This window comes from Sciurus vulgaris (genome assembly GCF_902686455.1).
Source record: "Sciurus vulgaris genome assembly, chromosome: 13".
In the NCBI taxonomy this organism is placed as follows: domain Eukaryota; kingdom Metazoa; phylum Chordata; class Mammalia; order Rodentia; family Sciuridae; genus Sciurus; species Sciurus vulgaris.
The window spans coordinates 67659259-67731347 of NC_136474.1; positions in this window are offsets into that span (position 1 = coordinate 67659259).

Below are 72089 nucleotides of genomic sequence, written 5' to 3' on the forward strand. Positions count from 1 at the left end.
AGCATGTCTGCTTTCTCACATAGAAGTAGAAACATAAATTTATTATCCCATAAGTGTGGGGGTCACCCATTATTGGGGTGGTCCTGTACTAGACACTGAAGCTAGAAACATGAATGTAGGCCCCTGTCCCCTGGGCCTCACTTTTATGTATATATGTATGGGTGGGTGGGGAGGTGGTAGAGTACAGAGAAAGTTTGGGGAGGAAAAAAGGAGAAAAGATATATATGTAGGGTTAGAGAAATGATAAAATGAGAGTAGGGAAAATATATTGTGGACTACATGGACCATAGAAGCTTCCAGAAGAAATAAAGGGCTGAGATGACTTATGAACAGCGCCTTCCACATTTCCACACCATGCTGTGAGATGCAGTTTCAGGAAAAAGCACAGGCAAGAGAAGGAACTATATTCAGGGGCTGGCAACTGGTCCAGCTTGGCCATCAGTGTGCACACAATTTATTGGTTGAACATTTGGGAGGCACTCTTTCTAGTCCAATTCTAGCTTAACAAAAGAATGAGAATGCCCAGTGGGGTTCATTAAAATGGGTGTGAAATATGTTGCATGCAGAAATGTAAATGTGCAACACTATGGGTTGCAGTACATTTACATATATTTTTAAAAAATGCAAAGAAAATCCTGGTTGCTTGTGAGGAGCTACATCAGTCCTTCCCATTTAATGTGATTAAAGGCAACACTTATTAGTTCCATAGAGCTTTCTGTGCTGATCCATATCTCTTGGGGAGCAACTACTTCCTTTTATTCAACCTACTATAATATGAGACACAATAGCACTGCAATATCAGTTATAAAGAGAATCCGGGTGGCAAAGAAAACTATGCAGTTATGTGAGTCTTTGAATTCAGGACCATGAGCAAGTTTTACATGCGTGTTCCTCTTGTGTTTCTTTCTTTCTGTAAGAGGTCCTTGCATTTTCAGTTAAGGGAGAGAAATACTTGCCGCTTTTCATTGGCTCTGCTGTACTCTGTCTTCAAGTTCAAGGTTGGATGGTCTGCAGCAAAGCCAGGAGTTGGACCTTTCCCCTTCCCATTGTCTCTGTCTCTTTGGACAGCATAAATGAACTTTATGTGTGTGTGTGCATGTGTGCATGTGTGTGTGTGCATGTGTGCATGTGTGTGTGTGCATGTGCACAAGTGAGAGGAGGATGAGGAGGGCAGAGAATCCCAGAGGCTTACACCCAAATAAAACTGAAAAGAAGGTGTGTATGGGTTGAAATACCTGAGTAGAATGAGTAGGACAGCCTTAGATCTACGGGATGGGAAGAAAATAAAGTATCGGAGGTGGCATGTGGCGCGATGGGAATCACCAGAGAAGCACTTTAAAGGTGAACATAAAATAACATCTTCACAAATGAGGAAAAGGACCACTTAATGTGCAGCTATATCCATAATTTTAAAATGTGGTATTGATTTTCGTCCTATATATTTAGGAGTTTTCAGGAGAAAATAGTTTTCTGAAATACTTGCATATTGATTATGCATGTTCAGGTTTTCAATTCAACTTGATTAAGAATTCCAAGTGCTTATTAAATTTCTACTATGTGCCCTTCATTATGTGGATAGAGATGTGAGAGAAGGTAGAGAGCTCACAGTCTTGTCAGGGAACATAAGTATACATGTGGTCATGATTATATTCCATAATGTAGTTAGTAAATTCAGTTCAATCATTTACTAATAAATTAGTACTAAGTAGGCATTTGCTAAGTGTGAGGTCAGGTAATAGAGGTACAGTGAAAAAAGCTCAGACTTTGCCACTTTTTACCTGACTTTCTTGAGACTCATTGAGCCTATATTTCTTCATCTGCAAAATAAGTGTGATAAGCATTTTATCATGGTTTGATATGATGACAGTATAGCAACTGATTCAGCATGTGGCATCACTGACACTTAATAAATACCATATTTTTGCCTTTGCTCTGCGTGGAACCCTAGAATTCTGAGGGTTGAATTTCTTGATCTCATGTCCAGGCTTCTAAAGTGATGTATGACACCATTTCTTGAAATCTCTTATTAGTAGTGCTCCTGACCACTGACCAGCCCCATCATCCATTAGCAGTGACGTGCTGAATCTTAAGTCAGTCAAGAACTTCTGCTAAGTGTAAGGGACCAGTACTCTTATCATGCTTACCTCACCACTAATCTCCTGCTTTTAGATCAATGTCCACCCTCAAATCCTCTTTTGTACCTGTTATATAATCTACTTCCAGGCTGGCTCCCATGTCTTACCTTCCCCTGGATGGACTCCAATACTCCTGATCGAAGCTGCTTTTCCTCTGCCTGCCAAGTCCAGATGTTAGAAATACACCCAGCAAATGAATCATTTGGGCTTCCTCTCCTATCTGTGACAGGAATTTCAGGAGGAGAAGGGATTCGACTTCTCAGGGTCAGAGTCTGTCTCCAGTCCTTGACAGGTACATCTGGGAAGTCCTGATCTCTGTCATTCCACATGTTTTCTTTCAAGATACTTATTTCTGGGAGGGCTCCTGAATAACATTGTTTCATGTTGCTCATTCCCTCACCCTTACTGTTAGTCAGTCACTGACTTCACTTAAGATGAGTTTATTATAAATGTACACTCTGAATCCTGTGATGCTGTCCTTTATTATGAAATGCTTTGAAAATTTCAATATGTTCATGTCTTATGTCTCTCTCTCTCTCTCTCTCTCTCTCTCTCTCTCTCTCTCTCTCTCTGTTGTTTTGGTACCTGGGATTGAATTCAGGGGCACTTAACCAATGAGCCACATTCCTAGTCCTTTTTATTTTTAGTTTGGGTCAGGTCTCACTAGGTTGCTGAGGACCTCCGTAAATTGCTGAGACTGGTTTTGAACTTGTGATCCTCCTACTTCAGACTCCTGAGCCACTGGGATTACAGGTGTGCACCACCACACCAGGCTCTTTTGATTTTAAAATGCCTTTAAGAATTGAAAAATCAGGATCGTAATGAATTACTCATAAGGATGCAGCAGCTCAGACTGATGAAGTTATTCTGACAAGGTCACTAGGCAGCCACACTTAGGATTTGAATCAAAAATCTATTAATTCCAGATTAATGTCCCCCTCAATTTATTATTTCATTTAAAAAATTCTGATAGGTTTTAATAGTTAGAGATGGGTCAATGTTTTTGAGGATGTTCACATTTTAACAAAGATCTTGGATGCTTTAATTCAGAGTAGTTATTTCATAAATAAAGTGTTCCAGGTGAGTCTCAGACTGTTTTGTATTGCTACAACAGAATCCTGGACACTGGGTAATTTATAAAGAACAGAGATTTATTTCTTCCAGTTTTGAGATTAGGAAGTCCAAGACTGAGGCACCCACATTTGGTGAGGACATGGTGGTTGTGTCATTCTTCGGTAGAAGACAGAGGATTGAAAGAATGCAAGACTAAGTTTACAGCTCAAGCCCCTTTTATGATTAGCATGAATCCATTCATGAGGATGGAGAACTCATGATCTAAAATCCTCCCATCAGGTTCCATGTCCCAACACTATTGATTAGGGATTAAGTTCACAACATAGGCTTGTGGTGGGGGTTCAAAACCATAGCAAAATGCCATAGCAACCCTTAGATGGGGTGATGGTGACTGAAAGCTGTGTTCTCACTTATTGGGCTATTGCCTCTGCCTCTTCCTGACCTGTCTATGCTTGCAGCCAATTTATATCATTTTCATAAATAGTCCATAAAAAGAATCGATGGTATGCTATATTTATAGCATACATACATACATAAATAATTCATGTGTATGATTTTAACTAAATTAACTCTTTAAGGTCTGTTAGTATCTTTACTTTTAAGACAAGTCAACTGAGACTGATATCTAACTAACCAGAAATGGAGTACCTGGCAGAGTACCTGGCAGAGTAATCTTCACATCCAGGTCTGACTTTATCAATGCCAGGAAACCTGTTATACTTCCGACTAGTTCTGGCCTCGGTCATCCCTCAGAGGTCCAGAGCAAGGGTCCTTTTCCTGAAGCTGTCCGACAATCTCTGCTTGTGGTTGACATTCTCTTATGTCCTCCTGTGGTATTTCTCTGTAGTTACTTGGAGCAGCTACACTGGGGACATATAGCCCTGTGCTGGTAGCCCCTGACCATATCAGAAATGTGATATGAAGACCTTGTCTCATAGGGCTGACCCAGTGCACTCTCTGATGGTGGCACCACAAACCGCCACCCTATTTCATCAGCCCCAAAGCAGAACATTAGCACCTGGTACCTTTCAACAGCTGGTGCACCTTACTTCAATGTCTGACCATTAACTGCAGCTGGGTGGTTCTTTGACAGCAGTTACCGCAACTATCATCCTGCCTTCCCAACGCTCATGGCTTTTGTAGTGTTTAAAGTCATTTTTTTTTTTTTTTTTTTTTTTTTTTTTTATATAGAAGAGTGACATCCTCATGGCAGAGTCTGTCTGTGGCTCCAGTGAAGCATAACAACCTTTAGCTAGAGGACAAGACTTCCATGAATTGCTCAGCTGCAATGCTCAATTAGTCTTCCAATACATTTTCCCCCGTTTCCCCCTAACATTCTGTCAAACATGTCAAAAACAGAGCAGCTTTCTGATGTGGACATTGGATCATTAGGCCCCAGCTGAGATCATTAAATTTTGTTTCTTTAAGAAAGAACAGAAAGGGCAGATTTATACTTCCTTTGATAGAACTGGTCTTAAATTTCCTCCCCATTGTGAGATGGATAGTTGGTAATGAATCAGTGATATTTCAGACTCCACTGGGGGCAGACTGGCTGCTCACAGGAGTGAAATTTCTGGGATAGAACAGCAAACAAAGAGCCATTGGATGAACATATACACATTTCCTGTGTTGTCTCCTGCTATGGGCCCATCATAATGGCATTACTTTGTTCCTTTAAGACAGGATATCACAACCTGGGAGCAATTGACATTTTGGACCATGAAATCTTTGTTACAAGGACTGTCCTGAGCATCATAGAATGCCAGCAGAATGCCAGCCTCTATTTACTGTGTGCCAGTACTACGCTTTTCAAAATGTAGCAAACAACAATGTCCTCAGACATTGCCAAATGTCTCTTGGGGTCATATTCAATTATGAGAAATGATGCTTTATGTATTCTAAGTTTTTGGTTTTCTTAAGTCAATGCCGACAAAGAATAAGTCAGCAATCTAAGTTACAGGGTAGTGGGCATGAAGACATTAGTTACCATTAATATGACCATACAGGCCAGAACTCTGAATCAGGAAGAAGTGCATACAATGACTTCCAAATTGTTACTTTTTAACCTCTCCTATCACTGTTAATCCAGTTTCTACTCTACTTGCTGATATTTAGTGTTTGTCTGCTCTCTTGTAGTATACAGAAGTCCTTACTAAAGGCCTTCAAAAGTCGTATCTTCTGGTGACTCTGCACATTCTCCTGGCATTATGTTTCTTCCCATAATACCTATAAAACATTTTGTGTCTTGTGTTCTCCAAGAATACTCTGTCTAGAGAAGTGGAGAAGTGATGTACATACTCATATTATGTATGTACATACATACTCATAACACTTAGTGGTGTTAATAACCACTGAGCTATGAATGGGTATAGATGTAGACATATAGATATATAGATATAAATGTGATTCAAGTCTATAACAATTCTAGTGTCTTAAGGACCTAAGGAGACTCTTCTTTCATCCAGTCTATGATGGTGCTGTTTTAGGGATTCCATTGTTTGTGTATGCATGTATATGCACACGTATACACTAACACAATAGAGCAGTTATTTGTAAGCTAAATGAAATGAAGAACAGCATAAATACGAATATCTTTTTCCAGATACTGTCATTGTCAAATCACATGACCTGCAGCATAGAGCTCTTCTGCTTATCTCTGAGGTCTTTTGCTCATCTCAAATGTTTCAATCTCCATTCCCAGGTAGGAAGCTGCATTTGCTCTCATATCTGCTTCTTGCCAGGCTCAGGAAAATGGATGATGACACGTGACACCACGCCATCACTGCTGGGCTACACCTCACTGTGCTCAGAGAACTACCATGCATGGGACTGCTCCCTGCTTCCTGGACATTTTCTCCTTGGCCACGTCTAAGCCCATTGGGCAGTTTCCTCAGCCCATTTCCTGTCTAGAAATGTGTAGTTCACAAGTCTTTTTACATATAGTTTATTAAGAGAGAGGTGTATCTTGCAAATGATCTCTTTTGAAAGTATGGGATTTTTAAAATCACTTTTTATTTAATCCTAGCCATGTGCAGATAGACATATCTATAATTTGTTTTGAAAAATCTTTCTCTCTTTTTCTTCCATGTGTGCACACTCTCAAGCTTGAGATGCCACTTTGCCCACTCCCATGCTACTGGCTTATGCCTTGGTCAAAGTAAACGTTCGTGTGATATTAAATGACATTTGGATTATTTATATTATTTGACCCAGTAACCTGACAGGCCATGAATATTAAAGGCATGAGTAAGGATCCTAACGATCTGGTAGAAATTTGATTTGGAGGATCAATGATTTAATATTTCCCTCTGCAAAGTTTTTTTGTAAGCATAATAGGGTTTCTACATAGGAAATCACATGGACATTGAGTTTTAAAATGCGGGGGTGGAGAGGATATAATGTCTTACAGTATTTGATGTCGGTAGTGGGAAGATGCCTCTTCTGCTCCACTGCAGGTGTTCAGGTCTGCAGGCTGGACTTCCTGGAGGAACTGAGGGGAGGGCTCCAGTTTCTGAACTTCTCTGTCTCTGTCTTTGTCTCTTTGTCTCTGTCTCTCTGTCTCAGTCTCTCTGTCTCTGTCTCTGTTTCTCTCTCTCTCTCTCTCTCTTTCTCTCTGTCTCTCTGTGTGTGATAATATATTTTCATAAGTGAGGATTTTCTACTTAATGTACAAATATAGTCAATGGTATGAGGGCAAGCAAGAAAGCATCCTTATTCAACACCCAGAGTGAAAGAAACAGAATATTCTAACCAGATCTACCAAACTCCAAAACCTGTGCCCTTTTTGCTATACCACCCAGCTTGTAACTACTATCTTTTCACACTCTTCTGACTCAGGGTAATTCCCAGGGCAGGGAGCAAGTAAAGATTTTCCTCATTTAAAAAGTTCCGGATAGGGTCCTCCCTCCTCCACATGACAGAAAGAACAGCTTGTAGTTAAGACGAGCAGGAATTACTTCCATCTAAGGGAAAAATGCTCCCAAGTTGACTGTCCCACTTACAGCAGCCTGAGCATACCGCTGCCAATGTTTCATTACAAGGTTGGAGAAAAGCCTTTGACTTATGCAAGCGACTCAAGTTAATAAGGCATTAACATACAGATGGGGACTTTTGTTCCCAGGAAGCTGGTACATGTGCATAATTGTATATCCCTGAGAAAACTGCCCTCAACTGTTCAAGCAGATTTCACACTACCTTTCTTAATTTACAGAGTTTGAGAATTGCCACTCATGGCAATGTCACTCATGACTGTATAATCATTTGTAGCCTTCAGAAAACACTGGGGGCTGACTGGTAATAATTAAGTAAGTTTTTCTATGTTTAGAATTATATATCTTACTCAAATTTCAATTACTTAGCACACATGCACAGATACAGATATATCTTTATGGAGCATATTATACTTTTCAACTATTTTTACATAGATGACTTTATCATGTGGGTGGAATGGGGTTTATTCTACAATTCTTAAGTGAGGCCCAAATTTCTAGTGACTGGGCCCTGGTGATGCTGCTTCAGAATAGAGGATTAGAACAGAAACCTGTTTTCCAACTGTCTTGGCTGATGTTAATTTTATGAATATTGACTTCAGCATTTTTCAAGACCACAGTTTCTTAAAAGAAATAGAGAATTGTAATTGTACAGGCAAAGGCCACTCTGGATAGTTTCCCCTGCAAGAAGAGGAGAGAATCACCTTGACCAGGGTCTAAGACAAGAGAATGGAAAGGGCAGAGCCCCAGGTTGGCAAACAGCAGCCGTTTTTATGCTATGCGCCTAGAATAGGACCTGACATGAAGCAAATTGCACTTTTGTTTGTGCAAGCAAATGAACAGATACAGGATGAGTTTTCTCATCTGATTTTCTAATCTAAACTAGCCAATTTCCAAGCTAATCTTCTTTTGGTTACTATTACAAAAACTGAAGCTGCTCCCAATCTATGGAATGCACATGTAAGAATAATAAGATGCAATTTGAAATAGGATGAAGCACACTTTATAGAAACAAATGCTTCCAATGAATCTTCAGCTTCTCCACTTCCTCATCACCCTTCCCAGTGCCTAGTAAAGCAGTTTCCCTGCTGTATTTTCTGTGGTCATGACTTGTGGTCATCCTGACTTTCCTCTTTAGGATTCCTTGCACCTGCCTGCTTTTCTCCAGCCCTGTTGCCACTGCCTAAGTATGTTCCCTCATTAATACATATCTGGACCATAACTGTGGCGTAGCTTATCCAGGCAGACCACCAGAGTTTGGGAGCTACTTCTCGCAGGTGATAAAGTTTGCATTTTAGTCATTGTTATTCTTGGGGATATGGCAACATAACAATTGCCTGATTTGAACACATTGGCAAGATATTGTCTGATCTACAGATGAAGCCCTTCTGCATTTGCTGATCCTCCCTAGTGTTTCAGAGTGCCCCAGAGACAGAATGAATAGAAAGAAGAGAAAACCAGAATGTCCGGATACCTGTGCTGTTCTCACCATTTACAAGACCTCCATTTATGGACAGCTTACACAACTCCCAGACTCAGCTTCTTGAGCTCCCTGAAGATCAGGCTGAGGGTATAGAAGAAAGCATTTGAGCCCTTTCTAAAATGCAAAAATATTTAAATGTTAAATAAAAGTTTCTATGCTGAACATCTACATATACAGATGGCAATTCTGATTTTCAAAACTGCACACATTAAATCCTGAAATGACGCTTTTGCTTTACAGATAAGAAAACAGAACTTTCAGAGATGGCTTACTCAGCTCTGGAATATTTGACTACAGCCATCATATTCTTTCATTTTTTGAAAATATGACCAAACTCAGGAGCTTTAATATCTCCCCACTGAACAACTGATCCAAGCCAAGCTTCTTAGTTTGACAAGTCAGACCCTTATATCAACTGGCTAGAAGCTTCCATGCATGACATGACTCCTGAGTATTTCTGAGTTCCCTGGCTCTGTGACTGCAATTTCTTTATTATGCCTTCCCCATCCCAGTTAAATCCAAACATATTATAAGGCCCTGCCTGATAGCTACTATCTTCCTTAACACCTCACAGAATAACAACCTCCTCTCATCTCTTACTCCTAACAATAATTGCCAAGTCACACAAACATGTTTAAAAGTTTCTTAGACTTGCTCTTCGTTTGTTTTATGTATTTATTTGCATGCTGCCAGCTAACCTATAAACTCTAGAGAGCAGGGGAAATGGCTTATTTTTTAAAAGTTTTCTCCGTTTTTGGCAGGAACTCTCAAGTTTAGGCAGCTTTGTTCAATGAATTATTTATTTGAACCTATCTTGCAAGGCAGATTTTCCTCAGAAAGTTACCATCTTTGACTTTTCTCTGATGACACATACTTAATCCCTGAAGCTGTTTTTCTTTAAAAAAATAATAATAACAGGTCACATTTATTAACCACCACTATGTACTTGGCATTATCTAAGAAATTTTAAGGTATAATTTAATTTACTCCTCACTACATGTTGCTCAGCGAAATAAGCCAACTACATAAAAAGAAATATTGCAGGATTTCATTTACATCTAATATATGCATTTTCTCTCCCTCACTTTCCACCCACAACCTGTATATACATCAAATATGCATACATATATGCACACATGCAGGTGTATGCTTAAGCTTAATAATGTGAGCTTAACAATGAAACTATAGGTGGTTATGTGTGGAAGTGGGGGTGGGTGGGAGATACAAGTCAAAGCATAGAAAATAGATATGTAGAATGAACAAGTTTATGGATCTCTTATACAACATGAAGACTTTGGTTAATAAAATTGAATTACATTAGGAACTTTTCTTATATAAGTAGATTTTAGCTGCTGTTCTTGTCACAAGAAAGGAACTATGTGAGATGATAGATGGATTGCTCTGCTTCACCATAGCAACAATTTTATTGTCTATCTACTCCATGCCATTAGGTTATCAACCTCATATCTACACAATATGATTTATTAGGTAAAAATACCAGTACTTCTTTAAAGCTGTTTAGTAGTAACTTACTCTGTGTAAAAGAATCCACATGCAAAGCCCCTTTTGACTTAACTACTAGACTTCTGCTCCCCATCACTTCATGAGCCTACTCATCCCTGTTTTCTAGATGAAGAATCTGAAGTCCCATATCTAAATCAGGAGGCTGGGGGTTTGCAAAGAGTTAGTGAGAAAGTCAGAAATGGAACAGTGTCTGCTGACACCGAGGCCAGCACAGCTCTCTCCACCCCATGGCACCTTCCACTTTCCTGCACCCAGTATGGAGCCCTGTCCATTCGCACCTTGAATCCTCACGTTCTATAAGGATGGTAATAATTGCACGCACATTATCTTAATAAAAAGTGATGGCCAATGACTTGACAGACCTCATGAATTTCCTAGTGAGAAAGGGCTGTTGAGTTTGGAATATATAATTCTGATGAGTAAAGCCATTTTACTCTTCTGTGTGAACAAAACCGCAAGAGATGTTCCCTCACAAGCTTGGTGAGGCACAGTGGAGCCCTGACAGGGCTCATATGTCATCTGCCAATTATGATCGTGATCCAAAGCCATTCCTTTTGTGTTCCAGCCCCTACTTCTTTCCTTTTTTGAGGTGCAGCTCACCTGTGCAGATGCATTTTGCTTCCTTGAAGTCCATCTATCAACTCCCTGAACTGCAGACACAGCCCTTCACTCTCTCATACATACCTCTGCAGGACATCAGTGGAACCATGGGGAGTGACAGACCTCAATAAAACCCAGATTTCCCTGAATTCAGTCCATGCTCTGCGGTTTTCAATTTGTTTCCCCATTAGTTCTTACAGGTGTGCTCAGGGTTACGCAATTTTACCACATTATACATTTAAAAATTTCCCACCTATCCTACCCTTATCAGATCAGTCAGAGAAAAGTATTTTCAAGTGATATTTAAAACTAGAGGAATTCCGCAAGTAATAAGAAAAGTTATATGCTTATAAGTGTGTGTGTGTATTCAGCGTTTTTTTTTTTTTGTTGTTGTTGTTGTTTTGTAAAACGGAACACACCACAACACAATACTATTTTGGAATCTGGAACTTCATTTTCTGAATTATGCAGGCTGATTAAGAATTCAAGAATCTTGATTTTTACCATACGTTGACCACCAATGTAACTAAACAACTAATATATACCAATTATATATTATTTAAAATGTAAATATGTTTAAAAATATCTCCTTAAGTCAGTGCATACGACAAAAATATAACATGAGCCACATATAAAACTGGACATTTTCTAGTAGCCACATCTCAAAAACATAACAAGTAATAGTTCTAATTATTCAATTATTTCATTTAACCTGATATCTAAAATATTAACATTTCATCTTGTAATTAATATAAAGATATTGAGAGATTTTTGCATTTTATTGGTACTAACGCTTCAGAATAGAATATGTACTTTCCACTTAAATAATATCTCAATTTGGACCAGTCATCTCCATAGTATGATAGAGTCAGCTGTCATCTGTGTTGGAAGATTCATTTGTTAAATTTTCAGAATTACACGAGTTAGTTGATAGTTAGATTAAAAACAACTACTGTGGGAGTATTTATTCCAGAGAAATTATCAAATGCTGCTATTGTTTTTCTTTGGGAAGGGGATAGGGAGCTTATTTTTAAACATTTACTAGCACTTCACTGTTCAAAGGCTGCTGTGACTAGTGGCTACCATACTAGATGGTGCATCCCTAGATAATAAAAATAATTGTGCATGTTAGACCCTTTTCTGAAGGATGTTTAAAATTTTCTGTAAATTATTCTAAGGATGATGATAGAATGGTGCCTTACACAATAAGCATCATTTGGAAAAACACTATTAGAATGAAAGAACAGTGGGCAGTGACTGAGCATCTGTTAGTCTTGAGATTTCATAATCAAAGTAAAACTGCCACACATTACATGCAGTTCCACATGAGGTGGAACTTGGGGCATGTATTGCTTCTTCTGAAATTTAAAAATATACCTATAATATAATCTGATCCTAGTATGTCATATAAAATTATATGACACTTGACATATCAAATTATAAGATAATTTGATTAAATTGTGTATGTGCATGTACAAATATGGCATAATGAATCCCACCATTATGTATAATTACAATGCACCAAAAATTTAATGTGTCTAGCATTGGTGAGAAGAGAACCAGGAAAGAAGATCAGCATAAAAAGAGGAGCAAGATATGAACTCTCTTTTTATTTGAATTTGTGTGTGTGTGTGTGTGTGTGTGTGTGTGTGCATGTGTGTGCATGTGTGTGTGTGTGTGCTAGGGATTGAATTCAGGAACACCACACTACTGAATTATATTTCTAGGTCTTTTATGTTTTTATGTTGAGACATGGTCTCTCTCTAAGTTGCCTAGGATGAACTTGAACTTGTGATTCTTCTGGCTCAGTCTCCTGAGTTGGAATTGCAGGAGTGTACCCTTATGCCTAGCTCCCTAACTTCTTTATTAGATGTTATAAATAACAGGATTATTTTTGTTGCATTTTATGAGAAAATAGAGACATTGTGTTAAGATATTAGCTCCTATCTTTAAACCTCATTAAGATTTATTGAAAGTTATGCATTAAAGAGGATATAATTCATTAGTTTTCAAAATTACCTAATGCACTTCTAAAAAATAAAATTTAAATAATTGAATTTTATTTTTAGCGGTATACGATCACGAGGCAGGCATTTGAGAATGTTTTATCGTAAAAGTCTCTGATGTATGTAACAAATATATACTCTTTCCTAAAAACAATAATAGCTTGCTTTTATTGGATATGTAACTATGTGTCAGGTGAATTAAATGTTTATTTCATTTGATTTATACAATGATCCTAAGTGGCAGGTATTATACAGATGCTAAAAGTAGGGAACTGGAGCTCAAGAATGTCCATTTAGTCAGCACTTTGGTGAATGTTAGATCTGAACAGTGAACTACAATCATTCCTATTTCAATGAATGGGGGCTTCTCTCTAAGTCATACTCACTGTTGACCAGTTCAGCAACTACCAGCACTAGTACACTACAGGTACTAAATACACATATGCAGATCAAATGTGCACTTTGACAGAAAAGCAAAACAAAGCATCAAATAATAACATAAAAACAATGACTCTTATTCTTCAGGAAAGATAACCGAAAGGATCATTTCCTGGGCATGCACTCTGGGCTCTATTCTAGGTGCTTCCCTTGCATTGGCTCATTTGCTCCTCAAAAGTGTACAACATAAGTATCATTAATTTTACATTTAATTTGTATTTTGATTTTACAGATAAGAGAAGCACACATGGAAGATGAAAAACTCTTCTGTCACAAATAAATAAAAAAACAGAACTTGAATTTAAGCCTGAGCAACCTGGATCCACAATGCAAATTCTTCCTACTACAACATGTACTTACCTTATGGATTATATGACAGACAAGTTGCAGACACTTCAAATTTTAAACAATAAGTGATGAAAATATGAATTCAAATTGACTCTGAAAACAAGATGCATGGGATTTTGAAATTTGGAAATGTAAGAATGGTCAATAGGAATGGAAAGTTAGTTCCAGCTGAGCACAGGTTTATATCTATCTTGTGTGCAATGGAGAATTCCTAGTCATTGATCCTCCATCACCGACACCTCTAAGAAGCTGTTAATATTCTAGCATGCTATAGGACCCAAAACTATGATATAACATAGAGCAAAATCAGTAGTCCAACAAGCAAAGTGCCATGGAAGGAAAGGAGGGGAATATGGAGATTAAAGGACACAGATATGTCTTCTACTGGAGATTGTAGGGAAGGATTCACAGGTTATGCTGTATTTGGAGAACAGTACTTCATTTGTTAGTGCATCATAAGTTACGTGATGGTGACAATGGGAAATCAGACTAGAAAATTCAATTGAGATCATAGTGTAGATAATGTTGAATGCCAGGTGGTAGAAGTTTTTATTACATCCCTAACAGTTAAGTAGGTAGCCCTGAAGGATTTTGAGTTTCAGAGTCTAGAATTACATCTGCACTTTGGGAAAATAAATCTGACAATTAGAATGAGTTTAAGGGCAGTAGACAACTTATAGGCTGGAATTCATGTTGGTGGCTATTGCAGAAGGCTGAGCTAAGAAAAAATGATCTTCTGAGATGGTGTAGTGGCAGATGACATGAACAGGAGGATGTGTGGAAACACTTTGGCTTCTAAATTTCTTCTGAGTATAATGAAGAAAAACCCAAATTTGTGAACAGGGAAATGGCAAGACCAAAATTATACGACCTACCATATTTTCTCATTCCCACTTGCATCCATTAATATGTACTGATTCAGAAAATATAGAAATGGTGAAAATTTAACCAAGAGTTTAGGCATTTGCATTCTTTTATGTGGGTGGAAAGTCGATTACATTTGACATAGGAGTCAGGGCAGGGAAAGAAATTCTTCCAAGATATAGCATGAGAATAAATTAGACAATTTATTTTTAAAAGTTGCTATTACTGTATTTACTAGCAAAAATACTACTGAAGAAATTCAATTTTTTTTTTCTGATCTAGTTTGGTCATCTTAAGTATTTCTAAGTATAGCTTTCATGTGTAAATAACCTAGATATCTCAAATCATCAGTGGAAAAAATACATTCCTTTTAAAAAGTTTCCCTCTGTCACTGACCAATACTAGAAATTCCTTTAAAAAATGGATTAAAAAAATGCATGTCTCCATTTTTTAATCATTTTATTTAACAGACATAAAATTACTGTTAGATTATTATCTCTTGATTTTACCAAAGTGATTTTGTGCATTTTATAAGCAAATCATTACCAAAGCTGGTTGTCAAACAGTTAATGTCTATTCAAGTTTACTTAGATATCTTACCAGTTAATTTTATGTGTCTAGTTAAGTGAACTTAAGGATGCCCAGGTAACTGGTAAACATTTTTCCTGGGCATGTGTGATAGTGCTCCTGGAAAAGTTAGCATTTATATTGTTGATCTAAGGAAATATCACCCTCGCCAATGCAAGTGGGTAGCATCTAATCTCTTGAGAGCTAAAATAGGAAACAAAAAGTTCGTAGTTGGAATTGGAAGAAAGACATACTCTTTAGTTGGGATTTTGTCTGCTCCAGCTCTTGGGAATCAGGTCTCCTGGTTCACCAGCCTTTGGTCTCCAGAATTTATACTGGTGTCACATCCCCCTAACCTCATTCTTAGTCTTTAGTTTCAAATACAGATTTGGATGATGGGTTCCAGGGTTCTCAGGCCTTCAGGCTCAGTCTGAGTTACAACATCAGCTTTCCTGAATCTCAAGCTTACGCACATAGTCATACTTCTCAGACTTTATAATCACATGAGAGAATTCCTATAATAAATCTCTTTCATCTATCTATAGATATCTTATTGGTCTCATTTCTCCAGAAGATCCTATTACTCAAATATATTACATTAGTGCCCATGATTTCTTCTTTCATTGCAGATGTGCAATCACTATGTCCTTTTCTTTATCTTTCTTTTAAAACTTTTTCACTTAGGGACTAAAAACGGCAAATTTGACTTTGCATTTCACAAAATATTTGTATATTGCTCTCTTATAAAGTAGGTATGGGATTTTTAGGTGACACTTCTTTTTTTCTCCCCCTTTCATCACATTGAAGCTATTATTCCACTGTATTTAACTCACTCTTGCCAATACTATAGTGCTATAGTAACTGTCATTATGTTATCTCTTTGAAGGCAATTTCTTTTTATCTCAAAGCTGCTATGAGATCTTCTCTTCGTCTTTGTCACTTTGTATTTCACTCTTATGTTTATCATTTTTAGAATTCATTGGATGTGTAACAAATATATATTGGTAGTTTTCTTTAGTCTTGGAAAGTTCTCAGCCATTTTCTTTAAAATATTATCTCTGACACTTTCTTTTTTTTTCTTTTTTTTCTTCTTGAACAATGGGAAGTTTTCTTTATTCCATGTGAGTCTTAGCCTTCGTTCACAATTTCCATAATTTTACCTCCATTTGCAATATTTTAATACTTTCTCAGGTTTACGATCTCATATTAATTTTTCTTCTGCTATGTAAACTGCAGTGTTAATTTCTAATATCTAATAATGTATTTTTTTTCAATTTCTAGAAGTGCAATGCTCCAAAATAAGTTTGTCTACTTTTTTTTTTTTTTTTTTTTTTTTTCATTATTAGTTACTGAACCCAGGCCCTTAGTCATGCTAGGTAAGAGATCTGCCACTTAGCTATATATCCAGACCTTTATTTCCTTCCTTCCTAACTTGCTTTCTTCTTCCCTCCCTTCCTCCATCTCTCTCTTTCATTCATTTTGAGACAGCATTTCACTGTTTTCCCTACTGGTCTCAAACTTGTGATTCTCCTGCCGCGGCCTCCCAAGAAGCTGGGATTACAGGTGTGTCCCACTGAACCTAGCTGCTTGTTTATTGTTTGTATGTTCATTCTCTATGTGTATGCAAGCTCACATATTATTTTCTTTTAAAATCAAGGAGTTATTTTTCATTTTAACTACTGTTTAGTTATTTTCCATTTTGATTTAGTATGCCCATTTTGTTCTTCATGCTTCTGTTTCTGTATTGAGATTTCCTATTGAGTATTGGTCATACCTTTCTTTTCTTTTTTTCTTTTTTTGGTGGGGAAGAGTTACCACGGATTAAACTCAGGGGCACTTGACCACTGGAGTCACACCCTCAGCCCTATTAGGTATAGTATTTAGAGATAGGGTCTCACTGAGTTGCTTAGCACCTTGCTTTTCCTGAGGCTGGCTTTGAATTTGTGATCCTCCTTCCTTAGCCTCCTAAACTGCTGGGATTATAGGCATGGGCCACTGTGCCTGGCCCATACCTTTCTTTGAATTCTTTTAGCAAATTTATCATAGCTGCCTTAAGTATTTGCCTGCAAAATTATCTTCTGGATTCTCCTAGAACTCATTTATATTGGCTGATTTTTTTTCCCCTAAGTATTATCCTTTCTATATTTTTGCCTGACATTTTCCTCTATATTGAACATTTCTAATCAGAGAGAAATGTGTGAATAACTTACCACATATCTTCCGTGGCTCTCTCATTTCTAGTATCTCCCATTAAAATTTATGCCTGGCTTCAGTTCTCACTCTCACCAGGACTGTAACCTTTGATTAGCAGAGGTGTGGACTTCCCCACTCATTTCCTAGAGTTTATTACCTCTACCGACAATACTACCATGCTTTTCCACCTTCCACCTGAAATTCAGTCCACCCCAACTGGAAGCCACAACGCTGGCTTTGTTGGCTAACCTTAGACCAGCAACACTATTTTTCTTGACTGAGTTGGTAGAGGAGGATGGAAGCAGTCCCGCACAAATAGATGTAGATTCTGTTTTTCTTACCCAAAGTTCATGCATTTTTTTCATAAATATACACTTGTCAATTTGTTTTGTGCCTTTGATTAATTACCAGAGCTACCATATAGTGCTTTTTTTGTTTGTTTGTTTGTTTGTCTTACAAATTTTATACTTGTAGGCAGGTGTAAGAATTCACCAAAATCTTTACCGCAACATAATTCTATAGTTTGATATCTGTGCCATAAAAGTATCTATTTTATAGATTTTATGTAGTAGTCTCTGTATCTGAAAATTTTAATCTTTTTAGATTATTTGAAATTCTTTGCTGATTTCTGCTGGTTGTTGATCAGAGAATCATATATTAAATTTTCTTTGAAATATATTTGGTAGAGAACTTTTGAAGTCTGTGATGAAGGTTATTTCTTTCAGAGATTTGCTTTGCTGTTGCTGAATGTATAAGGCACTACATACCTAATGCCACAGAGGATTAAATTTTTGGCTTGAAATTTTATGACTCACAAGTGGATGAATCTAGGCTATAAATTTATGTAAAGCCAGGGTTGTGTGTCCGGTTTTCAGTGAGATTTTCCCCACTCTGATCGTCTGTAATATTGATGTCTATTTTTGTGAACAGAGGGTGGATGGGAAGAATGTATGATATAATACACTTACCTTGAAGTTGTGTTTGTTTAGGGTCCCAGCTTTAGTGGGTTTGTTGAGAACAGGGTGATATCTGTGCAGCTAACTGTCTTAATCACCAGGATGCAGGCAGTTGCGACTGCACCCTCAAGAGCCAATACAGCACAAACAGGACTGCTGGGCCCCCAAGCTTATTGAGGTTGTTAAGAGATATTTGTCTGAGGAATGTGCAGCTGCCTAGAAACCTTATCTATCAAGGACAGGGGGGCCTAACCCCGACTCATCTCCTTCATAGTTTACTCCTTCCCTCCTCCCTTCTTCCTCTAGGACCATTCAGTTCTGGTGGGACCCAATGAGAATCAAATAGATTGGCAGGACCCAACCAGAGGAGGACTAATGTTTAGCTGTTCAAATGTTAACCAATAATGTACAGGTCTTTGTGTGTGAATGCTTGGAAATCTCTTAAATAGAGGGCCTTTCTCCTCCCTCAGGCCGCTCCCTCCCCCCAGCCATTGTATCTGTCTGAGGGGCTGGTTGCGGTCCAGGCTCGAGCTTGCTTTAATAAAACCTCGTGTGATTTGCATTACCGTGTGTTCACTTTGACTCTCCGGGGATTAGTTGAATGGGACCCTAACAGGTTAAAATCAGATAAAAATCTCTCTTTATACTTCAAGCTGTGGCAGTTCCTGGACCTTGTTGTGGTTCTCTTCCTACCCACGTTTTAGGATCTGAAACACCAGTGCTAAAGTTCACGAAGGTTGGAAAATTCTATTAAGGTAAAAGCAGATGTTATGCTTTAGATATGAAGAGTTCCCAAAAAACTCACGTATGAGACAATGCAAGAAAGTTTAGAGGTGAAATGATTGGATTATGATAACCTTAAGCTAATCAATGCATTAGTCTACTAATAGAGATATCTAGGAGATAACTGTGGGCAGGCAGGGTTTGGCTGGAGGAGTTGGGTCACTAGAGTATACATTGGGGTATATATTTCATTTTTGATGAAAGAAGTCAGTCTCTCTCTCTCTCTCTCTCTCTCTCTCTCTCTCTCTCTCTCTCTCTCTCTCTCTCTCTCTGCTTCCTGAAGTGGTGTCCTGAGTTGCTTCCCTCCACCATACTGTTCCGCCTCACCATGGGACCAGAGCAATGGAATTGGGAGTCTATGGATTGAGGCTTCTGAAACTGTGAGTGCCAAATAAACTTCCTCCTCCACATTGTTGTGGTCAGATCTTTTGGTCACAGCAGTGAAAAGCTCACTAAAACACAGACTTTACCTTAATGCGAATCTTTTAATTCTTGGAGTTCCCTTTTCTTTCCTCTCTCTTTCTAAGAAATTCTTACTCTTATGATAACTTGAATATATTTAGTAAACTATATACATGAATTTATATTTGCATTTATAAGCCAGGGTTACTGTTATTTCAACAGTAAGATGAAAGCAAGTGTCTTGCCACCCCATTATTAGTGTCTTGCCCTTATCTAGGAAAAAAAAAAAAAAAACTCTCTAAATGAAAGAAACATACTTTTAACTGTTCCTCTATAATTCCTGAAATAAGGTCTTACATGAAATTAACATTCAGTTTATGTTTTTATAATAAGTTAACTCTTAAATTATTCTTCAATAGGAATGTGTTGGAACTTTCAGCTCACCCAATCCCACCTTCATATGGGGCTGGGTTGATACCTGTCATGCTAGTTTCATGTGATCTTAAAGTATTTGCTTCTGTTTGTCAATAGTTTCAATAATCTGTAACTCCTCCTCTCCCTTAAGCGCAATCCTATTTTTAGCTAGTTCTATTTATTGGGAAATTCTTGTTATGTTGAAATGAAAAAAACCAGGTGAGAAGATGAAACATATATAAATGTGTGTACTTCAAAGCAATGTGCAAATGTAGTTGGTGTGTGAAGAACCAAATGCAGAGGCCAGAGAAGTCCTGTTCTAGCTGTGATGACTGAGGAATGCGCAGTGAATGAAGTATGAAACTTGGTGTTAAAAGATGAAAAGAACGTCAATAGGGAAGAGAGGTAAAGAAAGGGCAGGTCAGTGAGTAAAAGTCACAAGGGTACTATGATAGAAAATGTGATTTATATTTGGAAAATTATAACCAATGTGAAAAATTTTCTAAAGGGACAATTTCAATCAACCTCATGGAAGATCTTGAAAATTTCAAATTATTTTTATCATATAGTACAGAGGGCTGATTTAGGAATGTTAATTACCTATGGATCTATAAAAGAGATTACATCTTCAAGAGTCTGAAAGCAGGAAAACATATTGAGAAACAGGTATGAATATCTGAAATTGAGATGATCAAGAACTGACTTGAAGCACTTGTAATGATAATGGAAGTAAAGGAATGGAATCATGTCTTGAGTCTTGACTAGATGTGTAAAGCATTCAGAGTAAAAGCAACAAAATTAAACAGTAGTATTTTTAGGATGAGTAGCTTTGAATATATTATTTCAGAATGAGAGAACATGAATTTGTAAATATTTGAAAGGCGGAGATGTGCATTAGGACTTTAGATATGTTGAGTTCATGGCTAAGAGTGTCTATTTCTTCTATAATTGGACATATGAGACTGGAATCCATGAGATAGAAAAGACTATGAGAAAATGCTTGAGAATCATCTACACGGGTATGATGGATAAAGCCAGAGAGACCAATAAGATATTTCATGCAGAGTTAGTTAACAGTAAAAATTGTGTCTATTTCAGTATTGCCAATTTTTGTCTGGAAATTCTGAAGTATAAATAGATCTACAGGGATTTCTTCAATTCCTCACTGATCATTTAGAAGGCTTGATGTGGGAATTTGTGTGGTGAGTATTTGGAAGCAAGGAGTATATTAAGGATTTACACGATCATTAGACTTTCATTTTGTGGGCTCAACCAGATCTGTTCAATATAGTCTCTTATTGGCAGAATTGGTTTCCAGAGGACTTGTTATATCCAAATGCACATTTAAAAAAACAAAAACAAAAACAAAAAAAACTTTAGCAAGATTCCGAATTCTTCTTGGGCTCTCCTGCCTTAAAGATATGTTTAAAGAGATGAAAGTTGAGGAACTTTTTTCTACTCCTTCTCTTAAGGCCAAACTCATAGCCAGACCAGAGCGCTCAGCTGTGTGATTCTTTGCCAGTTTCTTCTCTGACTTCATTGAGAACGTCCCAGTAGGAAGAACGTGTCAAAGAGAAGGTAAGTCTATCTCCACTGTGGCACTCGGAAGGAAGGGCAAAGGCAGAAGAGCAGGAGGAAAACAACCCTGATACTTTTCTTGGTACCTCCAAAGAACCATAGATTCCAGGAGAAAAACCTCATTTTGTGTCTTCATTTTGTTTTAATAGATAGTAAGATTCTGGGCTTCTGAAAGTAGAAGATAGTTGGAGATAGAGAAGATATGAGTAGTGAGAGGGAGTGCGTGCGTGCGTGTGCGTGTGCGTGTGTGTGTGTGTGTGTGTGTGTGTGTGAGAGAGAGAGAGAGAGAGAGAGAGAGAGAGAGAGAGAGAGCACACAACTCTCTACCTATGAGTATTTGGGGAAACAGCAGTGTTGAGGAGTACTGGTTGATACTGTAGATCAGTAGTTGACAAAAATGGTGGCCTATCAGAATTATTTGCATAACTTTAAATAATGATCATGTGGACCCCCATGGAGATTCTAATTTAATAAGTTCTATATGTTTAAGATTTACATAGAATAAACAAATCAACTAGCAAACAAAACTTTTCCCCAAGTTATTACCTGCTAACTTTTACGGCATCTTCATGATATGAGAATGAAATAGACCATTTTCCTCCGCAGGAAAAATCCAATCTGGTGCCAAGACTTAAGTCTTAGTGAGTATAGTACTTACTGGATCTCAAACCCCATCATCCTCCTCCTTGACTGAAGACCTTTTTAGACGGCACACACCCTACATTCAAGGGTGTCAGTCCTGATAATTGGCAAAGACATATTGGACCATCTTTATTATCCCTGAATGATAGGTATTCCAAATATTGAAATCTCCTATGTCTTTCCAAATATCATCCACAACCCTGAGACTAAATTTCTATTATCAGTGGGAATGTCTTTTTCTTTCTCTGTGCACCATGTCCCTTAATCTACCTTCATCTTTCAGGCAGAGTACCTCCTTCCATGCGGTATTCTGAGTACTCCAGTTACTAGACCACAGTTTCCAGTCTCCTCAGATACCACATGGGAATGCTCTCTTACTCCTGTCAGCCATTTGCCCTGAAATTAACCTCTCTCAAGTGATAAAGAGGAGTTCATTGGCCTTATTTAAATGGACTTGCAAAACCAACTTATCATGTTTTGTTTAATTTGTAGGACATTGTCAATGGACTCACAACATTATGTTGTACCATTACTTTGCTGAGTACATGCGAGCTTGGCAGCATCCATGCTCTAAGTGATTTACTAACACTGTCAGGATAAAATGAGAGGTAAGTGGATACTTTTACCAATTTAAGCAGTGATCCTCTGCTCTGCCTAAAGGAGATAAAGATATCCTATGCATCAACCAAGGGTTATGCTGCTAAATCACAGAAACTTTTAAGTAAATATCAGATAAGAAGTTACCTTACATCTGCAATTAAATACCAATGTTTATATTTGCTTCTAATCAAACCTACTTTGTGAGATAATATGGAAAATATAGAAGATTTTGTCAAGACACTTGGGAATAAAATGATTCTTTTTCAGGCTTTATCAGGTCTTCACGTATTTTTTTCCAAAGAGGCCTGGAATTCTGCCTTCATGATTAATTCCTGAATTATAAACTATTCATGGATAAATATCCATGTGAGAAAACTAAGGAGTGAAGTTCCTAGGGTTACACAGCTACTTGTCCACACATCTAAGGTAGGACTTTTGAATTCTAGTCCTATGTACTTTTATTATGTATGTTGCCTTTGGGATAACTATTGCTTTTTCCAATATTCTATTTAGCAATCAGATAATTTTAGGGGAAACTATACAGTACATACTTAACACATCGGTTTGAATAATATATAAGCTTCAAGGTAAAAGATCCAAGGAGGGGAGAAAAAAACAGAGTAAGATATTATTAAATCCTGAGAAATTGAAAACAGTAGCAGGGAAGAAAAGTTGAGGAAAGATAGGTTGAAAGTAAAGGCTTGGAGTGACAGAGGACATTATTGGTCTACTTCATTTTCAATTTTGCATGGGCCTGACTGGCTTTATGAAATAGTGTTTCCATTTAACTGCCTATTTCCCGGAACCAGTGTATCATCACTTGATTTATTATCTGTGAAACTCTGTGCTACCAGTTCATTTTATTCCTAACTCTTTTATTGTGACGAAGACAAATAATTATGCTATCATCCAAGTGGGCAATACCAATCCGTGAAAGTGCTCTGCTCCCATGAGGAGAGTATTGGTGCTCTTTTAAAAAGAATTTTAAATTAGAGGAGACTGTCAAGTGTCACAAAGAGGAATTCTTTGCTTCCTTGAGTGCCCACTACCTTTTCTAATATGCCCACTGCAATCTTCATGCAGTGCAAGGAAGTCAGGCATGAAATGGTGCTCTATTTAGTTTAATGGTTACCAGACAGCTTCATGGCTCCATTCAGCATATTAACCCTGTGCTGGAAGACTAGATCATTAGTAATGTTACTTGACCCTTTTTCTCTTGTCACAAAATACACTGCAGAGTGATGTTTTATAAAAGGGCTTTCCTAGTTTTTGCTTACACTAAGTGAGCACCTTATAGCTTGTCAGAGTTCAAAGAAAGAATTAAAATGGCAGAAATTCCTCTAGCTTTTGGGAAAGATCTTAGCCATCCTGAAGTCCAAGTCCTCCTCTATGTCAGTTAAAGAAATCAATTCCAGAAAAGTGGAGTGACTCTTGTAACACAACTTCTCAATTCATAACTTCTTTCTTTCTCCCCTCTCTCATTTTCTCCTTCCCTCCTTCCTTGTCCTCTCTTCCCTTTTAATCTTCCTCCCTACGTCTCTTTTTCTTCTTTCCTTCCTTCTTCCCTCCTGCCATCCTGTGTTTCTTAATGGTGTGAGAAGGTTATTTTGGGTACCTTTTTTCAATTCCATACTTGTAAACATCCTAAAATTTGCCTTTCCCTACATCTATACAGTGGGCATTCCCTGACAGATAAAATACTCTTTTCCTCCAGGAATAAGAAAAATATTACATAATGCCTAATTCCTCCTTATTTTCTAATAATTCTGCTTCCTAGTCCCCCAAATCCAAACTTTAGTTTTTACTATGCAACCTAGTTCTCTTTCAGTATTTATTATTTTACTAGTTAAAAAAAATACAGTCTGTTCTAAAATCATATTAAAGATTCACTATCCATCTCATTGGGTTAAGAATTAAAAAGTCATAATAATCATTGATTGAGTAAAATATGAAATATCTTGCAAATATGGACAATTTTAGCTATTTTCCAGGGATGTTACATATGATTCATGTGAGTTTTAAAATACAGATAATATAGATAATTTGTTACTTTCTTAATGTTTATAAATAAGAAAATAGATTTCTAAGATTTTATATGACTTGATCAAGGTCATGAGACTCCATATTTAGAACCATAATTAAGAATTAAATTTTCTAGCACCCAGCTCTGTGTTCTTTCCAATATACCAAACTACCTCCCCGTAATAATTACTGTTTGGGATTGTACTTATGTAAAGGTTTGTACGAGGGAAATAGCTGAGGAAGAGTCAAAGGAAGGTAGGACTTGGGAATGTAGGGCAGAGGAGAATAAGTAAAGGTAGCATTGTCACGTTTACCTTCAGATCCAAGCTGGAATAGTGGTGGAGTCTCCAATTGGGGCAGAAAAGGACCTGCTTTACACAATAACTTTCTATCCTTAGGATCCTACCCAGTGAATCCATCTGGAAAGCTGGGATCTAGGTCGAGGTAAGAACCATGGACTGTTGTGAAATAATCTAAAGATGGAAGCTCCACGACACAGAAAAACAGATCCAGTTGGGAGAAATAGTACTCAAAGCAAGCAAAATCAGGCGTTACAAAAGTAAAAGATATCTTCCTGCTTTTTGGTCTTAAACAAACAATCTAGACATGCAAATTTCCTCATAAAAGTGTATTTGTAGAATTTGTTCTCTTCTGCATAAATGAAATTCCTCAATGAATTTTTCTCAAGAGTGAAATAAGATCAGTACCATGGTACATTTGCATGCAGCATTCTCAGATTCTTTTCATTCTAGGGCTCTGTGTCAAGAATTGTAGGTAGAACAAGATCCACTAGCTTGTGACTTAATGAGCATTTAATTGACATCTTAAGGCTGATGTCTTATTGACACAAAATTTGCCCCTAGAATAATGCCATGCTGTAGAACTACTTAAGATGCTAATGGCATTGTATTTTAGAGGGCCCATTTCACAAGGTGGTCGAAAAGATATGATTTGAGTGTGTGTTGCTTCATGAGTTACTACTACAATTTATGTGACAAATTTTTATTGAACAGAAATTACTTTTCAAGTATATTGTTATTCCCTTTAGAGCAATTATCATGGAATTTGTAAACAAGTCCAAACAATAGTCTTATTTTGAAAAACTCTACTTATATATTTTAAAATTTTTAACATAGTGACTTATTTTTGAACTTGAACTCTTAGTGCCCCTAAAAGACCTGGTGAGTATCATGTACATCATGGGATTTTGATTAAGGAAATGGAAAAGGTAGGAAATCCTCCCCCAAATCCATAATGACTTCACTAACATGTGCTCACCTCCTTTATTGTAAATAAGGCTATACAGTCTCTGGCTAAATTTTTCCATTACTTGCAGAGCTTGTCTTAACCACTCAGTTTCTTCATCTAAAAGATTGAATTGCATGTTTTGGTTCTCTGCCAGTTTTAGCAGTCTGTGTTTCTATGTATGGTTCACATGATGCCAAATCCAGAAATCAGGTTCTTTCACAGGTGTGGTATATTTTTTGGAAGATATTCTAGACTTATTGATTTGAGGCAATACAGTGCACTGTCTCCTGGACATACTGTCTATGAAGGTTAGGTCTTACAGATGCAAAGTAAACTAAAAAAATTCCTAAATATGAAAGAATATAAGATACTGCTTTGTTAAATTTTAAGTAAAAAGGAATATTTGAAACTTGAATTCCAGTGAGGAAAATTAAGTCTGCAAATACATGGCTAATTATATATATATATATTTTTTTCTTTTTTCCGTGAATTTCAGGAAAGAGAACTGATAGGCTATGAGGTTCAGATGAGACAAGTTAGTGGAAGAAGGAATAGGGGGAAGACAGAAACAAAATAAATAATATCCAGAGCTATTTAAGCAAATGAACAGACACATTTTTAAACAATCATGGTTGGATTCAAATAAAAATAAAGTTACAAATAAACAAAAAAGAGACAATAACTCCTCTGACAGTTTGTATATATAGTTTTGCCTAAAGTGTAGTTAGGAAAGGACAGCAGAAAATGGAGTATTAGGTACCAACAGAGGTTTGCATACCTAATGAGGATGGAAACCAGTCAACCCAACTGACCCACACAGCCTGTGTGATATCTCATGTTCTTTTAAAACTGGTAAAATCCCAAGGTCTGGCCATTTCCTAAGCATTTCTGACCTCACAGTCTGAAAACTTGGACAGCTTTATTGTTCCCTCTCTTGGCAAATCTCTTTGCTGTGCTTTCTACTGAACCCCAGCATGGAACTAAGCCTCCTGGTGTAACTGTCCACAATACTATGAAATATCTGTGACTGTATGAAATACTTGAGGATAATACAGTGTATTTGAGCAATGAAAACAACCTATAATAGAATCTTCCCTGTCCTTGTGGTGCTGATTTTGTACTTTCCTGCCATTTGAAATTCTTTTGTCACCTCTTTAAATGTAAATTAAGCCTTCTCACTTTCTGGCAAGATCTCCCCCTGCTCAATTTCCCTTTCTCTAGCTCCTCTGAGGATGTATTCTATCTGTCACAAGGATGCAGATTGTACCTTTATGAGGTCTGTGGTCAGATTTCCCAATATCAAATAAAGCCTAGCAGTGTGTTTGGAGAAGCTGATCAATAACAGTATTAGCTGAGCAAACAAACTGTTGAGTTTGGGAAATGATTCTTGAGTTTACCTCTTGCGATCTCTACAAGTGCACATTGCTATCAGACCATGAAACTATTAGAATGCTTATTGCTCACATCCTTCCTCTCCACACACATTTTCTATTAGGGATGTTTTTAAGCATGAAGACTTCAATGCTGAAATGAAACACTAAACACCAGGTGCATAGAGGACAAACACTACCTATCTGCAGAAAACATGGCAGTAATTTTAAAAGCACTTGTTTCTGTCAAATCTTTTGACCAAAATGCTAAAGTACTTTTGCATTCTTTGATCTTTTGCTTCAAGACTGTATGTCAAGGATACCACTAAGAACAAAAATAAATGCATGAAAAATATCTGCATCATTGTGCCTACATCATTTGATTTTTTTAAAAAAATGGGCTTATCAATCTTGTACTGTATCTTAATACATCTACATAAATGCTACATTAATTATGAATCTCAAAATTCAAATTTTTAAATCTTTAAGAGTTACCTGACTGCTATCTCACTGAGAAATCTTAGTACTTGCATAAATATAAAGAAGAATTATGAAAATAACATGACTAAGGACTGCATTATAGCTTGGATCTGGAATGTCTCCCCAGAAGCTCATGTTTTAGGTAACACGGCAATGTTCAGAGGTGAAAAGATCGGATTATGAGAGCAGTAACCTCCTCAGTGAATTAGTTCATTTGTTGGAATAATACTTTGAATGAGTTACTAAAAGGTAACTGTTGGCAGGTGGAGTGCGACTGGAGGAAGTGGGTCACCGGGAACATGCTATTGGAGACAATAGTTTGTCCCTGGATCCTCTCTGCCCTACTTTCTAGTTGACGTGAGTTGATTAGCTTTCCTCTACCATGCCCTTCTACCATGATGTCTTCCACCTCACCTTGGGCCCAAAGGAAAGGAGTCGCATATATATAGTGATTGAATCCTCTGAATCTGTGAGCCAAAACAAACATTTCCTCCTCTAAGTTGTTCTTGTTAGGCATTCTAATCACAGCAACAAAAAGATAACTAACAGGTTGCGTCTAGACATCATCATCACAAAAAAGTGGTAATGTTGAGAGTCACCAAATTGGGGCCAGAGCAATGAGTAAAAACCAGCAGACAGGAATCAGAGTGTGTGGACAGTGAAAGAAAGATGGGAGAGAATGAACAGTAGAAGATAAAAAGAAAGTGGAAGGTGGATATGGTTCTCAGTGTGAATATGGTTGCCATGTAAATATTCACAGTATTCCCTCCCCAGAAAGAACAGTGGAGTTCTATATCCAGTTTTATTACATCAGTCCCTCCAAATTTGCCAGCATGTTTCAAAGAAAAGTTTACTTGGCGAGGCTTAATCTTTGTAGCTCTAAACAACTTTTTGAGAACAGGATGAGTTTGAAGGAAGAAGCCTGATAGACAGGTAAGATTCAGGATAGACTTCACCAATGAAACAGAGAAAAAGAAAGAAAAAAGAAAAAAAAAAAAAGAAAGAGAAAATTTGAATAGCTAAGTGGGGAGGAAGACTTATTTAATGTGGGGCTTTGTTTAATTTTGCATTTCGTTTATTTTTCTAGGTTTCAATAGAGACTTCTTGTATTCCAGTTGCAGAATATAAGCAAAGAAGACTGGAGAGTGCAAGGAATTTCAGCAAATGTTGCTCATGAATTATACATTTAGACCATCTTTACATTTCTTAGGAAATGGAAGAAAATATGCTATTTTCAAATGATTATTTGTTGGATGTTGTTTCTTGGTCCAAGAAGAAGTATGACTACATAGGTCTTGATTCAATCCACATGATATGCCAAATAGAGTACAGTTTTTGATACATGCTGCATCTCTAGAGTTGGCTCAATTACAAAGACTGAGATAGAGATGAATAATTCTGGAAAGCTTCTTTAGTTGGATTGTGAAATGAGAAACAAAAATATACAAGAGCTTTAGGCTACCATAAATAAACACAAGACTTGGAATAGAACATCAGAACTGGCTTTGTCTTTTGACACACATGGGGTAATCAGTATCCTTTACCCCTGGTGTGGATGCTTGCAATCTTAATATCTCAAGAAAAACTTAGAATAAAAAAATAAAAGTGGTATGAACCTAAGTCATTTCTCCTGGAGCTGGAACCAAGCAATCATTTGCCAGGAAAGAAGAGAGTTAAATGACTAATATCAACTAGTGATAAGACCTTATAGTCTAATAGGTACTCTTTAAATGTACTATTTACATATCATGATTATTTATCTTTTATAAAGAAGCTGTGTATTTCAATATTATAAATACCCCTTTATGCATTTGCCTGATTTTATGACATATGAAGTTCTGGATTTTGTACAAATTGTTCTTCAAAATTAATAGGTATGTATGAGAAAACCAAGTTCAAAAGACTAGCTATCTAAAGAGATAAAAAATCACCATTTTGTAGCTGCAACTGTAATTTAAAAAGGAGAAAAAGCACACTATAATTTTAGTTTGTCTGGTCACTTTCCTTTGACATATATTTAATGAGTCTTCCTCTCTCTTTCTCATTGTCTATAGGACAAATGACCATTATTTTATCTTTAATGCTGTTCGTTTATGACTTTTTGAAAATGCAGATGCAGTGATCTATGCCTTTACTTCTGTTTATGACAATATTAGTTAATCCAGCTAATAGTTATTTACAAAAAGTGGAGCATGGAATTGTGCTTCATGTACCAGAACTGTTCCCCTGCAAAACCTTAGTTACCTGGATTGTCCTAAGATCATTTATAAAAACTGAAATTCAGTGATTAAAAGGAAGCTAGAATTCTAAAAAAAAAAAAAAAAAAACCTGTAGAACACGTTCCATTTTAAAGACCACCTTTCAGTACATTCTTTACAAGTCTAGCTAGAAAATTGACTTGAAAACCTGTTCAAAATAATTTATTCTTTTATCCCAAAGAGAAAATATAATCCACACTTCAGCTTTGAAATTCCCCCATGATTTCTTCCTGCTATCACTCTACCTTATTTCATCTGTCAGCCATGACCCAATTTCCTATACCTCATCCAGAACTTGGAATATCCCAGGTACTCTCTTACTTCTGGGCCATTACACATACTGATCCCTCTGCCTGGAACATTTTTTAAACCTCAATGTTGGTGTTATTATTTTAACTACTTCTTACCCATCTTTTGGATATGAAGTCAACTTCTTTTTTCTGGGAAGCTTTGCTATATACCTGAGCTTGTCTTAGGAGCCCATCCCATGTGCTGCTGCCTTATCATGTACTGACTTATAATATATCTATGTATGTTTGTTTTTCATACATTTCTTCTTCAGTGTGATTGTTTCCAACTGTTAGCATTTACAAGGTTATAAAAAGCCAGGATCATGGTCACATCTTCTAATGTTAATTTGAATTGTTCTTGATCACTCCCTCAATTGTCTGAGGATATTGGACCCTTGCTTCTTCATTCTTCCAAAGCAGACTCTGACAGTGATTCTCCAGGTAGTTTCCAGAAGAATTGATCTCTGATTAGGATAGTATTGTTGCTCCTTCTTGTTCCGGGGCTTCCACCTCTTGGACTATGCAGCTGCTGGTTCTTCCGTCTGTCTAGTTGTAGACAGCCATTATGAACTATCCAACTTCTGGTTGTGTAAGCCAATCTAATAAATCCCCTTTTATAATCATACTTCCTGTTGATTCTGTTCCTCTAGAGAATCCTGACTAATATATATCTGTCATCAATTTACTCCTGTGGTGCCCATAATTCTTGGTTCCTAGTATGTGAACAGATGCAAATACAATTTGATAGTTGAAGCTATGAAAATTGACCCTTTTTTTGAGAGCAGAAAGATACAGCAAAACCAAAACGATACATGCTAAGTGATAAAAAACAAAAGTCATGAAAGTATTGTTAAAGTAAATTAAAATGAGGCCCAACCCTTAGGAAGCTTTCAGCAGACAGAAACAGGCCTCTGCATACATGCACACACTACTTGATTTGCAAACATAAACTTGAGCTTAACTTGAGCTGTTTCTTATAAGTGCTTATATTAAAAAATAGAACTTAATCTTAGCTAATTAAAGTAACTAATTTATAATTATATAACTAGGGACTTTCCAATGAGATAAACCAAATTGTGATGGTTTGACATATTTGACTCTATGGAAATGCTATAGGCCAGTAGGAGCAATGACTAAACAGACTCCATTTTATGTAGGAAATACTTCTTCCATGGGAACACCCCACCTCTGGACCCATCAACAGTTGCTTAGCATGACACATTTGGCAACACAAAATGACAATTCTTGTATAATGAAAAATTGTTCTCTTTTTGATTCCTATTTTCCTAAACAATATACAATGTCGAACAGTGATGGCAATAGTGATTGTCTAGATGTTAGTAACTATTCTTTGATTCGTACCTAAATAAGGTCTTGTGATGTTAGTTTGTGATTTCAAATCATAGCAACAGACACTTATGATTGATGTACTGACTTATTGGTCAGGACTATTCTCCCAATAGCCATTTTGGGGGCATTGTGTGAGACGGTCAGCCAGCAGGCAAAAGACTCTCAAATTTGAACTTCTCAGTGGTGATCAGTCTGTCCTTAAGTTGCGCCCCAGAACGAAATGAGCACTTATATAATTGCAACCAATCAAATGTTTTTCTTGCTTTAATTCTGTGTCTGTCCTGTAAAAACCTCCCCTTAGGATTCCCTCCTGAGCCATTTTCAGTTTGGAGCTGACCAATTCATGAATCACTGTTTGCTCAAATAAACTCTTAAAAATTGTGCCTCAGTTTACCTTTTTCTCTGATGCTGACAGTAGACCTAGGGTCCTGCTCATTCTAGGCAAATACTCTACTACTGAATTATACCTCTAGTCCTCTGAAGTCAAGAAGACTGGCCCAGAAGGTCTTCTGTTCTTTCTCCCAAAGCAAAATGGACTTTCCATTTCCTCTGGGGTTTTGGATCACTGGTACTCTATGCTTGCAGATTGTAGTTTTGCTCTTTTGCTAATTTTGTTTTCTAATTTTTTGACCTTTAGTTCTCTTCATCTATCTGAATAATAACTTCAAAACCATATAAATTTAATCTTTATTGAAAATCTTTGACACCCTCTTAATCTTAAATTTCTGTCCCAATACTGATTTTATTGGTGAAATTATTCTTCTCCCTAATTTGGTCCTAGCCTCGACAAGGGCAGGAATAGTGCTTTGTTCACTTTGGGTGCTCCCTCAAATGATCATAGTTGCTGTCTAGCACATTGTCTGTAACCAATAACAATTGAACTATTGGACTAGTCAATTTTCCTGGGAGAAAGCATCTCATTTGGTAGGAGCAAAATGTTTTACACACAAAGGATACATAGATAAAACATACTTCTATTAAAAACCTATGAATTTTAATATTTTTTGATTATTTGATTTATTCCTTGCCTTACTCAAAAGAATGCAATGAGGGTGAGAAAATACAGTAAATTTAAAAGTACCTTGGACTGTAATGAAAATTTTCGGTTTGGATGGTATAAATCATCTGAACATAGGCAATTCAAGTGAGCACCCTGAACTTCAGCTATCTCATTTCCAAAGTGAGAGGCTTCCAGCAGAGGATTTGGATGTCTCCACTAGCTACAATTTCATGAATGTCTCTGTTCTGTGCTAAAGAGATCTTCACATATTTTTAACAACATATGAATAATTTTCTACCAAGAAGCTCACTGTTTGTGGATAATTTTTTGTTATTTTTAAAATTTTATTTTTTAAAATATTTGTTCTAATTAGTTATACATGGTTAGTTTTTAGTAAAGATGAATTAATACTAGAAGATTCTTGTTCAAAACTTAAAGTGCATTTAATGGACATATGTATTATCTTGTGGGGAATCTAGTAAATAATGGATTTGGGGATCACTGAGTGATATTAACAAATCCTGTTATTTGCCATAGAAACCACTCTCAGCACAATATAAAAGTCAATCACCAAAACTGTTACATTGTCATGTATCTGCATTCTGAATTGAATTTGACCCTACTTTTGCAGTGAATTCTACAAAAACACGTTCTGCTTGGCTAACTTGTGAATACATAGTCACACCTATTTAATGTGGAGGAGTTGGCAAGTGTGACTTTCCAAAGTGGATTGAAGGAAAAGCTTGCAGGAAGACAAGTCATAGCTAAATGTGTCCGTGAAGATTAATGATCACTCAGAACTTTTCAGCTTTCAAATATACAATTACATTAAGCCTAAATTAACTACCCCAGGGTTCTATAATAGACACGGGTACAGGACTCTCACCTTTGTGTCTTTGGCTTGAATCTATCTCCAACTTAAGATTGACTGAAAGTCATTATCCCTTGTCACCTGTTTGGTGACTTACAAAATGAAATACTGGTCTTAGTTAAGTTCCTAGCGTAGCCAAAAAACACCTTCACAATTGATGGTCATCGGGAGCTGCTGGAACTTGAGAAAAAGGGTCAGAGATTTAATTGACCATGGAAATTGAGTTAGTGTCTCCTTGGTCCATCGTCCAAGCATGCTTCGAAGCTCAGTTTCACCCTTCTCTAGGAGGAAATGATTTAAGTCATTCTCTGGACATCTTTCATTAGCATAGCATGATGAAGACAGTTCATCCTTTTCCTTCTAGCTAGAGCAGCACAATTATCCCCTTATTCTTTTTTTTTTTTTTTTTTTTCCCCACCCGAAGAGGTATCTGAGGGCTTAGTCATCTGCAGGAAAGGTTTATTTTGTTTTAAATCTCACAAAATCTAGAATAAACAGTGAGCTTCTATAACCTTTCTGATTATTTTCTCTATGGGGACAAAAACATGTTGGTATCGGATTGTTATTTTTATCTTTAGAGAAATAACACGGTTCAGTGGAAAGTGTCCTTGTCATGTGAAGGTTTTTGTTGCCTGAATTTTTAGTTTCTGCTTTGCATCTGTCTCTCAAGGAGTGAATAGAGTTTGACATCTCAGTTTCCTCACATTTAAGCTAAAGGACATTTGACTGGATTTCTCAGTCTCTTCTGACTTTATTGGATTCAAGGATTAGCAAGCTTTTCATTTCTTAAAAGGCCTTCAGTAGTCCTGGGACTATCTGGGAGCCCAGAGCTTTATCCTAAAAAGGAATTATTATTTTAATGGATAGCTGTTAGATGGGAGGTAGCTTTTTTTGAAAGTCACTGGGTGATAGACAAAAAGTTTCAGATTTAATGAATACTAAGAATTATTAACAGTGATAGCATGGGATCAGGTAAATAAAAAGTAGAATTAGAGTTTAAATGGGTAAAATAAGCTTCATATAATATCCCAGGAGGAAGGAAGGTAATTGAGGAGGACTGAAAGTGTCCATCAGAGGAAAGAGGTCAAGTATACATGACAACTGAGCCTGAACATGTCAAAGTCCAATAATTGGTTTCTGAGTGTTTAGAATCTCCCCTCTTGTCTCCTTGCTTCACTCCTCTTCATAAACAAATTGCTTAAAAACCTAAGAATTATCCTTGATTTTTGCCCATTTCTTCATTATTTGTACTCTAAAATCAAGTTGAATTGACAAAATTGAACTTAGTTTTTCCTTTCCATCTCTACTACCACTGTTTTAGTCTGAACTTCCATGTCTTACCCAATTTAAAGGGATAACTTCCTTTCTCTCTGATTCTTTTCTTTTCTTTCTTGGGGCCGACAATTGAATTGAACATTGAATTTTGTGCATACTAAGCACATGATCTACCACTGAGCTATATTGCTGACTTTTAAAGGGGCACTATAGCTTTTTTGCTTGTTAGTTCTATTTTGTTTTTTGATAATGGGGATTAGAGCTAAGATCTTATGTGTGCTGATCCTATATTCTTCTGTTGAGCCTTATGCCCAAACTTCTCTCTGATTCTAACCATCCCTCTTTCCCATCTTGAATCCTTTCTCCATACACTGGTACAGACGATCTCTTTTAAAACAATAAACAATAAAATGGAACTTTCCTCCTTAAAACCTTCCACAGCTTTGCATTTTAATTAAAAATCTTTGGAATTACTTGTCAGAACCTATGTTCCTTGCTCAGAATTTCATATTTCTCCAATCTTCTTCTATACTGGGATAAACAGAATAATAACACACTCTTCCTCCAAAGTGCATATCATATCTTCACTCCCAAAACTTGTGAATATGTTACCTTACCTGGCAAAGAGAATTTTCCCCATGCAAGCTACAGATCTGAGATGTGGAGATTACTTTGAAAGATCTGGATGTGTCCAGTATTACCACAGGTGTCCTTAGAAGTGAGAGTCAGGAGGGTCAGAGAAGAAGCTGTGTTGATAGAAGCAGTGGTTAAAATGGTGTGATTTCTAGAAGGGGGACCACAAAGGAAAACAGGAAGACAGCCTCTAGAAGCTGGAACAGGCAAGGACATGGCATCCTCCCTGGTGTCTCCCCAGGAAAGCAGCTACGACCAACATAGCTTTCACTTTAACCCAGTGAGAACATTTCAGATATTTGACCTCCAGAACCCTAACTGGTGTTGTTTTAGAGCACTTAAGTTTATGGCAATTTGTGGCAGCAGTAACAGGACGCTACGGAGTCACTCTTCATTCCCATTTTTTTTTCTGCCACACAATGTGTCTTCTTTGAATTCTTGTATTACACATGTTCTGCAATTCCTCAGTTCTTGTGCAGGCTGAATCCCTGGACTTGGGTGCTTTTACTTATAATTCTAGGGCTAGTTCTGTTTGTTTCTTTTCACATGAGTTTCAATGCCACCTTTGGAATGTTTTCCCAATCTCTTCTTCATTCACTTTCAGCTCTTTGTTCTTGTTTTAATAGGTTGTCTTAGCATGGCAGTTGTTTTATTTATCCACATGCTGCTTGAATTTTTGTTCAACCGTTTTTGTTTGTTTGCTTTTCTAGGTCTATTGCTTGTTTGTAGAACCTCCACTCCATGACAGAAGAAACTGCATATCATATTTAGCATCATATCATTAGAATGGTATCTGACACACAGGGAGTCTGCAATAAATATTTGATGCCTACTTGACAAAGAGAATATGTGATTTAGAATGCAGAATATGAGAAGAATCCAGCTCTGGGAATGGGAAGTTGACACTAACCAAGGGTCCTCAGTCATTAGTATGTTTTAGACTTGGCTTTCATTGCCACAAAGGAGATTTGGCCATCAGGGGGACAATAGGACAGACTCTGGAGTGAGATGAATTTTTGGAAAAGAGTCCAATCCAGTGAACTAAGGAAACATAAGTGGGGCTGATTGGTACAAGTGCTGTTGGAAGTTTGAACTTCTGAGAGGAGTTTACTCCTTCATACTAGGGCCCTGTTCATGGGAGACTTAGGCCACATGGGACTCCAACAGGTAAAGGCAGGTGTAGGCAGAACAAGGTAAACACAAATGGAAATGGAAAAAAAGGCAAGAGACAAGTCAGCCACTTAGGAAATATTTAACAAAAATAGGCAAGATCAGTGTGAATGCCAAATAAATGAATGATGAACCTGTGTATGTAAAAGTAGGTAGAGCTTGACATATTGGATATTTGATTTCCCTCTCTCTTGCTCTCGCTTTGTGTAAATTGTTGCACATGATGGAGCAGAGCTACCTTCAGTCTGACCAGGGATGACTGTGGGCTGGGCTGGGCTGTTAGGGAGCTGGCAATTCCCACTGTGGGGATACTGGGTGAGACAAAGGCAGGGAGATGAGGTGTGGCCAACAGCACTGACAACTTCAGTGAATATTCCCTAAGGGGAACATTAATTTCATTAGTGCTTGAATGACATTTCCTTAAGATTTCTCAGTAAAGTGAGCTAGATTAAGATTTGTATAATTAACCCTAAGAAATCAGCTTTAATCAGCTATTCAATTCTGTAATTTCCTTGTTCTCTGATCTTTCTATTCCTTCCTAATCCTTTTGGCGCTCAGTTGTATTTTATTCTAGATTGATATCTGGTGAATCGATCTCCCTGGCTATTTAAATGACATTTTCTCTAAAAGAGAAATAGCAGGTCTTAATTCCCACAGGGTATTAGTTTCATAGGGCTGTCATAACAAAGTGCCACAAACTGAGATTTTTAAAACAACAGGAAATTGTTTTTCTACTGTTATGGGGGTTGGAATTCTGAAATCCAGATATCAGTCTATGTTTTCTCTGAAGGGTCTGGGAAAGAACCTTTCCTTTTTTGTTTTTTTTTTAAGCCTCTGGCAATTGCTAATAATCCTTGGCATTCCTAGTCTGGTAATTGTAACTCATCACTGCTTGTATCTTCACATGGCCTGGTCTCCATGATTTTGTTTCCAAACTTCCCTTTTCCTATAAGATCACCTGTTTTGATTTTGATCCTAACCCAGTACAACCTCATATTTACTTAATTACATTTACAAATAAGGTCACACTCACAGGTTGGTTGCATCTGGATATGAATGTTGGTGGGGGGGAGGGAGTTCTTCAAACAAGTTCAGGTGAAAGAAAAGCACTGTGTGGGATAGGCCCCATTGATGACCATGTTGATGGAGGTCTGGGGAATGTGTCACAATGGGTAGGTAGTTCTGTTTTGTATATACTTTCTCACTAGATTTGATGTACCTTGTTCATATTTTGATTTGGAGTCTTATGAAATGGCTTTATACCTAATGGGTATTTGTCAAATACTGAAAAGCAGACTCAGAATGGGTGCTGATAATGATCTCAGTGCCTGTTTACCTCCATGGCTTCTACATCACTGATGCAGCTTTGTGTTCTAACTCAGGGGTTTGGGTGGGGAGTGCCCGGCTCCCTGGGACCACCAAAGCATATCCTGATGTGTCTGTCACATGGACGATTTGTTCATGACTCCTTTTGATACCTGAATTTTGAGGCAAGCCTTTGAGAAATCAGGTCTGCAGGATGAGGGGCTTTCTGTTCAACAATGTCTCTGAGAAACTGGTCCTTAAATGAATTATTTTAGTGTGATATTTGTAGAGATCATCAAACAGAAGATGGCAAGTACAAATAGAAACTGGTCAATTTATAACAAGTCATTTAGCTAAGGACAACAGTTTGGTCATTAAAAAGTCTAAATATCATAAATCCAAACTTTAAAGCAAATGATCTTGTACAAAGAGACAATGTTGTGTTTGCATGACACTTTCCAATGTACTCATTTAATCACGACAAGGTGACTGAAGTCCAGAGAAGTGGCAGTATTTAAGGAGAGAATGAGAGTGCCATGGTTCCATTACTTCATATAGAGTCCCCTGCTCTTTCCAGAATACCACCCTGCGTCTCATCACCTAGAGTGTCTGAATCATTAAATAAAAAGGTTATTTTCACAGTAGCTACCTGGACTAAATAAGTTATTGTGAACATCTTCATTTAAGCTACTTATATTACCGGTTTTATTCAATTGTTTTTCATATTATTTTATTTTTTCAGAAACTTTTGTCTTAAAATCATATTTTAAATCAAAACATAAACTTACAGAACAAGGCAGTCCTGTATACTTGGATAGAGTATCAGATCCATGCACTGCTTGGGCTGAAGACCTATGTGGTTTGGGTTGAGCAGCAGTGAGTGCAGGTGTACTGAGCCATGGTGGGCTCCTGCCACAGCCAACCCTATGATATTTCAGCATTTGGCTATGAGTGAGGGGCAGAGCTCTGGCAGAAAGAATTTGGAAACAAATTGGCCATTCTGGTTGCATTGCTAATTAGATCTTGCCCAGCACATGAATGACTTTGGGCCTATTGATATTTACTGTGACACTTAAATGTTCCGCACAATATTGATTCTGAATGTCAAGCCCTCTGCTTAGAGGCTGCTTCTACGTGATGAACAGATTACCACAGAATACTAATTGAACCCTTTAGACACACACACACACACACACACACACACACACACAAATGAGTGTGCAGAATGCCAACAAACAGCAAATTTAAGTGCACATTTAATCAGAGCCTATTCCCAACCTTGTCAGGAACAAAATAGTAATGTTTTAAGTGTTGCTAACTAATTCGTGTCTAAAATGGAATGAAACGCTTTTAAAAGATGAATTATTTTCTGCTACTATATATATAATTGATTGCTATAAAAGAAAGTTATCTGGTTCAAAATGGTACTCAGGACAGTTAATAATAACCTTGTGAACAATCATGAACTAGAATACTAACCTAAGAGAGGAAAATCATTAATTATGTTCTCATGAATTAAGGAAATAAAATGCATTAAAGGAAATCTAATTGATTTAGTTGGTACAATTGTAAAATGTATTTTGAAGAAAATGTTTAAGTTTTCCCAAAGTAGCTATAGAAAGGTTGGTAAGAAATTTCATGAATACACTTGGAACATAGTTCAAATAATTGAAATTCTATTTGTTAGTAAACATCTAAAATCAACATACATGTTGGTTAATGTTAGTGTAAAGTACTGAAATAATAATTCTTAATATTTTGTAGGCAATGATTTGACATTTTTAAAGTATGAGCCAAAAATGGTTAAAGTGATTTACACCCTGATATAGTAGTTTTTTGGTCAATGTGACCAAAAATCCTGGCAAAAAATAATTAAGGAAAAAAAAAAGTTATTTAGGGATCACAGTTTCAGAGTACTCAGTCTGTAAATAGTCAACTCCATTGCTCTGGGTCCAAGGTGTGGCAGAATATCATCTCTGAAATGTGTAGAGGAGGGAAAGTCAGCATACAGCAATTGAGAAGTTAGAGCAAAATAAAAACCCCAAAGACACGCTGCCAGTGACCTACCTCCTCCAGCCACACACTACCTGCCTACATTTACCACCCAGTTATTCTGTATCAGTGGATTAACCCAACTACCATAATATAATCATTTCACTTCTGGAAATTCTTGCACTGACTCACACATAAGTTTTGGGGAACACCTCATATCCAAACCATAACACATCCATATCACCCTGATTGCACAACCTGAAACATCTGTCTTTCTCTTTCTTCCCAGTTGTAGGTGCCTCAACTCAATCACTTCCTGCCATTATAGTAATATACATTCTTATCCATACCCCTCCTGTTTCCTGACTAATCCTGGTGCTTCCCGGAGTGACTTACCTCCTTTTCTTGGGAACAGTAAATAATAATTCTTCCTTCAACAGCCTTGACCTCTCTATGTTGTTCCTCATCATTACCTGTAAGTTGAGTCATTTAAAACACTTTCTTAAAAAGTAAATTTCAAATGGTTTTATTATAAGCTATTTCATCTTTTTTGATGTAGATGCTACATAGATACAAATGTCCACAGTCATTTTAATCAAATATGTCCAGAAGTTTTGCTGAAATTAATAAGAAAATTTTTAGCCCATATCCCCATGAAAAATGTGAGCTTTTTATATCAAAGAATCATGAATATATGATTAAAAGTGGACAAATATATTTTATGACTGAACAAATTATTTGTGAATTTCTACAGGGTGTGTAGATCATAGGAGAGATCTTCCTTAGTCCTGGTATCCTATGATTCTGATATGATAAACAGGATCAGAAGTGCCTACAAATAAGAAATGAGTTCCTCATTTAGTATCAGACTTTTTTTTAAATTATCTTTTAGGCAAAGTGTTCCATGCCTTTCTTAAATATGGAATCACAATAAGCCTTAGGCTATTGGAAAGCAGATTATAGTAGCCTCCTTTCTTGTCTTTGTTTTTTTTTTTTTTTTTTTTTTTTTTCTTATTCTTTTTTTTTACCCCGTTGGTACTAGGAATTGAACCCAGGACCTCACACATGCTAGGCAAGCACTCTACCACAGAGCTACATTCTCAGCCCTTGCAACAAAATTTTAAGACAGGGTTTTGCTAAGTTGCCCAGATTGATCTTGGACTTACAATCTTCCTGCTTTAGCCTCCCAAATAGCTAGAAATATAGGTACTGGTAAATGCTACTGTGCCTACTAATTTATGCAAAAACTGCAATAGTTACCTAGAAAGATACTCCATAACCACAATTCACAGCAGCAAATTATTATCTCTCTTTAAGATCTGATTTCACGAACGAAGGTTTAAAGTTTCTAGTTTCTCAAAGCTGAGGCAATGCTATTCGAAATCTTCACTGGATTTGAAATACAAAAAGACCAAGGAAGACATTTTATGGAAGAAAACTGCTTTATTATTATAGCTAGTGGAGCATCACCTAGCATAGTGATGTGGACGAGTTTCACCAGTGTGGCGCCAGGTTCATCTCTCGCATTAATAACACACAAAATCCTGAGCCGATATTGGGTGTTAAGGGTGTCCTTTCATGTTCCCTCATGAAGATGAGGATTAACTGCAGCTTGCCAAGCATTTATAGGATAATCTTGTTTTTAGCTTCAAAAGGCACGTTAAATGTGATAAAGCCAGATAGCACAGTGCTCTTATTTGCAAGGTTATCTCCTTTGGTGCATACGCACAGCTGATGCACTTAGGCCGTCAGGGCACTTTAAAAGGTCACAGTATCAGAAAAAAGATGGAGTTCTAAGGGTTGTATTGGGGCCTGCTAAGTGTAATCCAATATAGTGTTTCTGATCTTGTCGAGCATGTGCAAAAGGCTGGAAGTTGTCAGGCTGCCCGAAGAGGCCCCAAAGCTCACCTGCTTTGGGTCCTATGTGATTCTAAGGCCCCCAGCACAGTGGTAGCCAGTCCAGTGCCACCAAGAAGGCATAGTCAATACCATCAACAGAACTAGGCAATTCCTTCAGTCCTAAAGATTGACAGATGCTGTACATGAATCTCCCAATTAGCTATTTTAAAAGCAACGGCTTGTTCGAATAAATTTCATTTTGCTGCTTTCTTTAAAAATGAATTTGTATGTAGTTCTAACTGTCAGGAAAATATATCTGTTTGAATGTCTTTAATATCTGAGTTCTGTCTTAGAGAAAATAGAACCCTTCCCTCTTAGTTTCCTCATCACGCTCTGTGTTAGATACAATTTCAAGTTGGTAGATTCAGTTTTCAAGATATGTGGCTTATTTATTTATTTTCTTAAATCAATTCAATTTTCAAACCCAAGGGTCTGACTTGCTGAAGTTGACTGGAAATTTCACCTCAGAGCATTTGAAGTTTATGCCCCACAATCTTTCCAAGATTGAAGTTTCCATGCTTAGAGGGAAGCCCATTTGGTCATGGGTCTTTGTTTATGCTGATACTTGTGGGTGTGGCTGATGGCTTAGCTCCCATGGATTTTTAAATATTGAATCACCACTTTTTCTGTGTCTTGAAATAGATTTGGGTATTTTCAGTGAGTTCTGGGGTTTGCTTTACTCCAGGAACCACCAAGCCTCTGGGTCCCTGCTATTCTCCAAGACACTGCTGGGAAACAGGAAGAAAAAAGTTGCCTTACCAGGCCCCTGGGGTTCTTTATTTTCAGAAGTCACCATTCCCTACTCAAATCCAATATTATGGATCACAAATCAGATAGCTAAAGAAGTAAATCATCAAAAGAACAGGGCAGGTGAGAACTTCCCATGACCCTTGGAAAGGAACATGGTCTTAACCAGGTATCTTGGAGGAAATCTGTATCAAGTCTTACCAGACTGCTGCCTCTATAAGAGACGCCTACAACAGAGATTCTCATGTGAATTTTATCATTTTTTTTTTTTTAATGTTGACAAGTTGATTTTAAAAGTGAATTGTTCTATTGGCTTGCTTATAAAACCATCTGGCCCAGGTCTTGAATAGCCTAAACACTTAGGATGATCTTCTCATGAGTGTGGATGTTTTAGAAAATGAAAGGGGAGGAAAGTGTACTCAGACACTGCTTTCCACCCAATGACGAACCCCTTTACAACAAGCCCATTTGCCCTCCTGAAGGTCAAGGTGCTAGATCCTGAAACTAGTGCGTGGAGGAAGGATTTAGGAAACTATGATAAAAACAATTCTGATAGTACAGGCATTTCCTGTCATACTCTCAATTACAAGACTACCCCATCTGATAGGGAATGTGACTTTAGTGTGATGTTTTATTTCTTTATTTCTATTTGGAATTGCATTTTACTTCTAAGAGGAGCTTCTGCTAGCTTTCTTATAGGGAAATTTTGTAGTTAGCAATTTTTCCCAATAAGTTTCCAATTTTTGACTATCTTTCCATCACCCCTTATTCCTATGACCTCATACTGCATGTCACGTCAATTCCTTATTGAATTGAAGGTCCTGAAATGGAACCTACTCCAAAACAGTGGTTCGGGTCTACAATCCAAATATAAATTCATATGGTTGCCTAGGAGGCTAGTACATTTCCCGTTTTGCTCTGTGGCAACCCCAGTGCAGGTCTTCTTTTGTTATATGAATGAGATTCACTACTACTCAGCCTTCAGGACTGGAGTGTGAGGATGAATCAGTGGGGTTCATGACTTCATACAGCCTTTTTAACACATCCTTGCAAGGTTTATCTCATTTAGTTCATACAAATCCAATTTCTTGAGGGCAGTCTCTTTAATGAAAGGCCACATTTCCTAAAATCCAGCTGGGAATATGACTGTCTCCCTATAGCAGCTGGGCCCTAATTGCTGCACATAAACAAACATCATCTGGAACAGAGCCATTTTATAACTCTGGATGCTATTCATTTTCAAGACTACCAGGGTCATTTATTACTAATGACAGGAATCTGTAGCTGGCTGGAGTTGGCAGAGTCATCTTCCTATTCATGCAGCATTTCAAACTGGCTGTGTGTATCTGAAAAAGCGAATCACCTAGACTTATGGCTCTGGTGCCTAGATCTAATTTAAATGTCCTGCGCAGAGTCTTCTTATGTCCTGATATCATCCATTTGTTGTCAATGTAGCAAATTCATATAGAGTTTTGTAGTATTGTCACGTGCTGCTATTTACATTCTTATCTGTCAATATCATGAACCTTTAGGTGACAAATGGGGTCCTTTTGGGAAACAACTGTTTAATATTTGAATTATTCAAAGCCGTAACCATTGAAATTTGACATTGTTCCATGCTTGGAGAAAATAATCACAGAAACATCTGAGGGGTCACCCAGTTCTTAACCTATGAATTAACAAGGAGAGAAGAGCAGGCAGGCAGTGGAGTCCAAAGAGGAAAATAATCTGCTTGGTTTGTGGGGCTGCCACATTTTTTCTTTTCCAGAAGTTGGGGATAACTGGTCCATAGTCACACACTCAGTCCAACATTCACAGGGATAGGATTCCTGCTAAATCATCTCTGTTTCTTAATTAGCTTTATAGCAATCATGGCACAGAGTTCAATATTATGGCAACTAAGACTCAACCTGGTCAACTATAATCTTATATTTATATTTTTAGTATTTCATTTTATTCTCCATGCTTCCTAGATCTAAACCTCTCAATGTGTGTGTTACATCTCATTACCAATTGCCAGATAATCTCCCTTTATTGACCTACTTAATATTTTCAGGACACAGGTACTATGTACCAGGTTTTTTCTAACTGATTTACATATATTTCCTCTTTTGATCCTCCAGTTGCTTTTTGAAGTAGTTACTATGACTCCATTTCATAGTTGAGAAAATTAAGACAGAAAGAAGTTATTTTTTTCCCTAAGTCTCACAGCCAGTGAGACCCAGAATTCAAAGGCAGTAATCTCATTCCAGATCCCATGCTTCTAACTGGTTAGAAAGTTAATCCCAAAGACCTGCTAAGTTATTTTAAGGCTCAGCCTCAATAGGATGGGAATGCTTTTCCAGAGACATAAATAACAACAGAAGAGAACCAAGGCCTGCCTGTTGGGTATGAATCACAGTCTAAGAGGATGAGGTCAGTGTTGGAGGAAATGCTTTCTGCTTTCAACTTAGAAGTGCAATCCATAAACACAAGGAAAGAGATCAGAACTGAAGAGCTGGGCAAGCAATGAGGAGAGCACTTAGAGAGTGGATGGAATGGGGCTCACAGGATCCTTCAGGCTGACCATAGAAAAGAGATGAAAAAGCTAAAATGGCAGACACCAGAAAAGCTAGCTGGTAGGCAGGTAGTGCATGAGCAGCAGAGAGCTCTGCATGCCAGAAGTCAGCCCTGTACAGACTGCTGGTTTCCAGAGCTAATTCCATTCCTTTCTGGTCATCAGAAATAGAAGAGCAAGAATGAAGTGGGAAGAGGTGAGATAGCGGAAGAAGAAGTCTTAATGCTGCTGTTTTTCTCTAAAGCTCTTTCCTCCTGACTCTTTCCCATCCTCCAAAGAGGACTCATCCAACCCATTTAGACTGTTTATGTCTGTTCCTGCTTGTCTTTCTCAAGGTGCTGGTTATTTTCCCTTGTATATCTATCACAATATGCTGTGCTCATTTATGCCTATTTACTTTTCATTGCTTGCTTCCCCAACTAAAATATAAACTTCTTAAGTTAGCAATCAGTTCTGTTTTGTTCACAGTTAATCACTTAAGAGCTGTCCATAGACATGCACGGAATGAATGAATGAATGAATTCACAGAATTCAGACACAGGAACAAAAGAGATGAGCTCATTTAATATACTGACTGAGTCTGGAGTTGAGCAGAAGACACTGAAGAAAAGAAAAGATCACTTATGTTGAATTCCTGCATTGCCATTATGTAGCACTGATGAGCTATCTGAGCTCTGTGGTACTAGATATTATAGGAATATAATAAAGACAAAAAACAGACATATTTGCAAAGTCTCTAGCAAAATATCATCCCTGGGAGCAACTACATTCCCTGATACAAGCTGTTTGGGAATTCTGTTTACTAATGTGCTTTTATATAGAATGCGTAACACAAATGGACATATATTTAGTATTTCCCACACACACAAAAAAAATCTTTGAAAGGACAGAATTAAATTTTTAATGGGTTGTCATTCTACTTCTGAATAGATGGTATAAAGTTTAAGAATACTGTATTATTTCTGCTCATCAAACAACACACGCATTCAGCTTTTCCTGCACCCAATCTTTTTCATTAAAGAAAAATGACTTACAGTGCTCTGTTAAGGATGTAGGATTATAGATGATCCAAGGAGCACCCCAGGAGTCTCTAATGGGGAAGACACAAGACAAAGCAAATGGACAGTCATTTTTCCAAGATATGGGCCCCCTGCCATGAGGAAGCTCTTCAGGCTGCCTCTCTTTTGGTGTTTTTATTTGATCTTTAATAAAGAATATTAAGACTGTGAGAAGTTTCCCTCCTACAAATCCCTAAACACAGACTTTCAGTTGAGAGGCTAGAGGAAGGGACTGATGGCCCCATGGAAAGCGTGGAGCTGAGAATACAGGATGCAATGTGCTCCTCACCTCTACCCCAGTCTTAAGGCACAGGGAAAACAGGATGCCTCTTCCTAAAGGGTTGTCAGCTATGGGAGTTCCTGCTAGAGGTCTGGGACTACAACTGTCAGGCTTACAAGATCCTATTTAGCTATCTTTGATGCCTGTTTTCACCTTCTTCCTATTTAGAATGCCTCTCCCTCTTTGCAACCCTAACTCCTAATATCTTTTCATTAGAAAAGATCCAGAGCTCAAAGCAAAGGCTGTGTCAAAGAGAGAAGCAAGAGTCATTCTGCCCCTTTTTTAAACCAGAGAAAGTACTGGCTCACTATCATTTGAATGGACCACTTACCTGCCTTCAAATTTCGAGGCAATCATGTGATAACTTCTGAACTTTGCGATTCGCTTTTCTTTCCAGTTCTTGTTTGCAGAACTACACAGAAGAGATAATGGAGATGGTGATCTGACTGTTTAATGATCCTGAATGATGGCGGTCTGTCTCCTGCTTTGCAGTACCTTTTCCATTCCCCTTAGAAGAAATTGTCTAGTTCCAGGATGAGTGGCCCAACTTTGAAAGGCATTTTTCCTGGGGAAGGAAAATCTCTTAAACCCTACTGAGACTTCACCTTACCCTTTCCCCACATATACATCACTTATTATTGACACTTGCAGTTTTGTTAATCAAAACCTTGTTGTTTCCCACAGTGGCAAGAGCAGCCTCTGTTGCCCACATCCTGGTATGAATGGACTCCTACTGCTGTGTAAAAAGCAAGTCTTACAGAGAACAGAAAGGATTGGATCTTGTGGACACGGATCATAAGAGGAAAGCAGGAAGAGAGCAGCCCAAGGGTGGGGGAATTAGAGATGGAAGTCTCTTGATGCCAATGTTGGCTTAATTCACATTTTTGCCAAAGACCTTCTTTTCCTTTGTTCTAAATGGTAAGTTGGCAAATTACCACCAGAATCTTTTGTTCAGTGCTGCTTGTAGAAAAATGCGTACAAGTATTTCCCCATGGCTGATGCTGGCGAACATAGCCAAAGCAGGAAGGAGACAGTGAAGGACACAGCGGGAGATCCATTATAGGATGATATATAGTGTGACATTTAGATTTTGTTTTTAAGTAGATTTACAATGCTCCCTGTAATTTTTTTTTTTTTTTTCCTTCTCGCTTTCACGTTTTTTTTCCCCCCCTAAGTATGTTTAGACATTCTCCTCCAGGCCTGATCTCTCTAACTGTTAAGGTGAGTGCGTGAAAACCTGAGATTGTTTTCTACAGTCCGTGATAAATGAAGTTTAGGAGCAGATGCCAGAGGAGAAGTGACCAGATAATCAGGTTTTGAATTAGTTCAGCCTCCCTGCAGCCCTGCTCAGGCAGCCTCCTCTCTCACGCTTCGCTTCGGTGGCTACGACAGCCCCACCTCTCTCCCAGTGCCAGGTCTCCTCATTGGAGCTCAGTTGGGGAGAGTGGACCCGCTAGAAAGAGTAGCAGGGTTCATTCCTCAGGCGAGGCTGGGCACAAGAGCTTGCTGGGAAACTGACTCTCAAATCACTGATCAGTTTTCAAAAATAAATAAATAAATAAACTAATAGTGAAGAGGGACATACCATTTGCTGATGGAATTGTCGAGGAGAGAACTCTGAGGAGTTAGCCTCCTGAGTCAGCCACTAATTAGAGAACTGCTAAGTGGCTAGTTGTTTTTTGTGAGAGGAAGGTCAGGTTAGGCTCCTGTACTTGCGTGTAGTTAATGTACTCGAATGTCTCTTCTTCTTCTGTTTTTCTTTTCTCAAGGGGTGTGATTTTGTGAATGTGGATAGCACCATAAAATTTATTTCGATCCGTTCTACCAATATCCCAGAACCCAGCACTTATCCTCCCTAATCCTCATCCAGTAGATTGTGGTATAAATCTACTGTAGCTCACTAGATGCTGGAGGTAGACTGCATTGCCAAAACGAAGTCCTACCAAAAGAAAAAAAAAAGCTTCACAGAGATATTAAAAGGACCTTTTATTAGGATATTGACACTGTTTTGGGATTGTTAAAAATCATTCTGAGTAATAATTTTTTTGAGAAAATGATCAGTAGTGACCAGTTATTTTTGACCAGACACCAGTTCCATTAGGTCACAGCTCCTCTACTTCCTGGTAAAGTCCACCATACTTAAGTGGTTCACTAATTTCAGTTCAATCCTTCATGTAACCTGGTCTTCAGTCCCTCATTTGTTCATTCAAATGCTTGTATTGATTATTCAGACTCAATTCTTCTGGTAGCCAGGAGAGAAGATGCAATTTCTGTCCCTAAGGAGGCTACAGGTTTCCAACAATAGCCTCCTCTGAAGTTGAAGGAAAAATTCCCTATTTCCTATTTTGCCCAGTTGTTCTTCCAAATCATCAGGAAAGAATAGTGGAGGGTGGAGTGAAGATTCCTCTGAGAGGAAAGGAAAATGAAAAAGAAATGGGATCTAAAATCAGTGAAGTCCTTTTTTTTTAATCCAAGTGGGCAGATTTACTGGTAGCTCACCCTGACTCTTCATTTGTGAATTAACAAGTGGTGACTTTGATGAAAGGTCCAGGTGGGACACTGTCCTTCAACGTTGCAAGAGAGAGCCTGATTAAGTACTGATTTATACAATGCTACTTGATTTCAAAGGAAAAGGAAAACAGTATAAGCGATGGTTGCCCAGAGAAGTTCCTAGCTAAAGATGGGGCTCAAAGGGTCAGGAAGAAAGAATATTCCTCCGGTGGGCCAGTGGTATCAGAGAATGTGGGAGTGAGTGTTGTACATCTGTGGGATAAAGAAGATGGCAGAAGATCTTCTGTGGCTTGGGAGTGAAGAATTCAAACCTCTGCAGGGATCAGGCAGGTTATATGATGATTAGAGAATGGAGACTGAGACAGGAGGGCCAGCATTTGGGCCTAGCACAGAAGGAACATTTCATTACTCAAGAGAATTTAGAAAGCTTCCATGTTATTTTTGTATGTCTACTCTTCAATTTTAAATGTTGACAGTATAACTATGTTTTTAAATTAATGTGGTACAAATGGAGCACATCTTTTGCATGAATCCTTTCTAAACACTCCCAGCTTGAAATCTTTTCACAGAGGCATTAAAAGTAGGCTGGGTGCAGTGGTGCACACTCATAATCCCAGATATTTGGACTTTGAGGCAGAAGAATGGCAAGTTTGAGGCCACCCTAAGCAATTTAGTAAGAATGTCTCTCAGAAATTAAAAAAGAAAAAACAAAAAGGGCTGAGGGCATGGCTCAGTGGTAGAGTGTCCTTAGACACTGGCAGTGTCTAAGTGGTAGAGTTCAATCCTTAGTAACACAAACACACACACACACACACACACACACACACACACACACTCACTCACGAAGTGAATTGGTGGATTTCCTAACAGTCTTCTCAGGAATGACACTGTGCTTATAGCTGACCACTGCACAGTACACTTACAAAATTTACAAGGATAGATCTCATCTTATTTGTACTTTGTACAATTAAAAAATTGAGTATGGGGGGTGGGAGAGGGGCCAAACATAGAGGCCAGATAGAATGAAGCCACTAGATGCTATTCATATAATCAAGGAGAAATAGAAAAGCAGGAAGGAAAACCCTGAGAAAAAGTACTCTATTGAAGATTCATCTTATATGCCATTTTCACAATTCACAGTGATCAGCTGTGAGGTGGAAAACAGAGACAAGAAGACTATTTGGGTATGTTAAAGGGCTTTTTCTCCCTTTACTTCTCTGAAAAAGCATCAAGTAATTTTATGGTAACAATAACTCTTGTTTATGCATTTCTGAACAGTGACCTCTTGGGAAAGATAACATTTATTTGGGCGAAGTTGTAAAACGCACAATTTGTATCTTAAAACCAAAACTTGACAGCAAGTTGTTTGTATCTTTTTTTTTTTTTTTAATCAAACATTTCTGTAGGAAAAAAAAAAAAAAAACATTTCTCATTTTTATAGCTAGAAACAGGGCATCACATAACGGGGATAGAGCTTTTCAATTGTGAAAAATGTTGCCAAGAATGACTAGAAAAGATAAATTCTCCACGCACACTCACAAAATGTTACAACTTTCATGTCATGCATATCTATTCTTCTAAGATGGCCTTAAGCTATGAGAAAATATATGTTTTCCCACAGAGAATGGGGTCCAGACTGCTGGAGTTAAATATCAGGTTCTGCTTTCTACAAGGTCCCATGGTTATGAGTATTCACCATAATGCCATGAAATCACATCATAAATCTATGAAATTGCTTCCTTTTACATTCATTATTTGGGAGCAGAGGCAACCCTCAGAATTAGAAGCAGCATCTACATGGTCTGTCAGCAAGGATAGGCTTATAACACTATTTTTTAAACAAACAAACTCAATTTGGCATATTGTACAAAAATGAGAAAGCATGAACCCAATTTTAACAGCCATAATTTGGCAATGTTTCTCATCTGACAAAATTTATTTAACAGATTATTGTTGTATCTATAAACCCACATGGTATAATTATTGATTTTTCAATGATATAAGACAAATTTAGTTGAACTTGTTTCATTAATCAGACTTTTTTGCCATATGGTGGGGCTGTAAGAGAGTAGGAATCAGTTACTACTCAGGACCAGCTTTCCAGCAAAGTCTTACTTAGGCAAAGTTCCCCTTGATCACCCATGTTCTCATCAAACTCCTCTCTGTGTCTTCCCTCCAGTCTGACTTGTTCTACTCTCTTCTCAGATTCCTTTAGGAGAGAACTTGTCTCAAGAACTCTCACCCATCTCCCTGCTTCATATTGCTCTCCACATAAGCATTCAAATATTTTTACCGATTCACACTTCAATGAGAGCTTGTCACGCCTATTTTAAACTATATTTCTAACTGCAATGACAAGCTTTGGTATAAAGAGTAATACTTTTTAAAGTTCCCTAAAGCAACTCAAAGAATGCAGTCACCAAACTATTGTTTTTTTTTTTTTTCATGGCCTCCCGACTTGACCTCAAAGAACAGACCATCTAGAGGCATGATTGACACATGTGAAATACAATTAAGATACCCCACAATGTTGCCTGTACTGTGTGTAGACTACCATGTGGATGGAGTCAAAGAGCCGGTTGGTGAAGGAGTGCTTGGGAAAGTGCCCGCCTCATCATGAAGGAAGTAGGAAGAAGATTTTGAAAAATGAATTAGATATTGATCAATTCTGTCCCCACTCTATTTCCTTATTTGCTGAATCCTTCAGGATCCTTTAGTTTTCTCTGAAATTGCACTTTTTATTCAATTTTTTATTTTTTTATTTAGATTTTAATTTTTTACAGACTGCATTTTGATTCATTGTATACACATGGGGTACATCATTTCGTTTCTATGGTTGTACACGATGTAGATTCATACCATTCGTGTAATCATATATGTACATAGGGTAATGATGCCTGTCTCATTCCACCATTTTTCATACCTCCCTCCCTCTCATTTCCTTCTACATATTCTAAAGTTCCCCCATTATTCTCTCATCCCAGCCCCCCCAACCCCCATTATATATCATTCTCCACTTATTAGGGAAAACATTCGGCCTTTGGGTTTTTGGGTTTGGCTTAGCACTTATCTCCAAAATTTATAAAGAACTTACAAAACTTTACACCAAAAATACAAAGAACCCAATCAATAAATGGGCCAAGGAAATGGACAGACACTTTACAGAGGAAGACACACAGGCAATTAATAAATATATGAAAAAGTGTTCAACATCTCTAGTAATTAGAGAAATGCAAATTAAAACGACTCTAAGATTTCATCTTACTCCAATTAGAATGTCTATTATCAAGAACACAAACAATAATAGATGTTGGCGTGGATGTGGGGAAAAAGCCACACTTTTACATTGCTGGTGGGGTTGCAAATGGGTGCAGCCACTCTGGAAAGCAGTAAGGAGACTCCTTAGAAAACTTGAAATGGACCCACCATTTGGCCCAGTTATCCCACTCCTCAGTTTATACCCAAAGGACCTGAAATTGCACTTTTAAAAAGCTGTTTACATACTAGTAAATACCATTCTTATCTTTGAATTTAGAAGTTGTTAGAATCAGATCTAAGAAACTTAGGCTATTGCAACTGCATTCTGTAAATTCATTAGGATTCTGAATGCACTTCACTAGATAAGTTCTGAGCCATTAGAGAATTTTTTTTTTCAGAAAAAGAATAAACCCAAACACAAAATAGACACCTAAAATATATTAGTTTTAACTAAAGTTTTAGTGTTCACTGTAAGTGCATATCGAGCATAGGATTGTTTTAGTGTGAGATTAAAAGCAAAATCCTGCCAGGGTGGTGGTTCATGCCTCTAATCCCAGTGACTTGGGAGGCTGAGACAGAAAGCTCACAAGTACAAAGCCAGCCTCAGCAACTTAACGAGGTCCTAAGCAATTTATCGAGGCACTGACTCAAAATGAAACATAAAAAACAGACTGGGAATGTGGTTCTGTGGTTAGGGACCCTGGGTACAATCCCTGACACTAAAAAATATATAAATAAATAAAGTTAAAGGACAAGATGAAAAGAGTTTACTCAGTAAAAAAAAAAAAAAAAAAAAAAAAAATCATAGAATTAAATTGATTTCACAGAGTTCATTCTGGAAAATACTCAAGAATATGTCCCCAATATCAGCATAATTCAAGTGATATGTTTTAACAATGCTCTCAGAGTCAAAATATGGTGGGCTGTAGATCTAAGCATGAAAATATGATAAAATTTTTAGAAGAAAATAGAGGGAAAACACTATCATGACCTTTTACTAGGCAAAATTTCTTCAGGATACAAAAAGCACTAATCATAGAAATTAAAAACTTCTGTTGATTAGAAGATATTAAGAATGAAAAAGCAAGACACAGTGGTCTATGCCTAGATTTCCAGCTACTCGGGAGGCTAAGGCAAGAGGATCCTAAGTTGGAGGGCAGCCTCTAAACTTAGTGAAACCCTGTCTCAAAATAAAAAATAAAAAGTGGTGGGAATATAGCTCAGTAGTATAGCACCCCCAGGTTCGATACCCAGTACTGGTAAATAAAACCAAACAAAACAGAATGAAAAGGCAGCCGAATAAGAGAAAAGATAATCATCAAGCGTATTTTCAATGAGATTTCTAGCCAGAATATATAACAAACATCTCCCAGAAAATGAGAAATATTTAGGTTGGAGTTGTGGCTCAGTGGTAGAGCGCTTGTCTGGCATGTATGAGGCCCTGGGTTCAATCCTCAGCACCGCATATAAATAAATAAATAAAATAAAAGAGCCAGTGACACTAAAAAATTTTAAAGAAGAAGAAAATGAGATAAATCAACCCAAAGGGGAGATGAACAAAAGACTCAGTTTCTTAGTAAAAAAAAAATGTACAAATGCCAAAATCACACAAAAATTTAATCTTAGGGAAATGAAAATTAAAGCCATAATGCAATGCACCAAAACTCAACAACATAACTAAAATGAAAAATGCATAGAGAGAGAATATCAAACTGTTGGCATGAATATGAGTGACCGAATCTCTCATATTGCTGGTAGTTATGTAAAGTGCTATAACTACTTTGGAAAACCTTTTATAATGTCTACTAGTCATCTGCATACTCTATGCTCCAATAAGTATACCTGAGAAATATACTCATAAAGCTAAGTGATTGTGTATGCCAAAAGGTATGTAAGAAAATTATTTCCAACTGCATTATTGGTAACCCCCCTCAAAATGGAAGCTACCTAAATGATTATCAAAGTAGAAAGGATAAATAATACTTTGCCATATTTTCACAGTAGAATACTATACAGCAACAGAAATGGATGAACTCTAAAAACATGCAAAAGTATGGATGAACCTCACAGATATGCAGTGAAGGAAGACAGACATACATTATGACTCAGTTTTGTTCCATGTTTATAAATCTCTAGAGGAGGCAAAATTAATCTCTAGCATTAGAAATTAGTGGTTTTCCTTGGTTGGAACAGGAGATGATTAATGACTAAAGGGAACTTAAGGAGGGGTATCTTCTGGAGTCTGGTAATATTCTATTTCTTGATCCGAATGCTAATTACATGATTGCACTTGATTTTTTGAAATAGGGTGTGATTTTTGTATTTTTGTTGCATATTAAATGTGATGTTTTTCTTTCATATATGCCATATTTTAATTTAAAAAAACCCACATATGAAACTTACTGAGATCAGTATGTTCTAAATGTCTCCCTACCCTACGCCCAATATCAAGTCTAGGAGAAAGTAAGAATAAAAACCTATGATCACCGAGAAAGAAATGTTCTACAATATTTTCTCTTTCCCATGCCGTTGTGTCAGTGCCTAGAATTTTCTATGGGAAGTACTTTGGGGGTTCTTTAGCTGCTGAGGTAAGAGTCAGAATCCTTGATGAACAAATTTCTGACACTTCTCAAGAAAAGGAGATGCTACTGTTAGGATGTAAAGATTTAGAACATGAAACAAGTGTTTACATGCAATGGAAACTGGCTTGGTTAAAGAGTGGTTCACCAAAACTTAACCCAGGAGAAGGTACAGCCAGTACCAGGGCCGCTTTTTATCATTGTCTCTGTCATGGGTTGGATGAGTGCGGAGCTCTAGGAGATAGTTGTGATACCGCTGTTTACCAGTGAGGAGTTCTTCTCTCTCTAATGTTGAAGTTTGAACACTAGAGAAGCATGCCAAGGCAAGCATATTGAGCAGGTTTTATTTAAAGGTAGTAACAATACAGACTTCTCCCGAGGGGGAGAAGGGGGCCATGACTGATGTTCTAGAATCCCAAAAAGTGAGCGCACCCTACATCTTTTATAGGTTAATGTCCCTTTTGTTCTCCAGTTCTCTCCCCTCTTATCTCTCCTTCCTGCCTATGTGACTAGGCAGGAGTTGCGGGGTGACACAGCAAAAAAGGTGCAAAGCGAATGGTGGGGGGAAGGGCCAAATGGAGATTCAGGTAGGGGTCCAGGGGGTATTAGTTAGCAACTCCCTGCCTGCAGCTTTTTGGGAGGGGTAGTTAGGCAGGTAACCTTGGTGATCAAAAGGACTCTGGAGACACTGACATTCCAGCCTCCCAGTGGTGGTCTCCAACTTCCAGATGCAGATGGCTTCCATGGCCTCCATGATTTGTGCTGAAATTCTTTTCCATCCTGTATGCCAAGAGCCCCACTGGTCCTAAGTTGAATTCAACTTTGGGAACTCCTCACACCCTTCTCCAGAGACATCATTTCTATTGTGACAAAACTAATGGGGAAAGTTTTGGTGAATCACTTTTTAACCAAACCAGTTTCCATTGCACATAAACTCTAGTTGCATGTTCTAAATCTTTACATCCTAAAATCAAAATTTAGAAATAAGTTGAAACATATATGGATACCCAACCACATTTGTACATTGTGGCTTTCCCATTTATTTGTAGAAGGACTTGGCTTCTGCTTTTTACAGTGGTAGGCACAGGAAAGCCATTACTTACCATTCTGAGCATCCAGAATTCTGGCCAAAATGGAAGGTTACCTTTAGATATGATACTTTTTGAAAAAATGAACTAACATGAGAAGAGAGTTCTTTATATCTTTGCACATGAACCTAATCATAAATATTTTAAATTACCAGAATACGAATGTGATATTAGCTACTCGATGTTGCACATTTTCTTTTTCTGGAAGCATCCCATCTTCCTGTACCTTCCTGTTAGGTTGGAATTTGGATGACTATATGAGGGAGAGTGGAGCAACTGAGGAAAAGGGCAGTGCGCCACACAGCAACCAATCAAACAGGCAGGAAAACTCCACTGACCCTTACATCCATCCACCTGTCACTCAACAGGACCCCCGCCCATTCTGGCCTATAAAGAGCCTGGGCAGCTGGTGCCATGTGCAATTTTCTCCGGCTGCCTACCCTGACCTGTACCCCGGGGGGCTGGGAATTTCCCCGGAGAGCCAAATTCCAATAAGGCTTGCTTCGGCTGCTATCTGTCTGATTTTATTTGGACACTAGCCGTGCCCCTGAGCTTACATTTGGTGCCAAAACCCAGGAGGGTTTTTGGGCTTCCCCCATCGGGTTGAGGTTCACACCCTCTCCCAGAAGAACTAGGAGATTCCGTTCTGTTCTGCTCAGCTCTGCTCCATTCCGCTCCATCCCGTTTCCCTTTATCCGGCAACAGACAAGGTAAGTTCCCTGGGGTTTTTCCCATTTGCCTTTCCAATCTTTACCCTCACATCCAGATGGGGTCTGTCCATTGCATGCGTCACAGACCCCCGCTCACCCCGCCTGTTCCATTTGGGCGCTGGTCACTGTGGAGACATCCCGGCCTCCAGTTGGCCTCCTGTTTATTCCATTCTGGACCCCAGAAAGTCAAAAGACATTTTGGCTTTTGGCCCATCTGCCGTTTTTCCCGTGTGCACAAGCTAAAATTGGGACGCCTTTTTTCTGCTTCTGCACTCCCATCTGGGTAAGGTTGGACAGCTAATGGGAAATACCAGTATCTCGTTGGACCCCAAAGCTCCTTTGGGCTGTCTCTACCGTAATTTCACTAAACTGGGACTCCCCCAAGACTTATGGGTAAACGGCTAGTTTTTTATTCTACCATGGTCTGGCCTCAGTATGTTTTAGATAATGGCTCAAGATGGCCACTAAAGGGCACTCACTACCATTTGCAAGCTTTTCTTTTTGGAATTTGGCGCTGCCCTGCCCCTTCTTCTACCTGTTTCACCACCCAAGTTCTCCACCCCCAAACCGGCCCCCTCCATGTTCTGGACAGAATTCCGCCTCCTCTTCCCATCCTCCTCCTGCAAACCCCCCCCCCTCCTCCTGTGGATGCAGCTCCTCCTCCTCTTCCTCCTCAGAGCCCTCCCACCTCCCCTCCTTCTCCTACTCTAGAACGTCCCTCCACACACTCTGTTCCCCCCTCCTCTGTTAGCACTCGCACAGGATCTCATCAGACCTTCCCACCGCCTAACCCAGAGCTTCTTTCTCCTCCGGAGGTGGCTGGAGCAGAGGGCCTTGTGTGAATCCAAGTTCCAGTCTCACTCCAGGATCTTTCCCAGATTGAGAAACGTTTAGGGTCCTTCTCTGCTGACTCCTCTACTTATATCAAGGAATTTAGATATCTTTCTCAGACTTATGATCTCACTTAGCATGTCTTTCTTCCGCTCTTACCCCAGACTAGTGACCCTGCATCCAACAGGCACCATAAGATCTTGCCGACCAAGTCCACCTAATGGACATGACTCTCCCCACAGATGCAAAAAAAAAAAAAGTTACCAGAACTTCAACAAAGTGATAATTAATGGCTGTGTTATTTTTTCCAGGACTCTTGTTTTTTTTTTTTTTCTTTTTTTAAATTTTATGTTTTTTGAGCTCATAACATTGATGTTTTGATCAGTCCTATTTTTATTGAACTGGAGTTTTTGAGTATCTGTTACGTTGCAATGGAAATCTCACCTATAAAAAATACAAGGCCTTTGTTTTTGTGTTATGTGTATATTGTGTTGTCTATTTTGTGTCCAAAAATTGTGTACATATCATAACTTATCTCACACGTCTCCAAGTGGTCAAGTTTAAAAATGTCAATTGATATTAATCATTTGTTTCTAGAACTTGTCTCCAACAGAAAAGAGACCACAAATACTGTTCAATATACCATCTGATATCTGGATTTTTACAGTAAAATAAGGATTCGACATGTTTGGGATTACTCAGATGTGTTTCTTGGAAACATCTAATTAATTTACAGGGTGTTGCCACTGGCTTCCTTGCGCAACCAACCAGACTTTCCTACAGACTGGTGGCAAATCTCTCCAGGCAGCTTGATTCTGCCGTTCGTGGGTGGCTACCATATCTCGGAGCACTGGTGGCATTAGCTGAATTAACTAAGGAAGCTCTAAAACTCACCCTACTCCAACCAATAACTGTGTTTTCCACCCATCAACTACAGGACCTCTTAAGCCATAAATCCCTTCCACTCTGACAGGTGCTGGAGGCCTTACGTTCATCTCGTGAAGACCTCTTCAATTACCCACTCCCCTCACCTGACCTAACCATTTTTGTAGATAGCAGTTCTATGCTGGGTCCCAATGGATGCTTACACCACTGCCTCAGTTCTGGAAACCAATAGCCTTCAAGAAGGGACCACTTCCCAAAAGGCCGAACTCTTTGCTCTGATTAGGGCTTTGATTCCATCCAAAGGTAGACAGGTTAACATCTACACAAATTCCAAGTGCCTTCCTGATTGCTCATTCACATTCAGCTATTTGGAAGGAGTGCAAATTTTTCACCACAAAGGGTCACCAGATAGAAAAGAAAAACGGAAGGTTCTAAGTATGGGGATGTATTCAGTAGAGGGGAAAAGAATGTTTCTGGGTAAGTAAGTTCTTGCGTGATGAAATATATGAGGTCAAAGTAAGTGCTAAGAAAGTCTGTGTAAGTAAAGGGCAAATTTCAACAAGTTTGCATGTAACTAAGCTGGTTATATGTATGTGAGACAATCAGTTAAAGCTATTAAAGGTTTTTCCTAAGGTCAAATGTACTGATACATTTTCCCTAAGGTCAAATGTACTAATGTACTGATAATCTATATGTTAAAATGACAAGAATTCCTTTAAAAATACTAATTTACCCTTGACATTGTGTCTGTTAAGTTTTAGTCTTTATAAGATTCTTAAAATGCCATTTAAGAAAGAGTGTGAGGCACAATAGCAAAAAAATGGGACAACAGTGACTGAGATTTTGGTCTCTTATGACCTCATGACTGTGGCATGCCTGGTGCCTGGGAGTGTTCCTGTGCAGGGGCACAAGATGCCTGGCTGTTGTGGCAGTACCCACCCTGGGGAGGTCTATGCAGGAGTCCTATCAGCTCTGACATTGATCTCAGGCACACAGCTCTTGGGCAGGAAGGAATTCTTTTGCTAGATAACCAGTGTTTCCTCAGCTTCCTTCTCTGGTTCCTGCCCTCCCTTACTGTAACTTTGGACAGTGGACTTTCTTGAGAGCTACACAGAGCTCCTAACATTGCACTTTGCAGCTGTGAAAAAGTTACATAGAGGTCCTAGTCTCTGTAACTTTCCTGAAAACAAAGAATAATGCTTACATAGTCTGATAATGAGACATATATAAATAAAGATTGCTGTTGTAACTCTTTAGATCTACATTTCCATCAGAGAACAGAGCTCCATCTGATCCCAGCTTAATCTTCAAAATCTGTGTTTCTAAATCTTTATTTTCTAATCCTCCTTGCCCCTCACTGAACTTAAGAATTTGGTCATGCTGGTCATAGCAAGAGGCAAAAATCAGCTTCAGAATTAGAACACTTTACCTAAGATTTGTGAAGAGCCCCACCTTACCTGAGATAAGGCTCTGCCTCACAACCCTGCTGCATGTTAGAAGGGCTCCAAAGTAAGCCAAACTTTAACTCATTTAAAGTTGTGTTCAAAAGTTTGATGTTTGTTATAAAGATTATTATGATCTCAAATAGGGGATATAATGAATAACTCAGCCGAAATTCAAGATAGCTATTGCAAGATAGCTATTGAATGTTTTACTGTTGGTGATTCCATTTTGTATTTTCCTTGCAAAGTCTAACTGTTGCCTGATTAATTTTTTGCAGAAGTACTGCTTCAAGAGCAAACAACGTAAATTAACTTGAAATAGTAAGGCATCTCTGAGAGGACAGATAATGTAGACCCCAACTAGATAAAAGGGAGTGAATAACTGTAAAGTCATAGACATTGAAACTAAAGCCCATTACTCTTACTTTATGGCTGGTGAGACTGGCTTGCTGGATGGTTAAGATCAAATTTAGAAATTGAGATAAAATACAGAGGCCGAGATAAGCCAGTATCTGGCTCTTGCCCTGAGAGTCAGCCTGAATTCAGGAAACAAGAGAACTTCTCTAAGGAGCTTTGCAACTCTGGGCCACACAACCTCCTGATCAGGGAGATTGATTAGACCACTGGAGGATGAAAAGTCAATCAGTGCACCTGCTGCAGAGGAGGGTCATTGGAAAAGGGACACATCCCTGAGGCTTCCAAAGGAAGCCATCTCATCAAGGAGTGCCTAACGGATGGCACTAATGGAGCTAAGAAGCTGCTCTCCACGAGAGACCCCTGTGGGAACTCAGTCAACTCTTAACAGAAGGAACAGGTCAATTTGACCAGTTTGGTCTTAAACACCTAGCAAGACAGTTAAAATATAGCCATTCTTGGACATTTAAAAGAAATAATAGTTAAATGCAACCTAAGATGTACACTTGTGTTAACCCCCCTAGAATAAATAAAGACTGGAAGCTACAAGAGAGAGATTCTTAAGCAGATGTACCTGCTAACTATCAAGAGAAACTGCCAGAATCAGGAGTTTTTAGTCAGTTTAAGGCCTACAGATCCTCCTAAGCTACATAAGTAGGCTTAATCTGTGCTTGTTAGTATCTAGCCTTAAGTCACAGAAATATAGAGATCTCTACTAAACACAGGTTATACCAACAGGAGGACTTGGTTATGCAGTCACTGCCACCCAAAAGCTAGAACAGCAACTCCAGAAGGCAGTAGAGGCATCTGCTGCCCCCCTGACATCCCTGCAAAGATGAATAACATTTATTGCTCAAGTTTCCTTGCAGAACCGTAGAGCACTAAATCTGACAAAGGGGAATGTGCTTCTTCCTAAGAGAAGAATGTTTTGCTGCATCAATGAAACTGGTCTAATGGGAAAAAACATTGAAACTCTCAGATGTCTAAATGAAAGGCTGAGGCAAGAAGAATCAAATGACGCCTGGCCAGGATGACTGAACTCCACTCTTGTCACCTGGCTGACCCCAACCCTTACTCCCCTATTTGCGATAGGATTTCTGCTAATGATTGCTTCCTGTCTTCCTAGGTTTGCCTGGAACCGCATGAGTGAGGTTGCCAGGGTGACATACAACCAGATGCTCCTACACTCTTAGAGCGACCTCCCCACTGACCTAGAACCTGAACTTTTCCCCACAATGCCCCCTAATATGCAGGAAGTAGCCAGATGGACTCCAGCGCCCTATATCACCAAAAATATCGGGATGTTAGGTTGGAATTTGGGCAAATATATGACGGAGAGCAGAGCAACTGAGGCAAAGGGCAGCACGCCACATGGCGACCAATCAAACAGGCAGAAAAACTCCACTGACCCTTATGTCCACCTGGCACTCAGCAGGACTACCACCCATTCCGGCCTATAAAGAGCCTGGGCAGCGGCAATGTGTGGATTTTCTCTGGCTGCCTACCCTGACCTGTACCCCAGGGGTCTGGGAATTTCGCCTGAGAGCCAAATTCCAAAAAAGCTTGCTTCTGTTGCTTTCTGTCTGATTTTATTTGGTCACTAGCTGTGCCCCTGAGTTTATACTTTCTTCATCTTCTTTGGCTCTCTCACTAGTCTGAATTCTATTATCTTTGTGGTAGAGAATTGAAACAATTATTCAGATAATTCAGGTTCAAAAGAGAGCTCACAATACTGTTGACTGATTTATTATTTTTCACAACATTGATTTTATTGGCCTGAATAGACTGAACAACTGTCCACTTGGCCTTGAAATTCATATATGAAGGCAGCTTCCAGTGATTATCAAAGTATGAAATTTTAAATCTTTTGGAGCATTTGATTTCTTTTTGTTCTACAGCAGGAAAACCAGGCTTTATTTCCATGACCATGTCAATCACTGTTTCTGATGACATCATTTGGGAAATGCAGAAGTGGGATGAAAATTATCTTTAAAGTCTTACTTTCTCTAGACTATGAAAAATTTCCTCATTTGAGCCTGATCAGCATTACATTTGTAAAAACTTATGGTATCATGGGGTGTGCTTCAACATTTACATTCTCTACTAAACTGAAAATTAAATACCTTCTCCTTTTCTGGAAAATGCTGGATATATGCATATTTCGGTAGCTTTTATTAGCTAATGGATCCGAATCCTGTGAAAGTCAGCATCTTCCAAATTGCCAGTTTACACACTTAATTAAAACTCTATTAATTTCATTTGTTATGCAAAATAGCGATCTTGGGATTTGGGGATTAGAGAACTTGTGTTAGGGAGTTAGAATGTGCTGGTATCATGGGCTTCCACACAGAGTATGTGAATCATATGTACAAAAATAGTTGCGATGAATTTCTTTTCTTTTCTTTTTGTAGTACTGGGGATTGAACCCAAGGGTGCTCAATTGCTTAATCACTGAGCCACATCCACAGCTCTTTTTAAAATTTTATTTAGAGACAGGGTCTCACTGAGTTGCTTAGGAATTTGCTAAGTTGTCAAGGCTAACTTTGAACTCATGATCCTCCTTCCTCAACCTCCTGAGTCACTGGGATTATAGGTGTGAGCCACAGTGCCTAGTAGTTGTGATGTGCGTCATAAAGGGCTGAGGCAGAGAAGGGGCGGGGGGTGCTCAGGGTTTAAGGAAAGTAATATTTTTTTGCCATATCTCCCCATTTATGTATTCACAGTTAATTTTATTCTCTAAGAAAAACAACCAAAACCCCTCAAAATGAGGTGATAAGTTCTCTGGCAATTCTAAATGAGGACTGCATTCATCAGGGACCATCAGATACATAGTGATGGACCGGGCAGTATGAATCCCTGCTTTTCAGGGCTCCATACTTAAGAAGAAATTAATCTCCACTCCTTCAGTTATTTCTTGACATTGCTGAATGCTTTAAACTGTTTTCATCATATTAAAACACACATATTTTTACAACCCTTATTGCTGGCACTGTACGTTAAGTAGTATGGTTTATGAACTCCATTTTTAGGTGGAAACACTGAGGCCCAAAGGTCCTGAGGGTTCCAGACCCTGGTCAAAGTCACACAGAAAGAGTAGAGGTTGTGACTCAGGGCTGGGTCCTATCCTGAGCCTCTGTGGTTCTGATGTCTGTGTCTTAGCAAAGTACTTAACGGTGACTCTCTCCATGGAACCATGTGTGTTGCATATAAAGGGAAGAATGAAATTGGGTCTTGGGGCTGGAAAGACTCTCGGACTCCTGTCTCAGTCATGGCCCTTCCAGAGACAAGAAGGGAGAAGCTAGAACATTCTTCATATTTTCTTTTGGAGCTATGGTTATAAAGCCAGCATTGAGGACAGGCAGTTAGTGTAGAATAGGGAAATTGGTCAAATGGAGAAAATAGAGGCCATCTGAGTCTAGGAAGTTGGAAACATCCCTGGGGGATGGAATGACAAGGTCTGGAGTCCATTGATAACCAAATTTACCTGCCTTTACTACCCCTTCCAAAAGACTGCAAGCAAGGAATTGCTAATTAATGCCCCTCCCCCCAGGCTGTTACCTGCCTGAATCACTCCATGTGGCCCTTCTCCTTACCCATCTGCTTTCTCATCTTTTTGTCATTTCACCAGCATCTCCTGGGTCTAGTCATTTAGGCAGGAAGGAAAGAGATCAGGGGGAAGAGAGCAGGAGAATAAAGAAAACTTTAAAAGGGACAAGACTTCCTCACCCCATGGATTCCGCTTTTTGGTGTCCTCCTTCCACCCCAGAGAAGTCTGTTCTACTTTCCTTTAATAAATTTCTTACTTTCTACTCTACACTTGCCTTGGCGTGCTTCTCTGGTATTATACTTCAACATCTGAGGAAGCAGGATTTGTCAAGGTAATTGGAGGTATCAGTAATAGATTTGGATATGAATTAAAAAATCAAAAACAATAATATCAAGGAAGATGCCTCTGTTGAAATTGTTAGATGGGATACAACTGAGGAAAGAAACAGTAAACTTGAAGAAAGCTTTACAGAAACATCCTAAACTTAATTGTAAATAGAAAGAAGGGGATGGGATGAGAGAACAAACAAAAAAACAGCATCCAAGAGCTATGGAACAATTAAAAAATTAAAAGGTTTAGCATAGCATGCATGTAATTGGAATATCAGAATGGGAAGGAAAAAACTTAGAAAAAATATTTCAAGAAATAATAGATTCAGGCCTTCCAAAATTAATGACAGACATTAAAACAAACAAACAAACAAAAAACAACAACAAAAAAAAAATCCCTCAAAACAAACAAAACCAAATCCAGAGATTCAGGAAGTTTAGACAACATCAGTCAAGATTAAGACCCAAACACTCAATGTAGACATATTACATTCAAACAGGACAGAAAACAAAGAGAAATTCTTGACAGATGCCACATGGTGTGGAAATTACTTACCAACAAAGACCAAGGGTGAGAATTACAGTGTCCTTCTCATCAGAAACCATGCAAGCGAGAAAACAATAGAGTGAAGTATTTTATAAATATTGAAAGAAAAGAAATAATCAGTCTGGAAGTTTCTCTCCAGTGAAGTTAATCTTTAAAAGGGAAAGAAAAATAAGTTTCCTCATTAAAAAAAAAAAAAAAGGGAGCGCCACTGCTAGTCAGCTTTCACTGCAGGAAATGTTAAAAGTACTTCTTCAGGGAGAACAAAGATGATAGTGTAAGGCCCCCAAAAAGGAAACCCCAACTCTGTCCCACGGATGGACGGCAACCCCAATCAACCGCAGGAGGCGTCACTTGATGCAAACCGCAAGAGGTGTTTATTCCAGCGCGCTGGGACCCAACTCGAGGAATCCCTAGCAGAAAATCTTGTAGGTTTATAAAGGCAGAGACCGCACATCGGGAGGGGTCGCACATGAAAGGGGGAAAAGGGGGACAAAGCTGCCGGGAAATTTCAAAGGGGGTCTGGGTTTGCTGACAACATGTTTCACAATGTTTTACAACAGGGTGTAGATTCTGGTCAATAGTTTCTTGTAATCCTACTGTTTGAGCACTATCTAGCTATCTGGCTCAATTTACTCTTTTATTCTCTGTTTGGGGCTGTTTCCTGGAACAGCTTTAAGGGCTTTGTTCCCATTACTGGGAGGGAAACCTTAGGGAGTTGAGATAAAACAGACAGCTTAAAAAAATGTCCATTCTTTCAATAGAGTTTAGGGACTTGAGATCTACATTTCAAAAAAGAAGAGTGTCGGAGAAAGAATAAACAATTTTTTATTTTTCAGTTCTTAATTTATCTGAAAGATTAATTTTGTTTTTAATTCTTAATTTACCCAAAAGAATACTTTTAAAAGTAAGATGATGATGATGGTAAGGTATGAATAAGTAAAATGAGTAACTACAATGTTTTAGGGGCAAGAGGAAGGAACTAGAGTTCTCTGCTATGAGGTATATAGGTGTATTACTCCCTGTGATGTGGTATATAGACTTATTTGAAGGAAGAATTACTATATTATTTAAAAACACACACTGGCAACTCTAGGGCAAATACTAAACACCAAACAAAAAAGAAGTATAATTGGTATGGTAAGAGAGGAGAGAAAAGTGGAATAATGTACTCAAAACCAGAAAAGGCAGGAAAAGAGGATGGGTCTATTTTACCTACACACATTCCAGAACCAAAGAAATAAATTGCTTTATTTGTAAATATTACTTTTGGGATACTTGTAAAAAAAAATCTTCAGACTCTACAACAAGGTCTTCTTTTTCCCCAAAATTGAATGTTTCATATATGGAAAGCTTTCATATTCCTTCCAGAAATCCTGTAGCAGGTTACAGAAAGACACTTTCTGGAACCTTAGACTGCATCCAGAATATTGAATCCCTGTAGGTCCCTTTCCTTTGTATCACTTCTCTGCTTGACCCAGAAATACCAAGATAAATAACAGTCCTACACTGGCATCCTTCCTTCTCAGGGTCAGTCTGAGTGGTCTACATAAGGAGGGGAGGAGCTTTAGATTTTCCATTGCTCAAACTGCCTGTGGGGCTTAGTCTGTGGTTAGGGAATCCTATGATGTAGCAGTGGGATTTCTGCTTCCCAGGAATGGCTGTCCAGTCTTCTATCCTTGAAGCCCTCCCCATTGTTACTGTCTTGGGCAGAGGGTGCTTTCTGCATTCCTCAGGTCTTGTCCTGAGCTTCAGAAACAAGGGCGCCGTGGCGGAGTTCAGAGACCTCACTGCTGGGCGGTGTCCTGTCGTGGGCACTCCATTTACATGAACAACTAGGGTGTGTGAAATCCATCCCCCTCACAGAGGGCACAGGACTAAGGAGAGGGACTATGGGGCTGATGTTTCTAAGTTTTTTCCCAGAATAGCATATTACAAACATGACTCTCCATATTTATCTTCTCTACAAATGGGGCTGCTGTAAGCTTTCCACTGTGTATCTAGACACCAGCGGCCTCCTCGCTATTTCCTTTCACCTCCAGGAGCGGTTCTCATTTATATTCGAGTGTGTTGTGGAGACTCCTGTGCATTTGTGTGTAAATACTGGTGTCTGTGTTGAGCACGATATTGAAGTTCTGTTTCTCTTTTATTGCCTAGGAATCAATAATTGTCATCAGTTTATTGGGGGGAAGTTTATTATTTGCCATTTTTCTGAATTACGTATTTGAAACAATTGTTTTTAGTTAGAATGCTGACTTGACCAACTCTAGACAAATGCGCAAAGAATGGCTGTGCATTTTAATTACTTGTTTTTCCTTCTTGAAGTTGTGTTATTTTTAAGATCACCAGCATAAACTAGGACTTTTTTTTTTTTTTTTTTTTTTGGTACTAGGCATTGAACTCAAGGACAATCGACCACTGAGCCACATCCCCAGCCCTATTTTATAATTTATTTAGAGACAGGGTCTCATTGAGTTGCATAGCACCTCACTTTTGCTGAGGCTGGCCTCGAACTCGCAATCCACCTTCAGAGTAGCTGGGATTATAGGTATGGGTCACTAAGCCCAATAACTAGGATTCTTTCTTTAAAGCATTGGGTTAAAATGGAAAATGGTGTTTCAAAATAATTGTGAGGAAATCTCTTGGTCCTGAAATTTAGGTTATATAAAATGATTATACAGCAAAGTAAAAGCAAAGAAGCAAAGTAGAATATTAAAGTCTCTTCCAGGGCACTGAGCATGAGGAGAGATTAACCAGAAACCCTTTTCCTATGATTGACTGCAAATGGAAAAAGCCAAATATAATGGAATGATAAACAAAAATACCATAGAGTGATCAGGATAGGGAAAAGAGCTATGCAGGTACAGAGGATCATCAGGCCAGAGGATTTTAAGTGCTAATAACTTTACTCCTGCACATTCCATCAGTTGGGTAAGCCTTTGTTCCTTCAGTCTCAGTGACAATTTGGAAGTCTTTGCATTCATTACCATTGTATATACTGCTTTTCTTTTCCCTTTACTCCTTTTATTTCAACCAACACACTAAGAAAGATACTGATTTATTGATATATTACCTAATAAAATACAAATCTGTTGTAGCACAAAGCATACATTCTATTAGCATTCCTGTTAGTTCTAAACTTTCATTTATCCATAGACTTTCACTCCTAGCACTCAACATATAATATTAAAGGGAAAGTTCTCTTTCTAAAAGAGAAGAGATACTAGATAAATACCAAATTCAAGATGAATTCGGGATCAGTTTCTGTTTCTGTTTCACAATCACTAGGTAAGACTGTCCCTGAGCTTGTCATCCTCCTGCCTCAGTCTCCCAGTCACTGAGTTACAGGCAGGAGCCACTGCACCTGGCTTTGTGAGTCTCTTTTTCTGAATGGTTTCCTAATTCGTGGAGAGCCCCAAGTAGAGTCATTTTCGATGAGGGGTTCTCTTCTTCTGTGGCTATCTGTTCTTCCAGGTAAAAGGCACACAAAATGTTTTGTGGTCTATTTGTGACTATCTTAAAAATTCACTTAACCATAGTATAAAATGAATTTTGGCTGTACCCTGTTGAATGTTGAATTGGTAGAGGTTTTAGAAAAGGAAGAAAAAGAATGAAATGAGGGGAGATGGAGAGAAAAAAAACAAAGAAGGAAAAGAAATGATTAAACAGTTTAGAAGTAGAAATATCTGAGACTGTATTTTCCTCTTGTGGTCATAATCCTGAACATGAGAACCCAAAAGCTGCTGAAAAGGATTATGGCTTTTGTGTCTTAAAGGTATTAGTTGCTAATTGGATTAACTCGCTCTGCTTATCAGTTTGGGATTGAGAGGGAGTCTCGTAATGACGTGGCTTGACCCTCTGAATCCTCCATAATGAAGTATCCTGTTAATACTGATTGTAGTCAGTCAGAAATGCATCTGTGAAGAGTGAATAATGACTAGTAACATTTCTCAAACTGAATATAAATAATTAAACTGAAAAAATGCTAATTTTGGGTTTTCAAATTTACCTTTTTTGTTTGTAAAATAACAACTCTGCTTTAAGGAAATAAGCAAAGAGTTTATTCTATGGCCATGGCCCCAGAAACATATATTCAAGTTACCCTGAAATGACATGTTCCACCATGGAAGAGGTTACTTGAACTTTTATAATCAAAGGACAAAACAAACTTAAAAAGCAATATCCTCACCATTTACACTGATGAGACCTCAGGTAGGTAGGTTACAGCAAGGAGAAGAAATTTCTTCTATAGGTTTCAAAGGTCACATCACATTATTCTTAGCTTTAGGGTTGGTGGAAACTAGAGGTTTGCTAAGCTTAGTGATAGACTTGGAGAAGCTTATTAGTCACAAGAATGTTAGATCAGATACAAAGTTAAGGTAATTGACTATTCGAGGACTTAACAAAAACATAGCTCAAGATAATTCTGGCTCTTTCCATCTTTCCATCATCATGATGCTCTGGTTAACCAGGGTCAAGCAGTCTGTAGGATTATTAGTACTGATGCAGTTTCTTCAGAGAGCTTCAGTTCACATCTTCAAGTAAATGTGTGAAATTAATTCAATGCATTTAATAAATTGTGCTCATAGAAACTAAAATTTGTGAAAACAGACCACTCTGAAAAAATCCAGACATGTGGTAGATTTATCACTGAATAACCACAATGCAAATTTTCATTTTTAATAGAAGTTCTTGTAGTGGATCAAGGACAATAATGACCCAATTTGTTCAAACATCCCCCTGTCCTGCATTGACTCTGAGCTTAGATGTTTAACTTTTTTGGCTAGTGGGAGAGAAACAGAGGTGATACTTAGCAAGCGGACAAGGACTTTTTCATTGGATTGGCTCTCTTTCTGCTCTTGGAACTTTGTTACTAAGTGAAAAAGTCCTGGCTAGTCTGCAGGAGGATAAGCAACACATGGTGGGAACCAAGATACTTGGCAACAGTCCATCAACCCTAAGCCGGCTCACCAACTGACAGTGATGCATGAATGAAACTTGCATAATATCTGCCGGGCCAAGTCCAGAGCACAATTGCCCAGCAGAGCTTTTTGCTAGCTTGTAGAAATGTTTTCAAAATAATTTCATGTTCCAAATCATTAAATTTTGGGATAATTTATTATGTAACAAAAACTAGCTGATACATCACAATTCCATAATGCTTCTAGAATTTTGAGTTGGTATTTGCAGACACATTATAATCCTAGAGTGCAACTGTGGGGAAAAGAAAAGTAGAGATGCACATCATCATTCAATTTCTATATTAAAAAAAATATGTTTCAGGGATATTTTAGTCAGTTTTTTTTTTTTTTTTTTTCTGCTATAATTAAAAGATCCAACCAGCACAATGGTAAAGGAGGAAAAGTTTATTAGAGGGCTCACAGTGTCAGGGGTCTTAGTCCATAGAAGGCTGACCCCATTCCCCAGGGCTGCAGGTGTGTCAAAACATCATGACAGAAGAGTGTGGCAGAGAGAAATAGCTCACATGATGGTCAGGCAGAAGAGAGAGAGGTCTCCACCAGCCAGATATAAATATATATCCCCAAGCCAAACCCCCAATTCCCACTTCTTCCAGCCACACCTTACTACTTCAGTTACCACTCAGATAATCTCTATCTCTCAGGGAATTAATTCACTGATTGGTTTAAGACTCTCACAACCCAGTCATTTCTTCTCTGAACCTTCTTGCATTGTCTCGCACGTGAGCTTTTGGGGGACACCTTACATCCAAATCGTAAGAACAGATAAGAAAATTGCTTGAAGTTTCACAACTAGTCAATGGCAGCCTGGAACTAGAATGTGCATCCCTTGAATTCCACACAAGTGACCTTCCTACTATATCATTACAGTGCTTCCTTTTGTTCATGAAAATGATCTTATTACCCCAAGGTATATGTGTTGACATTTATGTAAGAGTAATCGTAAGACTGGAATAGGCTACACACAGTCACCTCTGCCCAGCTCCTCCTGTGATGTGTTCCTATCCTGGTTTTACTGAGTTCTCTGGGCTTGCTGATGCTCCACACAGGAATGTGGCCTCAACCTTGAACTCATTACATCTCTAATCCTTAACTAAGCAATCACCAGCAGCTATCCCCTCTTCTTCATTTATTCCTTTAGTCAACATTTAATGTTTGCTTACCATAAAGTCCCATCCTAGACATATTGGTGAATGAGGAAAAAACAGTCACAATTTCTCATAGTCCTTTTATTCTAGAAAAGAGTTAGTCATAAAGTAACATAACAAACTATTTAATTACATTTTTGAAAACTGCTACAAAAGGAAAGTATAGGAAAATACCTTTTCTTAATCCACATACTTACCCAGTCAATGGATTCCACGCAATGAGAAGTGGGGAAGCCCTCTTCTGAACACAGTCTTGTGTTCTATGGGCTGTGCCTCTCTGGAACTCTAGAAGGTCTACATTCTTTACCTGTGTGTACCCTTCCTCTTCCACAGTGTATTTCAGTGGCAAACACAACTAACATGATAATTCTTAAGATATGAAGAAGTTTCCAGTAACTCTGAAGTGAGTTTCCTAGTCAATTAACAAAACAAAACAAAACAAAACAAAAAGTCATTCTCCATGGTAAACTGGATAGTTTCAACTGTACAAAGTCATTTCAGTGCCTTAATTATCACTATGCATTTTTTTATACTAACCAAATTAAAATTTAAAAGGAAAAATATTTTACTAGCCCAAACAGGAATTTTTCTGAAGATAAAATTGCTCTTTCCTTTTGTAAACTTTATTGAGGAATAATTGACTAATAAAAATTCTGTGTTTTAAGTGTTTAACTTCATCTTTATACACACACTTTTTGAAATGATTACCATTATCAAGTTAATTAAAATATTCATCACTCTACATAATAACTGTTTTGTGTATGTCTCGTAAGAACATTTAAGATTTACTCTCTTAGCAAATGCTAACCCTATAATATAGTATTATTAACTATAATCAGAATGTTGTACATGAGGTCTCCAGAATTTATTCATCCTGCTTAACTTTGCACCCTTTAACTTACATCTCCTTATCCTACTACTGCCTCTGGAAACCACCATTCTTCTGTTCCCCCAAGTTTATTTTAGATACCACATATAAGTGAGATCATGTAGTATTTCTTTTTATATTCCTGTCTTATTTCATTTAGCATAATATTCTCCAAGTTCACCCATGTTGTCACAAATGATAAGAATCTTTGTTAAAAGGTAAACGTATACCATATCACATCATATCACATTTTCTTCATTTTAACATATCTTGGCTATTGTGAACAATTCTTCAATGACCACAGAAATATAGCTTTCTTTTTGTGCTACTGATTTCATTTCCTTCAGATGTATACCCAGAGATGGGATTGCTGGACCACGCAGTAGCTCTATTTTTCTTTTTTGAGGAATCTTCCTACTGTTTTCTATAATGACGGTACCAATTTATAATCCTACCAACAGTGTAGAAAGGCTCTCTTTTCTTACATTCTTGCCAACACTTGCTCTCTTTTGTCTTTTTCTTAACAATCATCTAGGCAGGTGTTAGATAACAGGT